Source organism: Dipodomys merriami, unplaced genomic scaffold (genome assembly GCF_024711535.1).
Source record: "Dipodomys merriami isolate MVZ:Mamm:240054 unplaced genomic scaffold, mDipMer1.0.p SCAF_6, whole genome shotgun sequence".
In the NCBI taxonomy this organism is placed as follows: domain Eukaryota; kingdom Metazoa; phylum Chordata; class Mammalia; order Rodentia; family Heteromyidae; genus Dipodomys; species Dipodomys merriami.
The window spans coordinates 63,373,460-63,445,398 of record NW_027206179.1 but is presented as its reverse complement, the minus strand read 5'-3'; the positions used below and the strand labels follow the sequence as shown (position 1 = coordinate 63,445,398).

Sequence of the window (71,939 nt, the reverse complement as noted above, 5' to 3'; positions counted from 1 at the left end):
TGGCAGTGCATCTTCCAGCACTAGTCCAGCCTTCTGATGGCAAAAGTCCCAACTTGCATCTTGACCCAAACCCACAAGAGACTCTGAGTCACAAAGCCCAGCTAAGATCTCCCTGAATTTCTGATCCACCTACCAAAACAGTGCTAATAAATGTGTTGTTGTCACTTTGGGCCACTGCCATTTGGAGTAATTTGCTAGATAGCAGTAAATAACATAGAAATGAAGGGACAGGAGCTGGTGGCTCATGCCTATAATCCTAGCTACTCAGGAGGCTGAGATCTGAGGATGATGGTTCCAAAGCAGCCCAGGCAACAAAGTCTGTAAGACTCATCTCCAATTAACTACTAGATAACTGGAAGTGGTGCTATAGCTCAAGTGGTAAGGGGCCAGCTTTGAGCAATAGAACTCAGGGATGGCACCCAGACCCTGAGTTCAAGCCCAGTCACCAACAAAACAAAAAAAATAACTGAAGGACCTTGAACTTCCAGGTATTGTGCTTGTTCTATGTGTAATGGAATCATGTTTTTTTTTGTTTTTTGTTTTTGTTTTTTTGTTTTGTGCTAGTACTTGGGTTTGAACTCAGGGCCTGGATTCTGTCCCTTAGCTTTTCCACTTAAGGTTTTCATTCAACCACTTGAGCCAAACTTCCACTTTGGCTTTATACTGGCTAATTGGAGATAAGGGTCTCATGATCTTTCCTGTTGAGGCTGACTTTGAACCTTGATTCTCAGATCTCAGCCTCCTGAGTAGCTAGGATGAACCAACAGCACAATTTCAATGACATGAATTACAATTTCAACAGATGAACTTTTGGGAGATGTGCTGGAAATATAACAATAAAAGAGCAAGATCTTACCCAGGGAAGATGCCGGAAGTGAGCCCAGTTTGGGGACAAGGTAGGGAAGGAAGAAGTAGAGAAGTCTATGTTCAGAGTGGGAGTGTGGGGGTGGTGGTGGTGGAAGAAGTCCCTGTTTTCAATACCCAGTGAAGGTCAGAGCACCAAGCTCATTCTTCCAGCTAGGAGGCTGGGGCAGCTCCACTTCACAGCACATCTTCATTGCTGTCAGGGGTTCTTTATCATCAATATTTTTAGCATGTGGCCTTTTGGCACCTGAGTAGCTAAGATTACAGGCCTGAGGCACCAGAGCCAGGCACCAATGTATTTTTATAATAATTTTGTGCCTGGTCATATTTTTTAAAAAAGCAAGGGAGGGGAGTTTGTATACTTATGAAAAAGAAAACCCGAGAGATGGATTTAGTAAACCATGAAGAATTTGGGTTAAGTGAAGGCCAGGTGATACATTAGTGCCCGTGTACATAGGAATGTGGCAGGCACTTCCAAAGAATGTCTGGGGACATCAGCGTCACCTTTGTGCCCAGCAAAACCACATCATCTGTCACTTGGAAGCTGTGTGGTCACCTGGAATTTGCAGGTTTTGAAAGTTGCATGTCGTTTGCCGCATACCACCTGACAGATGAACACAAGAGCTGGAAGAACGGGCTGGGAAGGAGCTGAGCTGAACATGCACAGCTGGTCCCCATGCTTGCCCATGGGTGTCAGGCCATCTCCCAAAGGGCTATAGAGCTCGAGGGTAGGAAGGGATCAGAGCACGGATGGGATGGAGGATTGTAGGTGTGACCAAACAGTGCCCAACTTGCATTCTCTCTTAAAGACTTATGATTCACGTGTGGCATGGCTTAGCACTCATGTGACTCATTTGGGGGTGTGCTTTCTACTGTTCTATCATTTCTGACAGTTACACATGTGAGTGATTGTGTGTGTACAAAGTTGGGTGAACATCCCCCTTCCCCCTTTTTTTTCTGTTGTGGGGCTTGAACTCTGGGCCTGAGCGCTGTCCCTCAGCTCTTCAGCTCAAGGCTAACGTTCTTCCACTAGAGCCACAGCGCCACTTCTGGTCTTCTGGTGGTTACTTAGAGATAAGAGTCTCACGGACTTTCCTGCCTGGGCTGGCTTTGAACCACAATCCTCAGATCTCAGCCTCCTGAGAAGCTAGGATTACAGCCCCCTCCCCCTTTTATACCACATCATTAATAAGTCTGAAATACCCAACTGCCCATGTGAACACACATCATGAGACAACCTCACTATATCAGACCTTTCCTCGGGCCATTTGACACGTGACATTTCCTGTGGCCAATGGCATGGTTATGAGATTTCACTGCAGCCCCATGCTTCAGTGACATCTCTATTGTGCAGTGCTAACACTCAAGTGCACGCCCATAGTTTGGGCCATCAGGCTGGCAGGTTAAAGTATAGATGCTGGATTGGAAATTCACTAGTCTTAAAAAGCCATCCATTGTTTGTCTGAAATTAAAATTTAATTTCATGGAGTGTCCTGTATTTATTGACTAACACTATGTTCAGGATAAACAGTGATCTCTTATTCAAAGCATTGATGGCATTTGGAAATTTTGGGTCTCTGAGCAATATCAACTCCTTAATACTTTACATTAATCAGTGTCTTAGTCTGCAAGCCAGAGAGTATATGATAGGAGGTGGTCAGGACCCAGAGATGTCTAAGAGTACAGTACACAGAGCAGAATCTGCCCTTTTGTTTGCTTGATAACAGAGTAAAGGACTCAAACTTGTTGACTGATACCAAAGTCTGGCCATGTCTGTGAGCAGGCGCTTGCTTAAGCTCCAGTTGCATCATTTCTTGCCTGAGTATTTGTCAGTCCTGTTACCCTTCCTGCTGTGTTTTTAATGGTGTCCTGTTCCTGTTCCTAGAAGATTCTGAGTTGGGTGACAGTAACTAGGAAACAAATGATATGATATCTAAGCTTCAACCAATAAAACTTTCCCATTTTGGTGGAAGACAGAGTATATTGGGAAGATTTTTTTCTTTTTATCAGTCATAGGGCTTGAACTCTTGGACTGGGCACTGTCTCTGAGCTTATTTTGCTCAAGACTAGCACTCTACCACTTGAGCCACAGTGCCACTTCTGGCCTTTTCTGTTTATGTGGTACTGACAAATTGAACCCAGGGCTTCACTCATGCCAGGCAAGCATTCTACCACTAAAGCCACATTCCCAGCCCCTGGAGAAATTCTTTTTTTTGGGGGGGGGGGTCCAGTTGTGGGGCCTGAACTCTGGACCTGGGCGCTGTCCCTCACCTCTTCAGCTCAAGGCTAGTGCTCTACCACTTGAGCCACAGCACCACTTCTGGCTTTTTTCTTTTTGCTTTGGTGCTGAGGAATTGAACCCAGGGCCTCAGGCATGCAAGGCAAGTGGTCTACCACTGAGCCACCTTCCCAGCCCCCTGGAGAGATTCTTAAGACTGTAGAGTATCAGTTTTAAGATGGGTCCTGATTGCTTATTCTTGTAATCATAGCTACTCAGGAGGCAGAGTTTAGGAGGATTCGTGTTTGAGGCCAGCTGAAGTAAAAAGCTGGGCACAGTGGTGTACCCCTAAAGGATAAACGGGAGGATCACAGTACAGTTTGGCATGGACAGATAGTAAAGCCCTATATAAATAATAACTAAAGAAAAAGGGCTGGCGGTGTGGCTAAAGTGGTAGAATGCCTGCCTACTAAGCTCCAGTACTACCAGGAAAAAAATCCATTTGAGTTGGTACCAGTCATAGGGGATGTTGCATTGGTTTCTGGAGATGCTGTAACAAGCACACCATAAATTAGAAGGAGCTAAGCAATAGAAATTTATTCTTTCACCATTCTGGGCCAAGAATCCAAAATCAGTGTATCAGCAGAGCCATGCTCTCTCTGGGGCTCTGGAATGAAATCTGCCACGTGGTTCCTCTTTGGTGGTGCCAGCAGTTCTTGGTGTTCCTTGGTGTGTAGACAAATCACTCCAGTCTCTGCTCCCACAGGCACATGGCATTTGTCCAGTGAGTCATTGTAATGCTTCTCCATATAAGAACATTTATCACATTGGATTAGAGCCTGCTGTACTCCACCTCAGCCTCATTTTAACAGTTCCATGTGCAGTGACTTGCACATGAGGTCACATTCTTAAGATTTCAAAGTTAAAACTTAAGCACATCTCAACTTCTAAGTTGCTAAAATATACCTTGGGGTTTGTAAGGTGGACCTGGCCCACGATGCCAGGATGTCTAGAAACAAAGTACTGCTACCAGAAGTGCCTGTCTTTCATGCCACATAGAACCAGGGGTTCCTCAAGATAACCCCTGAGGATGCCAGTAATGATTCTCTTCTACCTGATTCACACCATTACCTATTGTCTCCACTGAACTTTCCCTGGAGCCCTGCTTCAGGTGGAGGTAAACAGGTTGACCCATGTGGACACAGAGGTATAGACAGGGGACATCCACAAGGCCTTTGAGTCTTGGTTCTGGATGTGCCTAAGGCCAACTTCCCTCTAAGTCATGGGCGCACAAGCCCTTCTAAAACTTCCTTTCTGCCTTCATTTATCCACTTCTGGGTTGACAAAGATAAGCAGGGATTTCATGTGTAGATCAGAGTTGGGACTGCTTTCCCAGGACCCAAGAAGAGAAGTGAAGGGATCCATTTTCTAGAACAGATAAGAGCTCAGATCTAGGCCCTAGGGACTTGAAGGAGAAGGTGGTGGCAGACATGAGTCCAAGTGGAACTACACAGATGTTGGGAAAGAGGAAGTGTGCACACAGTACTGTTCTACAGACCTGGGTACAGGGTTTCCTCCTCGTGGTACAAGAACATGACTGAGAGAATGACACAACTTCTGGTTCTCCCACATCATGCTGCTCCTACAATGCAGGTAGAGAGCCAAGCCCACCCTGTCTGCATCTGGGGGGGGCGGGGTTTATCTGGGGAAGGTTGGTGAGGCATGAGGCAGCCAGGAATGGGGAACATGTGGTTTTCATGATCTGGGCATGGCAGAGGGAGGTGGCTTAGCTCTGGTAAAGTTCAGACACCCGGAGCACTGGTTCTAGTGTTGGGGGAGCTCTGCACATGTCTACTTCTTCACCCTCATCTACCACCATGAAGGCCACCTGGACAATCCTGCAAGACTACTACAAAGAGTGAACAAATGCAGCAATGGTACTCACTGGACACCATGTTGAAAATGGACTATATGACTTGTGGGTAGGACAGGAGGGAAAAACTGAGATAGAGCAAGGGAAGGGGTGACATTGTCTAAAAGGAAATGTACTCTTTGCCTGACAAATGGAACTGTAACTCCTCTGTTGTTAGCATTTTCTTTTTTTTTTTTTTGTCCGTTGTGGGGCTTGAACTCTGGGCCTGGGTACTGTCCCTCAGCTCTTCAGCTCAAGGCGAGTGCTCTACCACTTGAGCCACAGCGCCACTTCTGGTTTTCTGGTGGTTTATTGGAGATAGGAGTCTCATGGTCTCTCCTGCCCGGGCTGGCTTTGTACCACGATCCTCAGATCTCAGCCTCCTGAGTAGCTAGGATTACAGGCGTGAGCCACCAGCGCCCGGCTGTTGTTAGAATTTTCAAAAGAAAAAAAAAAGAAGAAATATGTAGAGCTCTCTTCACTGTGGATGGAATAGGGGGTATTGTTCAACCCCCAGGACACCAACAGGGACAAACAGGCTCATCGTCTTCTCTTAGCATAAACAAGAGAACCTAAAATCCTTGGGAAGGTCTGGGAACCTATAAACATATTAGTTACGTGTATGTAAGATTGTGTGTCAGGGTGTGATGTGGGTGTGGATATCCATCTCCTATCATTGAGGGCAGAAAAAGGGCCTGGCTAAGCAACCAGGACAATGGGCCCCTCCCATAAGGGTTCTACATCACATCACCATGGCCCTGGGCAGCCATGCACGTGTGGATCCACAGACATCATGGTCTGTTTTTCCTGGAAGACTTGCATATGAACAGCAGACCGATGAACTCCAAAGGTGTTCTCCAGAATGGGCATCCAGTCAGAGACTCTAATGGACTCATGGAGAGCTTGTGCAGGCTGTGTGGAGGCTCTGATTGGGTCTGGGTTCTGATATGAACCACAAGCTGTCCAATCATCTTGAGAGTCATGTAGCTCTCTCCTAGAGACACCTTATTAACCCCTGTACGTACAATGCACTCCCGACAATGCTCTACCTTGGAAACCCTCCTATCTAGCAGGAGCTCTACTTATCTTTTTATCTCTTACCTAGCAGGAACTCTACTTCTCTTTTTCTTCAATAAAACTTTGCTGTTTTACTTATTTCTATGTGTCCTCAGACTCATTCTTTGAGACCACAGAGACAAAGGACACAATTTGGGTGTTGTGTTTTTTCAGTACTCTCATGCCCTCATGCAATGGTCCTAAAAGCCAAGACCCCAGCAACAGTGCCGGGAAGCAGGACTGGTCCCAAGATCTACTTTTGACACCACTTACTTTTTTTTTTTTTTTTTTTTTTGTCGGTCGTGGGGCTTGAACTCTGGGCCTGGGCGCTGTCCCTCAGCTCTTCAGCTCAAGGCGAGCACTCTACCACTTGAGCTACAGCGCCACTTCCGGGACACCACTTACTTTTGAGCCAAGCTTCTTCTATGTTTTTCCCCCCCATAAATCAGAATGATGGGGTCAGAATCATAGCGAATAGCCAAGGGAGTCTTTTTCTCTGACTTGCATTAAGTAACTGATCTCTCTGGAGGAGGCCCCAAGGAGAAAACTCTAAGTCCGAACTCTGCAAATCATGCAGGCTGAATAAGAAGGAAGGAAAGGGATGGATGAGTCAGCCCTTGGGAAAAAAAAGACCTGAGCTGAGTGTTCAGTGTCACGGAAAGCTCAGAACATGTCTCTAGACTTTTGGAGGTGGAAGCCAGACTATCCTTTCTTTTGTCTCCTGAAAGATATAGAAGATGGGGTCTCAGAGACCTTTTCTTCTTGGGCTGGCCTTAAACTTCAATCCTCCAGGTCTAAGTCTCCTGAGTAGTTAAGATTACAGGCGTGAGCCTATAATCTTAGAGGCAGGAGTGCTGGTGCCTGTCTCCATTTTGCATGTCTCCTTTACTCTGAACTTCTCTCTTCTTCAATCACTTTGGAATCCAGGAGGTACAGGACTGATCAACAACATATTGAGGATATAGGATAAAACTACTTCCAAAAAAGAGAGGCAGAACTTTTTTTTTTAATTTTAAAGATACTATACAGAGGGTTACAGTTACATGAGTGAGGTAATGAGTACACTTCCTCTTGAACATTGTTACCCCCTCCATTGTTTTCCCCTTACCATCCCCTCCCTCCCTCCCTTCCCCGAGGTTCTTTTTTTTATTGTGATTAAGTGATTACATAATTTCCCGAATTTCACAGTATTATGGAATAATGATGCTCATTTCAAGTCACAAGTTCATTCTAACTTTCCTGGAGCAAATTGTCTATCATAGTCTGTAACATATAACAGTGTTCACATGTTATACACCATATATGTGATCAGCAGCATGGGGATATTTAGTAGTGGTTCAACCAGATGAGTGGGAGTTCTTTGTTTCTTAAGTCCTGTTAGTTTTGTCGTATCACCTAACATTTTGGATTTAGCATCCACTTATCAGGGAGACCATGTACCGTTTGTCTCTTCATTCTTGGCTTACCTCGCTCAACATGATTCCTTCTAGCTCCATCCATTTCCCTGCAAATGCCATTATTTTGTCATTTCTAATGGCTGCATAATATTCCATGGTGTATAGATACCACAATTTTTGGATCCATTCATCTGTGGTAGGGCATCTGGGTTGTTCCATATCCTAGCTATTGTGAACAGTGGAGAGGCAGAACTTTTGAAGAACTCATCACTCCCCAGTGACTTAGTTTTTTTTTTTCTTCTTGTTTTTTTGCCAGTGCTGGAATTTTGAACTCAGGGCCTTGGCTTTTTCCACTCAAGGCTGAGGCTGTATCACTGGAGCCATACCTCCACTTCCAGCTTTTTGCTGGTTATTTGGAAATAAGAATCTCACAGATTGGTTTGTTTGGGCTGGCTTCAAGCGAATAACCTCAGATTCCTGCCTTTTGACTAGCTAGGATTGCAGGCATGTGCCACCAGTGCTCAGCTACCAATAAGTTTCCTATTGGAACAAGATCTTGCCTGACCAGTCCTGGGACAATGAGCAACTAAGCCAGACCTCTGACCACCTCTGTGATGGAGAAGGCTTGATAATTATGCATACCACTCACCCTTTGCTCCCATTCCTCACTCACTCAAATCTGAAGCTCATGACTATACCCAAAACAGGGCTAGTGTTCTTACTTTGTTCCTTCCCATAGCCCTGCCAGGCTATGTAATAAATCTCCTTTCTCCATCCTTTACCATGGGTGGTGTCTTTTTCCTTGGCATGTGTTGTGGGGTGTGGAAAGACCTGGCATGTAGAAGCTCTGTAATCTGGGCCTCTGGCCTTGAATTCCAGTTATAATCACTGCTGTTCGCCAGCCTCATAATCTCACATCACACAGCCCTGGCCTTGGGAAAGATACAGATTCCAAATTCCAAGTACAGTGTCTACTCACAGCTTTGTAAAGTTGACCATGGTGAGGGGAACCACTGTGACCCTGGAGCCCTGCATCCCTAGTGCCCACCGGGGAAGCTCATCTGGGCCTTCGCGGGGGCTCCATCTCAGGCCTCCGTGGTGGGCCCTGGTTTTCCACATCTTCCATTGACATGACCCGGAAGTCATTGCTTTGAATCACACACAGATTTCCTGAACCCTGATGCTCCCAGACACACACGGAGCCCACTGGGTAGGACTTCCCAAGCGTTTGCTTTCCCATCCCCAAGGCACAAACCAGGCTTCTTTTGGGACATGGCTAAATTCCTTCTAGACCATGACTTCCAACTCCGTGAGATGCTCTTGACTTTTGAGGGTATGACAGCCTTCTCCCCATGTCCATAGCTGGATACTGGTCACCTGGATACTCCCTCCCGCTAAGCTCATGAATTGTGCCTAGATAGGTCACACATAGGTGGGAGTCTGAGCAGAACTACACAGATATTGAGAAAGAGGAAGTGTGCACACAACACTGTCCTACAGACTTGGGTCCAGGGCTTCCTTCTTGTGGTCAAGGAAATGAGTGGGAGAATGTCACAACTTCTGGCTCTCCTGCATCGAGCTGCTCCTACAATGCAGGCAGAGAGCTGAGCCCAGCCTGTCTGCATCTGAGGGAGTGTGGTTCAAACTCCTGCACTAATCATTGACAGCAGCCCCCTTTATTTAATTGTGTGTGGGTAGGGGGATGACTGGGACTTAAACCTGGGGCCTCTCACTCCTGCTTAGCTTGTATTTGCTCAAGGCTGTGCTCTACCATCTGAGCCACAGCTCCACTTCTGACTTTTTGTGGCTAATTGGAGATAAGAGTCTCATGGACTTTTCCAGCAGTCTGACTTCAAATCTAAATCCTCTGATCACAGCCTCCTGAGTAGCTAGGATTACAGGCATACACCACTAATACCTGCACTTTCTTTTTTTTTTTCTGGGGGTCCAAGATTGGCACTCGAACTCAATACCTGATGTTTTCACTCACTGGCTAACACTCTACCAACTGAGCCAGGCCTCCAACCCTAGTACCTGCACTTTTATCTGCACTTCCCAAGCCCCAAGTGACTCATCTATGGTGTGCTGACAATAATGGAGGTCCTTTGTGAAATAAATAGTCTCAGTGGAGGTAAGGGCTTTGGGGAGGGCACAAAGAACCCAGAATCCCAGCACTGTTAGGAAGTGTTGTTACCATGGTGACGACTCCGTAAGTGAGGATTTCATCTTCACCACTTGCTTGCTCTGGGACCTCTCTCCATCTCAGTATTATCATCTGTAAAGTGGAGGCTGTTATTAAGTAGTGATGGGCATTGGTGGCTCATGCCTGTAATCCTAGCTACTCAGGAGGCTGAGAATGAACAATCAAGTTTCAAAGCCAAGCAGGACAGAAAATCGCTCTAAACTCTGCTTCCAAAATAATTAGTGAAAAGCTGGGGTAAAAGCATGGTTCAAGTGGTAGAATGCCAGTCAGTAACAAGCAAGTGGAACACGAACATGAGGCCCTGAGTTCAAGTAAGGAAAAAAAAACCCAATTTGATTCAGTCTGGTGAATCTTCTCTGTTCGATCTATTTTGGGTGGCTCAGGGTCATCTTTTTTTTTTTTTTGTGACGTAGCTTGTGGACTTGTTCTTGATAATGAGGGACAAATTCCAGGTGAGTGAAGCGGCTGTGTAGGATGCTCTGATGATAAACACGTGACTTGTAATTTGTGATGTAAACGCAGCTTGGGCACTATCAGGCAGCAGGCAAGCACTCTGGTTTTTCTTTCGTGAGGATACTTTTCACATATGTGTTTGCATTGGGCAAATGTGATGAGCACTTTTTTCTAACTTACTCCCCCTAGTTACCTAGAAAGATCCCTAAATGGCCTGTTAAGACCTGAAGTGCAATATACAGTGCATCATCTCACACAAAATGTGAGCATATTTGTTTTCCTTCTAACACAAGAACAGATGATCCTCTGGGAATATCTTTTAAATAGACTAAATACAAACTTCAAAAATGATAAGCAAAATATAATCACAGGTATGAAGGATTGTGAGCATTTCTTAGTAAAACTATCGAAAACTTATGTTTAATGCAGTGTTAGAAGTTGGCAATTAAACATTTAAGAGTCAGGAAATCCAATTAAAATGATCACAGTATGATGAATTTAGCCACATCCTGTATTCGTTATGAAATCCATTTAACACTGCAAACAATAATGTCTTAAGCTAGTTTATTCAAAAGGAAAACAGGAACAAGAACACTTTAATGCTAAGACGTTCTGTGATTGTGGTCAGGCTAATTTTGCTGGGGAAGGAAGCTTAACTTTTTAAACTCATTTATTCTGAGTGTTGTATCTCCTTTCATGGTACATAATTCCTGCTAATAAAAGACAGAAAAGCAACAAAGCAAGCAGCTATTCCCTTCTCTCTTCTCAGTCCTAAGACAATAGGCTGTCTGTCACCCCAAGGGGCCATAGGAAAGGGGCTTTTGTTGTTGTTGGTGGTCTTGGGGCTTGAATTCTAGGCCTGGGCGCTGTCCCTCAGCTCTTCAGCTCAAGGCAAGCACTCTACCACTTGAGCCACAGCACCACTTCCAAAGGAAAGGGCTTTGAAATGTTTTGATACTAGGATTTAAACTAGGCTTTGCGCTCTGATAGGGTTCTGATTTTTGCCTCAGCCAGCCTGGACTGCAATCCTCCTATTTACTTTCCACTGTAGCTGAGATGATAGGACATAGGCTACTGAACTAAAGAAACAGCCAATTTGAACTATGAACCTTCATTTTACACTTCCTCTTCCTCCCTGTCCTAATGAACCCCATCTCCTGGGTTGAGATGGGGTTTTGTGTACTTTATGCCAAGATGGACAATGATACCAATAATATCTGCCTTCCAAATAGCATTACAGGCATGAGTCCTTTTTAATATACAGATATTTGCATCAAGTCTAAGTCGGCCATGTCACAAGAGTACTGATGATTGGATTATTTGGGGATTGCATCAAGCATTCACTTAAGATAAACTGAGGTCAACCAGTCCTTGAGAGCTACTGCTGTGCTGTCAGATGCTGCTGACCACAAACAGTAAGAAGGAGGACAGTGAGGTTTCTGGAGAGGCACATCTCAGGGGATGGCACCCATCTAGCTGCTTAAGTCAGAAATCTGAGCCTCTGTCCTGGCTCTTCTTCCCTATCCTCCATCCTTCACTGAGCTTTGTAGCTTCTGTTCCGTAAGCAGCCCAGAAATACACCAACTTCTGTGAGTCTGTATGGCCATCTTTTCTCTATAGCTTCTGCAAGAGCCCCCTCACTCCTTTCCCTCTCTCAGTGTTCTTTGCTAATACACGCTCCATAATGTATGTAGATGATCTTTGAAGACAAAGATCCTCCTTTTGAAAAAAAAATTGTTTTTTTAAAATAAAGGTGATGTACAGAGGGGTTATATTACATAATTCAGATAATGAGTACATTTGTTTTGTTTGTTTGGATAATGTCACCACTTTGAGAATCCTTCTCTTCCTCTTCTTTCTCCTCTTTTTCTTCTTCTGGAGGTAGTAAGGGTTTGAACTCTGGACTTTATGATAGTTAAAAGGTGCTCTAGCACTGAGCCAGGCCTTTAGCCTACAAGTCTTATCTTAATATCCTCAAGTGGCTTCTCTTTGCTCTCAGGATCATCTCTTTTTGTGTGCCAGTCCTAGTAGGCTTGAACTCAGGGCCTGGGTGCTGTACCTGAGCTTCTTTTGCTTGAGGCAAAAGAAGGCTAGTACTCTACCCTTGAGCCACAACTTCACTTCTAGCCTTTTGGTGGGCAATTGCCCAGGCTGGCTTCAAACTGTGATCCTCAGATCTCAGCATTGCAGGATAATCTTAAAACTTGTGTGTGTGAGGGTGTGTGTGGGTGTTCACACACACATGCACGCACTCATGCGTGCTAGTACAGATAGGAGCCTCCTGAGAAGCTAAGATTACAAGCATGAACCATGGGTGCTGGCTCTTGAAACTCCTTAATGGGACTGGCAAGACTCTTCATGATTCTACTTGGGCACTTCTCTCACATCATAATTTAAACTGGTTTCCAGAAAGTTCTGCAGTTCTTGGACTGTACCGCTCTTTTGCTCTAGATCTTTTAGTATGCCATTTCTTCTTTTTTCCTATTTTGGCCCAGGCACCACCTCCTCTGGGAAGGCACTCTCCATAACCTGTAAAAAAAGACAGAGTTATCTGCCCAGCCGATATACATTTACCATTCATGCCAAACCTAGGCAGAAACATGGCTGGCTGAAGGACTAGAGTCCTGGACTCTTCTGGCTTGGCCACACAAGGATGCTTAAGACCATACAGGGGGGATTTCAAGAAAGCTCTCTGAATGGGTCATTCCTCTTTTATCTTTGTCTTCTTTCTCCTTGCTCCCCACTACTCTGGAAGCCATCTCTTTAGCAGGTGCTGCTTGATGGGAGTTCCAACCTCGGATGCTGAACCAGAAAGAGAGAAAGAGATTTAGATGATCTTGAAGTTGTCACACTAGCCCGGGTTTGTTTGGCATTAGAATTCCTTTAGATGGGAGGAAAACAAAACTCTTTTCAATTAAACCATTAAAACAATTGTTATTTTTTAATAATATACAAATAAACTTAGGCCTAACCAAGATTAGCACTGACTGGGTTTGTTGCTTAATACCAAAGCAGTCCATGGCACATGGAATATATGCTCAATAGGTACTACTGAATCAGTATGTAAACAAAAGAACCCAGAAGACATACAGCTGTATAACAACTCCCAGCCCAAATATCATCTGATGCTCTCAGGTCTGGGTTTGTGGAATTGCATCTGATGCTATGATTCTTCTAATAGGTCAGTGGGAGATGCTAGACCATGTCCAACAAATTACTTGGGTTTCTTCTAATGGCAACTATATAAGATCAGTTGCTATGATGAGGATTCTATAAGATCATGCTTTGTTTCAGATTTAGTAACTCATGGATAAATAGACACAAGAAAAAGAAATGTAGACAAAATAATGTGAATAATTATTGTGAAAGGTTCAAGTTCTGCATCTAGATGGCAATTTATTTCTTCTTTCCTATTGCATGTGGGTGTCTGATTATTCTAGCACATTAATTGTTGAAAAGAATTTGTTCCATAGTATTGCTTTGCTCTGTCATAGATCAGTTGATTGTATTTATGTAGATTTATATCTGGCTCTCTCATCTGTACCATAGATACGTTTACTTTTGTCAACCTCAAATAGTCATAATTACTGTGGCTTTGCAGTAAGCGTCAGTTGATCAGTGTCCATTTTCTCCCTTTGTCCTGTTTTGATGTTGAGTTGGCTATTTTAGTCTTCTTGCCTCTCCATGTAAACTTTAGAATCAGTTTGTTGACACCAAACAGCCTTCTTGGATATGATTGGCATAGCATTGAATCTATAGATCAAGTTGGAAAGAACTGACATCCCGACAGCCTCAAGTCTCAAGTCTTCCTATCCATGAACATGGAATGCCTCTCCATTTATTCAGTTCTTCTTGGGTTTCTTTGTTTTGTAGTTTTCCTTATTTAGATCTGGTACTTATCCATAAAGTCCAGTTCTGTACATTTGGTCATCTTACCTTGATAACCAATCACAGATGGCTGATCATACCACCTAACTGTTTAAAAAAGAGGCTGATGTAAACAGAGGGTCAGAGTGTACAGCAAGGTATTCATGTACCTAGATTGATTCCATAAGCAGCATTGCTGGTTTATACAGGGAAAATGGTGGACAGAGATTTCTGCCACCTCGTACTTCATGTCTAATACAAAGACAAAAAATCCTCTAATCCATGCATTCTATAATTTGTTAATGTAAGTTTCTTTGTTGAAATCAAGTGACTTATATTCCTATGTGATTCACTTTATCTTGAAGAACAAAATCCCACTGAGCTTCCTAAACATCAAAAATATTTTAAACGCTCATTTAAAATCAGTTTTATGGGGTGGAGAGGAGGGAAAGTAGGAGAAAAATGAGGGAAGGGGTAATAAGTTTGACAATAAATGTACTTATTACCTTACTTATGTAACTGTAACCCCTCTGTACATCTCCTTGACAATAAAAATTTTAAAAAATCAGTTTTATGGAGTTATTTACACAACAAAATATACCCACCCTTTTTTTTTTTGGTCCGGTCGTGGGGCCTGAACTCTGGGCCTGGGCGCTGTGCCTCAGCTCTTCAGCTCAAGGCTAGCGCTCTACCACTTGAGCCACAGCGCCACTTCCGGCTTTTTTCTTTTCTTTTTTTTTTTGTCTATGTGGTGCTAAGGAATCAAACCCAGGGCCTTACGCATGCAAGGCAAGCGCTCTACCACTGAGCCACCTTCCCAGCCCCAAAATATACCCATTGTAAGCTTGACAAATTTTGACAAATATGTTCACTCATATATGTATCAGTAAAATAAGGAGAACATTTCTGTCACTCCAAAAAGTTCTCCATTGTCTATACCCAGTTACAATCCAGCTCCAGCTCCATCCACCCTTAATCTGCTTTTGGTAAGTTATGATTATATTTAGTGTGTGTGTGTGTGTGTGTGTGTGTGTGTGTGTGTGCGCACACCAGTCCTGGGACTTGAACTCAGGGCCATGCACTCTCACTTGACTTTTTCACTCAAGAGTTGGCACTCTATCATTTGAGCCACACCTCTACTTCTAACTTTTTGGTGGTTAATTGGAGGGTTGGGGGAAGGATAGTAGGAGAAAAACGAAGGAGGGGGTAACAATGTTTGACAAGAAATATACTCATTACCTTACTTATGTAACTGTAACCCCTCTGTACAGCACCTTTACAACAAAATAAAATATAATTTAAAAAAGAAGAAAAAGAGACTCACAGATTCTCCTGCTTGAGATGGCTTTTGACCTTGATTCTCATATCTCAGCCTCCCAAGTAGCACACACACACACATACACACACACACACACACACACACACACACACACACACACACAAATAAATAAATAAATAAATAAATAAATAAATATATATATATATATATATATATATATATATATATATATATATATATATATACTTTTTTCCCCCTGAGAGTTTCATCAAAATGGAATCATACTGCATTCTCTCTTTTGTGTCTATCTTTGGCTCAGCATACTTTTCTTGAGTCTCCTCTATGTTGTGAGCATCTGTAGTATGTTCATTTTTATTATTAAATACTACCATTGTAGGAATATACCACAATTTGTGTAGTCATTTGTCTACTACGAGGTGTGTGTTTGGAACATTTGGATTGTTTCCAGTTTGGACTATTTTGAATAAAGCTTCCAAAAACATAGTGCAAGTCTTTGTGTGAATGTGGAGTAGATTTGTATTCCACAAATATTCCTAGGCCTTCTGATGCTGTGAAACTTCTCAGGAATCCAGTTTTCTGAGCCATGCAAATTATCCCATCCAAGGTGAAGGACAAGGTTTTCTGTCTGGCTCTCCCTACCTAGCACAAAGAAAGGTGTGATGCCAAGACTTTGGCCACAATATATACCTCCTTTAAATATGCTTCTCCAACCCACTTGCTAACCTGAAAAGCTGCCAGTTTTGAGGGAGACATCAGAGTAATCAAGGCTCTACATGGAAATTCAGGTTGCTGTACAAACTCCTCTGCCAAGGGGGTCTTATCATCCAACTGACAGAATGGCTCTTGAAGTGTCAGATAGATGAAGATGAGGCTTGGATCCACTGGCAGGCCTTTCTAGGTAAATTTCAACATAGCACTTAAGAAGTTTGGGGCCTGGCAATGGTGGTTCATGTCTGTAATCCTAGCTGCTCAGGAAGCTGAGGTTCAAAGTCAATACTGGGAAAGGAGGAGGAAGAGGAGGGGAGAAGGAGAAAGAGGACAAGAAGGAGAAGAAGAGGAAGAAGAAGTTGTTGTTTGGAGCAAAGCTATGCATTATTCCCCTGTTGAGAACATCTGGTCCACTGACAACCAACAGGAATGTATTACTCTGGGCCAGCACCTTATCTTGTGACCTGAGTTGTCTATCATGAACAAGTGTCATCTGACCCAAGAAAACTGGATGCTAGTACTTTTATCAAGTTGACTACTCCCTCCTGATCTGCCCTCTGTAATCTCATGGGAAACTTCCTATGACTGAATGGGGAAGAAAAAAAATTGGACTGTAGATTTTTGGTACCAGAACTTCGGCAGCACCACAGTTGTGGAGAAGATAAATCTCCTCCTCTAAGCAGTACAAATGAGTGTTAATTTTGCCTAAAGAAAAGATGGTGCTAAGAATTGTTGTACATTAAAAATTAGACAGTGGATAATGATTTGGCGTGGTGGTAAGGTTTGTGAATAGACAAGATTGAAAAACTGATGGCAAGAAGGTGTGTAGGGAAGAGGTAATTGAATTCTAAGCTTGTACACAAAATGTGAGACTATGCATCTCATCGAAATTTTCACCACAAAACAGCATCTCCCCCCTTTTTTATGTTGGTCGTGGGGTTTGAACTCTGGACCTGGGCACTGTCCCTCAGCTCTTCAGCTCAAGGCTAGTGCTCTACCACTTAAACCACAGCACCACTTCTGGCTTTTTCTGCTTATGTGGTGTTGAGGTATTGAACCCAGGGCCTCATGCATGCAAGGCAAGCACTCTACCACTGAGCCACCTTCCCAGCCCCACACCCCTCTTTTTTGGGGGGGTCCGGTTGTGGGGCCTGAACTCTGGACCTGGGCGCTGTCCCTCAGCTCTTCAGCTCAAGGCTAGTGCTCTACCACTTGAGCCACAGCATCACTTCCGGGTTTTTTTCTTTTTTGCTTATGTGGTGCTGAGGAATCGAACCCAGGGCCTCATGCATGCAAGGCAAGTGCTCTACCACTGAACCACCTTCCCAACCCCCTACACCTCCTTGTTGATGTTGGTACTTGGGGCATGAACTCAGTCAAGGTCTTGTACTCTTGCTTAACTTTTACCCAATGCTGGCACTCTACTACTTGAACCATACCTTCTATTCTGGCCTTTTGGGGCATTTAATCAGAGATAAAGTTCTCACAGACATTTCTGCCCAAGCTAGCTTCAAACTGAGATCTGAGGATCTCAGCCTTCTGAGTAGCTAGGATTGTAGGTATGAGGAACCAGGATTTTCATCATTAGGTGGGCTAGAGCAAGATGGCCCATTCAGGCACTAGAAGCTAACCTCTTTGTCTAGCCACAGTAGTCCCACTGGACTCACTGGGGGGAACAGGGCTCTGTAGAGACACAGCAAAATGGGTTTTCGCATATCTAGGCTAATTTGGCATGAACAATTGCTGAGTGGTTAGCCTGCCAAGAGGAGAAATCTACACGGATATGGCACCATTCCCTGGGTTAGGGGAGGTTGACTGGAACACCACCTGGTGGCAGATTGATTACACTGGATCACTTCCATCATGGGAGGAGCAGTTCATTATCTTCTCTCACCTAGACATTTTCTCTGGGTATAGATTTTCCTTCCCTGACTCGAATGGTTCTGCCAAACCTGTTGTCCCTGGAGTTAATTTTTGCTCCCATCCCCCGCTGCTTCTGAACAAAGAAATACAGCAAAGGAAGTACAGCCATGGGCTGATGACCACGGAATCCATCAGTCAAACAGTGAAGCTAGTGTTGGAACCTTTAGCCCAATGGACTTTTAAAGGCTCTATTACATACAGCCAGGCAGCAACACCTTGCAGGTCTGGTTATGTCCTCTAGGGGGCAGTACACGCACCACATTCATGACCCAGATAGGATACTATTTCTCTTGTCAGGATTTATGGTCCCAAGAGTCATGAGGTACAAATGGTATTCCTCTGGTGTTCCAGTAGTGAATTTCCTCTGTTTGCTGCAACTTTGAGCTCTCTAAAGGCCAAAACCTTTCCCCCCCCTCCCTTTCCTCCTCCTTCCCTTCCCCCTCTTCCCTCCTCCCCTCCTCCCCCCTCTCCTCCTCCTCCTCCTCCTCCTCCTCCTCCTCCTCCTCCTCCTCCTCCTCCTCCTCCTCCTCCTCCTCCTCCTCCTCCTCTTCCTCTTCCTCCTCCTCCTCCTCCTCCTCCTCCTCTTCCTCTTCCTCCTCCTCCTCCTCCTCCTCCTCCTCCTCCTCCTCCTCCTCCTCCTCCTCCTCCTCCTCCTCCTCCTCCTTTTTTTCTTTTTCATTTGATGCCAGTATTGGGGCTTGAACAGCCTAGACACTGTTTCATTTAGGGCTAGTGCTCTACCACTTAAGCCATACCTTCACTTCTGACTTTTTGGTGAAGATACGAGTCTCACAGACTTTCCTTCCCAGGCTGGCTTAGAACTGAAATCCTTAGATCTCAGCCTCCTGAATAGCTAGGACTACTGAGTAGCTGGGTGCCACTGGTACCCAGTAATAAAATCAAAATCTTAGTTTCTCTGGGGGAAATGTGTTCCTCGGAGAACATAACAACCCATTGAACTGAAAGGACGGTTTTCAGTGCAGTGTGCCAGTGAACCAAGTTTTCAGTAAAGAATCAAAGAAGAATTCTTTTCCCACCTAGAGTGATGGATTCTAATTACCAAGGGGGAAGTGGACAGCTAATACATGATGGAGGAAGGGGTAGGGACTCCATATCCTCTAGTTAATGTCAACGGAGAACACAAGACTGTTAGCCTCAGGAATGAAGATTTCAGTGTCTTCACCAGCCCTGAATATATTATTGTTGGTCATGGGGCTTGAACTCAGAGCTTGGGCTCTGTCCCTGGGCTGTTTTGCTCAAGGCTAGCACTCTGCCACAGCTCCCCTTCCATTTGTTTGGTGGTTAGTTGGAGATAAGAGTCTCATGAACTTTCCTCCCTGGGCTGGCTTCAAGTCACCAATCCTCTATCTCAGACTCCTGGGTAACTAGGATTACAGGCATGAGCCGCCATCACCTAGCTTTTCATTAAAAAACAAAACAAACAAAACAAAAGCAACATGAAACTTTTTTAACAGTCTAGTTTGTGCATTACCTGGTTCTGATGTCTCTCCGTGCTCCCATCCCTCCTCTCCTGTATACGGGTAAATGCTCAGTCTCGTAACACCTGAACAACCTGGTGCGTGATGACTAGAGAGGAGATGGTAAGCAATGGCGAAATACCCCCTGAGGTGAAGAGGAAGGATCCAGGAATGCTGTTGCCTGTCAGCCAGCCCTTGTGGCTTTATGTTGCTATGGTGACAGAGGCTGGGGATGCTAAGTGTACCAGCAGAACCTCGGTTTAAAATAGCAGCTGGTTAGCACCATTGCTGTCCCTGGATGGCTGTCCTCTCAGTCACTATTGGGCCCCAGCTGCCCTGACCTCTGTTGACAAATGGTTGTCCTTCACAGTCAAACCACTCATGGTACTCAAATTAATGGATGTGCTAATTACCCTTCCCTATTCCCAGCACATTTATCTAACTAACCTGTCACACAGATGATTGCAATACGTGCTGGAGCCCTGAGGCTAGGAGAACAGAGGCCTGCCATAGAGAGGTGGCCTTTCTGCCTTGAGGCTGTGGGATAGTTCTTGTTAAATTATCTTTACCAATGGTCAGGTGTGTCGGGTTCATGTTATTTCCTGCAACCCAGGAGTGGTTTTTCTTTCTTTTTAGCCGATCTGCAGATTCAAGGTTGGAGTGGTCAGACTTGGAAGCCCCAGTGGGGCCTGCACTTGAATCCTTGTTCTGCTCCTGGCTTCCTGCCTGTGTCCTCTACTAGGTTTCAGACTATGGGGTGGGTGGAGATAAATTGTTCCCTGGAGTTGCTGCCTTGAGAACTAACTGTGAAGCTCTTGGCTGGCATGTCAGGTCACTAATACTTTTGCCCCATGCAGAGGGATGAGAAATTGCTCTGGATCTCTCCTGACTGGGCCTAGGGTGATGCCTGGCCCGCGCTGTGCGGGCTGTGGACCATCCAGCTCATCTCCAGGATCCATCCCATCATCCTGTGCGGGCATTGAGCCAGAGCAGGTGGGCGGTGCCCCCTCCTTCTGTTAGGTCTCAGCAGCTTTTATGGAGATGAATGGCATTTCCAACAGGCGTCACCTCTGAAGTGTTCCACTGCCTGTAGCAGCAGCCAGAATCTTAATGTGCGGCTGTAATTCAACGCCATCTTGGAAGTGGACTTGGATCCCTAGGATGTCTATGCTCTGGTGACTCCAGGGAGATCAGAGAGACACTCCCAAATCCTCTCCCAGACCTCCTCTCTGCCTTCCAAAGTGCCTATGTCCGGACCTTCTCTTTTCTCTTCCCTGTGTGCAGGGCTCCAGGAGTCCTCTGGATCTCCTGCCTCCCATGGTGCTGGGAAGACTCCCAGTGGTGTCACCTTGGCCCTGTGGGATGCTGTGGATGCAGTGTACTGAGTACTGGCTCATCTGGCAGCTCTATGCACACCATCCACACAAACAGGAGAGCAGGGAAGAGAGAGAGAGAGATGGGGTGAGCTTTGAGCTCAGAGTGCAGGGCAGAAAACCTCTTTCAGAGCTGGGAAACAACCTGGGATTACAAATAGTAGATGGTCATAGCTCCTACATGCATCCTGTATCCCTGCCCTTCCCCTTTCTCTAAGGAAATTCCCCTCAACCATATGAAGACTGTAGAAGCTACTAGGGCTCACGCTTTTTCTCTGTCTCTTTTGCTGTAACTTCCTGGGAAGGGACACATAGCCAGATTTGGCAAATAAAGTTTGTTCTAAGAGCTTAGATGAAAATAGTCTGTCCTTGTAAGACATAAAATTCTGCCGCGGACCGGGTTCTGTCGGGACGACGGAGGATACCTAGGGGAGGAACCTGGAATAGGATGGGGATATGGCAAACAGACAACTCACACACATTAGGAGTGGATGCTGAGTGCTGAGTGCGATTTAATGCAGAGGATAGCAAACTTTTATAACAGAAGTCTCATGAGAAAGGGCAAAAGGTTACACAATCTTGCTGTATGGCTTCTTTCTTGGGTGGTCACCAGCTGGGCACCTGATAGGCATTTGTCTCCGGCTTATCTCTAAGGAATACAATGGGTTTGGGTTTCGATGTTTGTCACCAATTAACCATTACCTATTTTTATAGAAGCCTTAACTTTCTCATAAGATCTTTCCTGTCTCTTCTTTAATAGTAAACTTTAAGGAGACCTAGCAATTCTCTTAGTAAATAGCAGGAAATTCTCTCTCCTAAATAATTATCTCAGCAATTGCCATACATTCTTTCTGTTTTAACTGAGCCTATAGCTTCTTGTAAATCCCTTACAAATAATTCCTTCTGCTGAAGTGACTTTGTGAAACCCCCAATACTTTTATATTTACTTATAACTTGTCTCCTAGCCTCCATAAGAGGGGTTTCAGGTTAGCACTTAACTCTGGTGAGTCTGTCATATTTTTAAGACACTCATCAGATATTGGAGTCGTCAACACTCTTAAGAAAGAGCTTTGAATAAGGGGACATTGACAATGAGCAAGTACAAAGAGCAGTAGAAGCAGTAAAAGATTAATAGGCACTCTTATACAGTGAAGAAAGGCAGAAACACATCTTTTCCCAGGGGTTTGCCAGCCTTTTTCCAGGAGTAGGCCTCTTAGAAGCCCTATTCTCCGAGGTAGACTTCGGTGAAGTCCCAAAACTTGGAGATAGGTTTCTGTAAAGCCCCATTCTCTGAGGTAGACTTCGGTGAAGTCCCAAAACTCAGAGATAGGTCTCTGAAGCCCCTATCTTGGTCTGATAGATGGTTTCCCATGCTAAGCAGACTCTACTGGAGTCAGCGTGGCAAAATTCCTGAGTTGTAGAAATGCTCATTTGAGACAATGGTTCTTCAGAGAAAATGACAATGCAGAGAGAGAGAGAGATACAGACAGAGAGAGAGAGAGAGAGAGAGAGAGAGAGAGAGAGAGAGAGAGAGAGAGAGAGAGAGAGAGAGAGAGAGAGAGAGAGAGAGAGGTGCTCCTATGTTGTGTTGTTTTTCAAAGTGAGCGTTTGACAAAAGTGCCTCTTAGTCAATGCCAATAGTTGGGTGTTGGAGAATGATAGCAGGAATCTTGCATTTTCAGTAAAAACTATGGGGTAACTGTACTGAGAAGGCTGTCCTGTTGAATGCCAGGAAAGTCATATGCTCAGTGTGTTTTTTGCTGGTCTTGAGAGTTGGAACTCAAGGCCTTGAACTCATTTGGCTTGTTTGCTCAGCAGACACTTTACCACTTGAACCATCTGGTTAATTGGAGATGGAGTTGCATGGACTTTTCTACTTCATACCACAATCCTCTGGTTCTCAGTCTCCTAACTAGCTAGGATCATAAGTGTGAGCCACCAGCAGGACAGGTGCTCACTCGCATACATTCTGTCACAGTGGAAACCTTCTCTTTGTTATAAAGTTGGAAAAAATTTCTGGGGAGATGTTTCAGGATTGGCTCTCTGGAAGCCAGTGGCAGAGTTTGACAGTGCTTGTTTGGGTGTTTTCTTTGCGGTCCATCTAGTAACTCTGTTCTTTGATTTATTGATTTATTGATTGATTGATTGATTGATTTAATCAGTCGTGGGGCCTAAACTCTGGGCCTAGCCTCTGTTCCTCAGCTCTTCAGCTCAAGGCTAGCACTCTACCACTTGAGCCACAGTGCCACTTCTGGCTTTTTCTTTTTCTTTTCTTTTTTTGTTGGTCGTTGGGCTTGAATTTGGCTTGGGCGCTGTCCCTCAGCTCTTCAGCTCAAGGCGAGTGCTCTACCACTTGAGCTACAGCGCCACTTCTGGTTTTCTAGTGGTTTATTGGAGATAAGAGTCTCATGGACTTTCCTGCCCGGGCTGACTTTGAACTGCAATCCTCAGATCTCAGCCTCCTGATTAGCTAGGATTACAGGCGTGAGCCACCGCCGCCCAGCTACTTTCAGCTTTTTCCATTTATGTGGTGCTGAGGAATCAAACCCAGGGCCTCATGCATGTGAGGCCAGCATTCTGCCAATGAGCCACCTTCCCAGTCCCTTGATTTGGTTTTAATCTTTGGCTTCATTCTTTACTTTCTTTCCTCTTGCTTGTTTTTTTTTTTTTTTCTTTTCCTGTAGGAAGGGAAGCTCTTAGCTACTTCACGTTCATCACAATTTATCATTCATTCATTCATTCGTTCATTCATTCATTCAGTTGCACTGAAGCATATATGGCTGCTGCTTTAAGTCCTATCATGTGCTATCATTTTTCCCCCTCTAGTAATTCAAGGAACAAAGGACAATATTCAGGACACAGGTCTTTTTGATGTCATACAAGTCTCTTCTTTTTTTGGGGGGGGGGGTGTTTTAGTACAGGGCCTCCTGCTATTGTTTAGCTTTTTTTTTCCTCTCAAGGCTGGCAGTCTACTACTTGAGCCACAGCTCCATGTCTGGCTTTTTGGTGGTTAACTGGAAGTTAGCTCTCACAGATTTACCGTCCCCAGGCTGGCTTTGAACCTCAGTCCTCAGCTCTCAACCTCTTGAGTAGCTAGGGTTAATTGGCATCTGGCATCGTTTCCCCCTCTCTCTTTGCTGACCTGAGGGATGGTGGTGACTCTCAGATCCTCGTGTTTCTGCATGAGTTTATGCCGGGCAGGTTTTTAGTCCAGGATTCACTCTGGAGCATCTCAAGGAGGCCTTCTATGACAAGGCCATGCAGGAAACCATGCTACCACCTCCAGGCTTCTCTTCCGAGCCCTGATTCTCCTGGCAGGTAGGTCACATGGAACCACTGACTGGACATTTTGGTAGCCAATAAAAAAGAAGTAGGAGGAGGAGGAAGAGGTGGAGGACAAGAAGAAAGATGGAGAAGAAGGGAGAAGAAGGAAGAGGAGGAGGAGGAGAAGAAGAAAAAGGGAGGAGGAGGAGAAGAAAGAGGAAGGAGGAGAAGAAGAAAGAAGAGGAGGAAGAGGAGGAGGAGGTCCTGTGTTTAAGTGTGTTGGAGCCACTAGGAAACTGCAATGAGGAAAGGCAGGGTTCAGGCCTGCACTTCCCCTTCCTGAACAGTGGGCTGTGGTGCTGGGGCCAGACCAGTTCCCCTCTGCAGAGCCTGCCACAAGCATGGACCAAGAGACCGTGGGCAATGTTGTCTTGTTGGCTATCGTCACCCTCATCAGCGTGATCCAGAATGGTAAGGGAAGCCCCTCACTCTGGGATCAGAGGGGTGTTTGCTTTGTAGCTGTTTATAAGTCAGACTTAGGCTGTTGTGTACACATAGGTTTGCCTTCTCTACTTGTTTCTTTGTATTCGAATGTATAGAGGTGCATGGATTTCTGGTGAATGTGAAATTTCCCCCCCTGTCTTTGTTTCATGAGATGACTCACCATTGCTGCAGAGAGAGGCAGCAACCTGAAGGGCTGGTACAATCTCTCCCCTTCCCTGCCCCCACTGGTGCCTGCGATCAGCATTTTAACTATTAATTAATGTGGCCAGGGAAGGGGGTGGGTGGCAAAAAGCCCAGACAGGGGGGCAGGAGACATATGATCACTCAGACGTCTGGCATGGTGCTCACCTGCATTACAACTAAGGTTACCTGCCATCTGTGTATGAAAGAAAGAAAGAAAGAAAAAAAAGAAGAGAGGATTGGAGAGATATAAAGTGAAAGTCACCTTATGGTTATTTACTTACGTGTTGTTTTTCTTTTATGAGTTTTGATAATACATTCTTTCTCTATAGCAATGTATTGAAGTCTTTCATATGTATCAGAGAGAGAAGGAGAGAGAGAGAGAGAATTACCTTTGTTTGAGATTTGCATTTGCAGGATCTGCAAAAAGGCAGGACTAGTAGAACTGTTTCTAAAGTTTTGAGTTAAGCCCACTGGCCTCAGGTTGTGTGTGTGTGTGTGTGTGTGTGTGTGTGTGTGCTGGTACTAGAACTTGATTTCAGGGCCTGCTACTCTTGCTTAAGTTTATCGCCCAAGGTTTGCTCTCTGCCACTTGAGTCCACAGCTCTACTTCTAGTTTTTGTTTTTGTTTTCTGCTAGATAATTGAAGATAAGAGTCTTGGAGATTTTTCTGTCTGGGCTGGCTTTGAGCCTGGATTTTCAGATCTCTACCTCCTGAGTAACTAGGATTACGGGCACGAGCCACCAGCTCCTGACTGCCCCAGGTTATTTTTATAAGTGTCTCCAGCAGTGGCTTTGGTTTATGGTTTCTTAGGCTAGGAGCAGCAAGAGCATAATTACTAAGGATAACAGCTACAGCTTCACAGTAATTCTGGAATAAGTTTATTGTCACAAATTGGAACCTGGTAGACTGGATTACTGTGGATATTATGCCCTTGATCTCCATTCTGACTGTGGACAGATGGTGATTTTTGCTTTCTGGGCACAGCCCAAGGCTTCCCTCCACATCTCACCCCCATCAAAAAGACCCCATTTTGCACAGTCAAGTATGCTCCTCCATGGATCAACACTTCACTGTTTGCGGGCCCAAACATTTTCATATTCAAATACCCCATTATATCACACCATCGAATAGCAGCTCAGAGAGGGGACAAGAGCCTCAAGTAGGCAGCCGTCCTCAAGCCACTCACTGCTGTTTTTCATTGGGGCTTCCTTGTCTCTAGCACATTGAGAAGCGGTGGGTGGGATAAATAGTCACCACGTATCTACCTATAGAGACCTTGGTCTGTACCAGCTAGGACCCTGGTCCTGAGGACATGGAAATGTGGCTCCTGTCTTAAAGGACAGGGGACAGAAGGCCACAGCAAATCAGCAGCTTTTGAAAAGTTGCATGGATAGGTGTGCAGTGGATTCTTAGCTCTGGGCGGCATTTTCCCTAACCCAAACCCTCCTTCCCCATACCCGTCTTTATGCCTGATGATCATTGGTGAACAGGGGGTCAGTATCCTCTCATAAGCCTGGGCAGTTAGGACTGGGATCTGCTGGGAAGGTCAAGTTCATTCTCTCCTGCTCCGTTTCATTGAGAGCTCAGGCAAGCTGCAAGTCTCCTTGTTGTGGGAATAGAACTCCTCTCCTCTCCTTGCTGGGATGTACCAGGGACCAGGCCCTCCACTATCCAGTGGCTGCTTAGCTTCTCTTACTACATTGGAGGTACATGGTGTGATTTCGGGGACTTGAACTTGATATCTGGTACATTTGCTCCTTGGCTGGCACTCTACCATTTGAGCCATGCCTCCAACCCCAAGATTTCTAATCATTTGGCTGGTGGGAGGTACAATTAGAAATGGTGGAAAGTCTGAGTCTAAATTAAATTTTGTGTGTGTGTGTGTGTGTGTGTGCGCGCGCGCGCGCGTGTGTGTGTGCACGTACTGGGGCTTGAACTCAGGGCCTTATGCTTTCACTTGGCTTTTTTCCACTCAAGGTTGGTGCTTTATCACTTGAGCCACAGCTCCCCTTTTGGCTTTTTGCTGTTTTATTAGATCTGAGAGTCTCATGAACATTTCTGTCCAGCGTGGCTTTGAACTACAATCCTCAGATTAAAACCTTCTGAGCAGCTAGGATAACAGGCATGCACACTGACCATAGAAGAGAATGACAGGACACAGTGATATCTCCTGAAGACTTCCATGAACTGCTGCGTGAAATGGGGGCTTCCTGGCTGGGGAGACATTGCCAATAAGCAGGGAGCTACGTTGCTGGGTGAGCGATATTAGCGATATTAGACTGCCCCAGCCCTTTCCAGCCCCAGGGAAGCCAGCTAGAAGAATGTGAACTCCGTGTGACTGCACAGAGCTGTCCTATCTGAGCTCAGTTTCTCTGCTGTGTCCTTGTCACCTGTGGTTAGATGAATCGTGTTGTCCTTTGAGGGTATGACCCATGCTCCCAGGTCATCTGAGATCATCTGTGAGGACTTGTTTTTCCTTTTCTTTCTTTTCTCACTGTTCAAAATGCCTTCTCAGGGTAACAAAAATAATTCAAATGAGCTGGGACATCACACCTCTGCTTATTTGTAACTGAGTTTTTAGGCAAATGAGAAGGTCCAGATAGATGTAGGCTCAAAGCCGTTCTTTGTAATTCTAACTTAGCTTCCATATTGCAACCATAAAAATATGCAAAAGTTATATTTTCCTCCCTCCAACCCCCAAAGGCCATTCTGGGATCTTCTTGTTCTTTTTTTTTTTTTAATCCCATGTCGTTACTAGGCACTTCACACTCTGTTTGTGTCCCAAGACAACAAGACAGCATCTGTCTGTCTTCTGAGGTTGAACAGAGCCTAGCCTGTCTTGCACGACTTCCTCCTCTGCCTTTGAACATTCTTTAGTCATCAAGACTTTTTCAACTTGTGTCTTTCTTCCAGTGTGATTCAGCTGAATGTAGATCCAGCACAACAGAGAAACTTTAAAACGTATCCTTCCGAGACACTTCTTCCAGAATTACCAATGCTGGGTTTCCCAGACAGTTACAGGAAGAGCACCACCACTTTCTCCAGTCAGCTTAGATGTGAGGTGAACCTGGGACAAACATGCTGGCTCCATTTAGGAATCTTTGACTTCCTGATTGGTCTAAGTGAACCTATACAGACTTTGTTTCCTTACTTTCAAGTACTCTGTTCAAGAAATTGCATGCACATTCACTATTGTTATAGAATAGGGTTTGTGTTACATGTCCAACTGTTCACGAAGTATTCTGAGCATGTTTAAGGTAGGCAGCCTTGGCTTAGCTGTGACATTTGACAACTTGATTAGCTTACATGTATTTATTATCTGTGAATCTATGTGTGTATGTATCTATCTAGCCTACTATTGACAGTTCTGGGATTTCAACATAGGCATTTGCACTTTTAACAGGTGCTCTACCACTTGAGCTATTCCTCTCCCCATTTCTGATAATTTTTGAGACAGGGTCTTTCTACCTTAAAAAAAATCTGGGCTAGACTATGATCCTTCTATTTATGCTTCCTATGCAGCTGAGTTGACAAATACATACTACCACATCTAGCTTTTTTTGTGTGTGTGTGATGGGATCTTTTCAACTCTTTTTTTTTTGCCTAGGCTAGCTTGAAACTGTAATTTTCCCATCTCCCTCCCAAGTAGCTAGGATTATAGGTGTGAACTACCATGCCCAGAGAGTTAAACACATCTTTAATCAACAATGTCTCCAATATACGATGGGTTTACCAGGAATCAAACCCATCACAAGCAAAGGACATTTGTATTTAGAAAATTGATTTTTCAAAGGAAAGCAGCCTCATGAGCTGGGAAGGATAGACTGAGGGGAGGTTTGCCTTCTCAGAGCTGGGAACACTGAGCCAGGCCTGGTGATGAGAGAGGATGCCGAGGAAAGATGAGCTCCACTAGGGGCACTGTTCCCGCATCCCTACTGGTGTGGGCGAAGGTGGGAGAGGCTAGCAGCTCCCCATCCCCCCTCCAAGTCCCATCTGAGCTGAGAAGGGATAGCCTTCTATAATGAGGGTCTGTAAGCGCTGTGTGAAACAGCTGAGCTGCCATGGATCTGCTGCTCCCTCTCAGCACACACACTCACAATGAAACCCCTAGACACCATACTTGGAGGCTTGGCAATCTAGCTTGGAGTCGGATGGGCTCTAAAGTGCCTGGCTGGGAGATCAGGGCAAAGCTTCTTGTCCAAAGAGGCTCTGCATCCCTCACCATGGTCCTCTGGGCCGGCCTCCGGGCTTCACACCATCCTGACCTTGAACAGTTGCACATTCGGGCCTCTGGGCATCATCATGTCACGGCCCATTGCCCCTGAAAAACTTACATACGAATAACAGACAGATTGGACACCAGAGGTGTATGCCAGAACGATCATCTAGTCAGAGGGCCTAAAGGCTTGTGGAGGAGATGTGGATCCTCTGCTGGGGACTGATAGGTCCTGCTGGCTCTCCAATGATCTTGCAAGTCACATTGTTTTCTCCTAGCAACACCTTTTTAAACCAGTACACAACATATCCCAAACGGTGTTTTCCCCTCCCCTCCTATCTATCAAGAGATCTGATTTTTGTTTCCTTTAATAAATCTTTACCATTTTACTTGATCCTCCATGTCAGTGTACTCATTCTTCAAGACCATAGAGACAGGTGTTGCAGTTTTTCAGTATCATTTACATCACACCCTCCTCCACAATTTCTCCTGTCTGAGCACTCCGGTCACAGGGAGTGTACAGCCCACTGGTCACAACCTTTTTCTTCTTCAGCCTTCTTTGGGTTAAGCACAATGTTCCGTGCTGCGGTGCCTTGCATTATTATTTAATGCTTACATCTTGAGATCTCTGTATGTGTGTGTGTGTGTGTGTGTGTGTGTGTGTGTGTGTGTGTGTGTGTGTGTGTGTGTGTGTGTGTGTGGTGTATTATTCATTCCTATTTTAAAGATTAAACACAGCAAGACCTAGAGGTTTAGACCAAGCCAGTAGAGATGGAACTGGTATTCAAACTTAACTGTCTTGTCTAGAGAACAAACCCTCATTCTATGTTATTGCCTCCTATTCATTTCCTTAGGCACTCACTTTTCAGGAAGTTGGTTCTCCTGAGCTGAAATCTACCACTCTGTGTCTTTCTGTCAGTGGTTCTAGTACTATTGTCTGGAATAGCTTTCCTTGTGCCTACTACTTCTTTGTAACATCACTTCTGCAGCATTGTTTCCCATGTGGCTTTGGTTTTGGAGCCTTTATTATTGATCCATTGGGTTGAGTTGCCTCTCCCCTTCTGAGGTTCTTTTCTTGTTTCTTTTCCCTTCCCTTCCCGTCCCTTCCTTTCATTCCACTCCCCTTCCCTTCTCCTCCCCTTCCTCTCCTCTCCCCTCTTTCCCTTCCTTCTTTCCTTCCTTTTATTTTGGTGGTGCTGAGAATCAAACATAAGGTCTAGTGCATGCACAACATGGATTTTTTTTTTACCACTGAGTTGTCTCCCCAGCCCCCCTTCCAAGCACTTCTAAATGAAGACAGGTGTCCCCTGTGCTGGGAATCTGTTTCTGACACCCAGACACCAGTTCTGTCAAATGAATTGACATATGAGTTCTTCTTTTGAGGACTTGTGTCAATCATGCTGTTGATTCATATGGACCTGATGATTAATTAAATTTCAAGATCTTAGATGATCCTGAGAGACTTGAGTTCTTGAGTTCTTGAGTTCTCTGCCCTGCAGTTTTCTCACCCTGAAGGTGCTGGGTTCTTGGTAATTGCAGCTGTATCAGTCTGTGAGGGTCCTCACTCCTAGTTTTGACTTAGTATTATTAGCAGCTAGACAAGCTCAGTGTGCTCATGGTCTTTGTACATATAGTTTCTAGAACCTACTAGAGTATTACAAGTGGTTGGGAGTGAGTGGCTGGTTAGGAGAGGGCAAATGTAGATAATTCTTCCAAGTTGGTCTAATAAAGGAGAGGTTGCCTGGCACCAGTGGTTCATGTCCATAATCCTAGTTATTTAGGAGGCTGAGTTCTGAAGGTGGTGGTTCAAAGCCAGCCTGAGCAGGAAAGTTTGTGAGACTCTTATCTCCAATTAACCAACCCAAAACAGGTTCAAAATGATAGAGCTCTAACCTTGAGCAGAAAAGCTCAGGGACTGTGCCCAGGCCTTGAGTTCAAGCCCCACAACTGCAAAAGAAAAGGAGAGATCATCCCTGGTGGAATATTAATGGGACTGAGGCATACTTACTTTTGTTTGATTTTATGGGTAGGATAGGGAGCACAGAAGAGACTGTGAGTTCTAGGAACAGGGACAGCAACAAAGATGGAAAGAAGGCAGCCAGGATGGGCCAGATTATGGGTAGAGAGCTTCCTTTTTTTTTTGGAAAAAAGGGAAGATTTTCCTTTTCTGAGTAGGAATGGGAAGAGAAGAGGCAGATGCTGAGAAGGGTAGCCAAGCTGTGCTTCTGGTTGAGAAAATATACTCTACATTTGGTAATACTAGCCTTGTTTACATGCTTGGTGATGGGGGCGCCATCTTGGATTCTGGAAAGAAAGGGATTGGAATCCTTTCCAACTTTCTGCTTGGTTGAGATTCTCAGATGGGAAGATGTATTACATACCCTGGGTAGCTGATGGAGTCCTGTGGAGGGCTTTCACATGACAGCATGGGGGAAGACAGATGCTCAGCTAGTTTTGAATCCCCAGCTTCACTTTGCAGTGGCTCTGATCAAGTGACTCCCCACCCTCCTCCCCGCCACTGGTGGTGTCCCTGTCTATAGAGCAGGGACAGTATCAGCCACTTCACAGAGCTAGGACAGGGCTCAATAAGCAAATGTATATCAAGTTCCTACCAGATTGCCTGGAGTGTGGTTAATTCCTGATCCCACAGGTATGCACAAAATGGATAGAGTCCCATAAAGAGTGTATTTTTTTGCCAAAAAAAACCGTAAGAGACTTATTCATTTCTACAATTCATATATCCCCCTTTTCATGTCTTTTTTTTTCATTTTCTTTTGAGGAGACTAATACAAAGTGGATAAAAAGGAAACTCATAACTTCCTCCTTCCACTCTTGAAATAGAAACACAGAATAACATAAGAGAGTGAGGAGAGCAAGAGAGTCTTCATCTCCTCACAGTTCAACCTGAAGTCACACCCAGGCTTCTCTTACACTCATATACCTCCCCCCCCCCAATCAATTTCCACATCCTTCCTCTGTTCTGATGCTTGTATGATGCTTGATGACATTGGAGATAGAGTGGCTTTCTGATTATCCTCTGCTTAAGTCCACCCTTGTTAATCAATTCATGTTGCTCTCAAATAGAACTAAATTCTAAGTCTCTTCATGTGGCTTCCTCCCAGGTCACAACCAATAGATATTCAACCTCTCTTCTTCTCTCCCCTTCCACTCCAATTTCCTAGTGGTATTGAATTCAGGGCCTGTACTACAAGGCAAGTGCTCTACCACTTGGGCCATAACCTCAGTCCTTTCTTTTACTCTAGATATTTCTCAGATGGGGTGTCATGCATTTGCCTGGAGCTGGTCTCAGACTTCTGTTGCTACAGCTGGGATTATAGGTATAAGCCATGGTACCTTGCTCCCATGGACATTTCTTTTATGGACCCTGACTTAGATACTATTTCCAATTGAGCTTCACTCTAGGCATCTGAGAGAGCATACTTCAGAGACATTTTTCTTTTTTATCCATCATTCACCACACTCTGCAATTTTTAAAAAAATTGTTATCAAGATGATGTACAGAAGGGTACAGTTACATATGTCAGTTAAGGAGTACATTTCTCTTTGGACAGTGCACACTCTACAGTTTTAATGTATATGGCTTGTTTACTGTGTATGATCTGTCTCTCCCTCTACTGTCCTTGCTAGGACATAAGTCTGAAGCTCTTTGTCTTGTTAGTTCTCAGATGCAAGCAAAATATCTGGCACATGGGAAGGGATAATAGATGCATGTTACTCATCTGAGACCTACTGGGTCCTGATCCCCAGTCTTCATCCCCCAACCACAGACAATTGTCCCCTCTGGACCTTTGCAAATGTTATGACTCTTGATAGCTGCTTGACTCATTTCTTCTTGTTCTTCAGATTTGATCCTAGGTGGTATTTTCTTTACAAGTCCTTCTGTGACCCAAACAATGAGTTAAGCTGTGGGCTTTGACTCTTGGTAGCATTCTGAACTCCAGAGATCTCATCTGAGCATGCATCTCTTGCTTTACTTGTTGCTTCTTTAGACTGCAAGAACCTTAAAGCAGGAGCTATGTTCTGCTTGCTACTGTCCCGTCAAGTCCAAGGGTAGTGACCAGGGGATAGCACATGTTAAGTACATTTTTTTTTTCTTATAAATGACACTTGAGGGAGAAGATTTAGGGTTTCCTTAAATCAAGGTAAGAAACCGTGTGTGTGTGTGTGTGTGTGTGTGTGTGTGTGTGTGTGTGTGTGTGTGTGTATACACTAGGGCTTGAACTCAGGGCCTTGAGTTGTTTCTTAGCTTTTTGGCAGTCTACCTACCACTTGAGTCACAGCTCCACTTCTTGCTTTTGAATGTTTAATTGTAGATAAGATTCTCATGAACTTTCTGGCCCAGACTGGCTTTGAATCACAATCCTCAGATATCAGCTTCCTGAGTGGCTAGGATTACGGAGTGTGAGCCATTGATGCCCAGCATAGAAGCATGTTAATGTTTTATTTAAACAATTAAATGCATCTCCTGAACATGCCTGAAATGAACCAGATCCAAATCTTCCCTCTGCAGGGTTCTTTGCCCACAAGGTGGAGCACGAAAGCAGGATGCAGAATGGGCGGAGCTTTCAGAGGACTGGAACCCTTGCCTTTGAGCGGGTCTACACTGCCAAGTGAGTTCAAATCCTGATGCTGTTGACTCACAATAGAGTTTCCTTGCAAGGTTGAGGACTATCAACCAACACAATCTGTCTGCCTCATCCAATGGGCTCCCAGAAGGCTGAACTTCACCTGGAGGGCTTCGTGGATGCCCTTTCTTAGATTTGTGAGCACCAGTTCTAGAGGGAAGAAATGAGAGGTTGGGGGAGGGGGCCGTGTGGCCTCTGTGGCTCCAGACACTTAGAACCAGTCTGGTCTGGGGAGCTGACCATTTTCCGGTGGGTGAGTCTGGTCGAGCCCACTAAAATGCAGACCAGTCTTAAGGCCGTTACGGGCTGCCAAACAACAGGCAGTGTCCACTGGCAAAGCCATCCTCCAGCTGCCCTTCCTTTCTCTGGTGGCAGTCTGCAGGTGGCCTCAATGAGTTTCTTAACAACAGCTCCCTTAAGCAACCTGGACAAGAACAGAAAGTATAGGGCATTGTGCAATGCTATTTCCTTTCTCTTGCTCTGCATTTTTGAATAGAAGATCTGTTTGGAAACACCTGGACAGTTCAGGGAAGAAGGGTGTAGGTTCTATTTAGGATGCAAATCGTCAAGGATGTTATGCAAATATGTGCCTCTTTCTTTATGCAGAATGTATTTAAATAGATCAGCCAAAGAGCTGCTCCTCTGCCAGTGACAGAATGGAAGGCTTCCTACTGTGCCGTGGGCTGAAGTAGGGAGCGGCCTTCAGTTCCAGACAGAGGTGACACGGAGGTCCCCAGGGCTCCTTTATGAACGGAGTTGTGACCACCACAGGGAGGTATATTGAGAGTCAGGAGCAGTATGAACAAACTCAGGGACAAGCACTCACGCAGAAGCAAAGTCTCTGTGGGGGTAGATGGGAGAGGGGCCCTCTCCAGGCAGTCACCTCTCTAGATAGGGAACATTCTCATCCTGTGAGGTGTAGAGACAGTCTTCACCATTGTGAGCAGACATCTGTGGTTTCTTTTCTCCACCAGCTTCTAAAGCAGCTCACTGCCTGGTCTGAACCACTTGAGGACACATGGCAGAGTCGCCACGGGCTGATTTCCTAATCCTTCCTCACCCCTCTGCCTTTTCAGGCCATTCCTGGTGGCTCATTCAGCCCCCACCAAGCACCCTCAGACTCCTCCCCCTCTATGCCACCTACCTGCTACAACCCGCTTCCTCGAAGCAAGCTCTGTAAGGAAACTCCAGCAGTCCCAGCTCAGGGAAACCATTTGCTGAAAAGCCTATATGGAGATTTCTCTTGTACTTTTCTTTTTTTAAGTGCCAGAACTAGGGCTTGAATTCAGGGCTTACGCTCTCACTTGATTTATTCACTCAAGGCTGGTGGTACTCAATTACTTGAGCCACACTTCACTTCTGGCTTTTTGCTGGTTAATTTGTGATTTAAAAAAATCTCATGGGCTTTTCTGCCAGGCTGGCTTTGAACCATGATTCTCAGACCTCAGCTTCCCAAATAGCTTGGATTAAATGTGATCCATCAATACCTGGTGGTCCCTGGTGGAAGATTTTTATTTTAACGTCTGGGACTTTGGTGCATTAGTTAGTTCTCCTAATCAGTTTAAAAGACATGACAAAAATATTGACCTATTTGAAGGGGCTCTCAATCTTTTTGTAGCATTTGTTGGGGAGGGGGGGCAAGAGGTCACTTAGGAATAAGCCACATTGCTGGGTGTTGATGGCTCACGCCTGTAATCCTAGCACTCAGGAGGCTGAGATCTGAGGATCATGGTTCAAAACCAGCCCAGGCAGGAAAGTCTGTGAAACTCTTATCTCCAATAAACCACCAGAAAAACCAGAAGTGGCGCTGTGGCTCAAGTGGTAGAGTGCTAGCCTTGAGGTGAAGTGCTGAGAGACAGTGCCCAGGCCCAGCATTCAAGCCTCATGACCAAAAAAGAAAAAAGAAAGACACATTATGTGCAAGAAGTGCATGGAGTCTGATCAGGAAAGGGGTGTCAGCTTCTCTAAGAATAGAATCCAGGGCTGGGAATATGGCTTAGTGGTAGAATGCTTGCCTGGCATGCATGAAACCCTGGGTTGGATTCCTCAGTACCACATACACAGAAAAAGCCAGAAACAGGGTTGTCAGATGGTAGAGTGTTAGCCTTGAGCAAAAACAGATCAAGGACAGTGCCCAGGCCAGAGTTCAAGTCCCAGGATTGACAAAAAAAAAAAAGAAAGAAAGAAAAAAAGAAAAGTAAAAAGAATAGAATCCAATGGAGCCTTAATCATTTACCTAGTAGCAGTGTCCTGCCACCCAGATGATTATATTTTTTGTTGGGGCACTGAGTTCTGTGTATGTGGTGTGTGTGTGTGTGTGTGTGTGTGTGTGTGTGTGTGTGTGTGTGTGTGTGTGTGTGTGTGTGTGTGTGTGTGTGTGTGTGTGTGTGTGTGTGTGTGTGTGTGTGTGTGTGTGTGTGTGTGTGTGTGTGTGTGTGTCCTGGGACTTGAATTCAACTCTTGCTTGGCTTTTTCACTAAAAAACAGTTATAGCTCTACAGCTCAAGCCATACCTCTATCCCTGGGCTTTTTGCTGGTTAATTAGAAATCAGAATTTCTTGGATTTTTCTGAGGCTTTGAACCTCGATCCTCAGACCTCAACCTCCTGAGTAGCTAGGATTATAGGTGCAGGGCCTAAGTTCTTGTGAGCAATTCAGCCTCTGCATGGAAGTGAAGTCTCCGTATTTTCCAGCAAAGCACAAGAAATGGGGTTGCTCAGGCTGCCTCACTGGTGTCACTTCCCCCACCAAGAACGAAATAGCTATGTTTCTAAGAAGACAGTGAGTTAACACGTGGCCTCACTGGCTGCCAGCCTCCAAATTGCAGAAGTACCATGGTGTGGCTGGTGGCTGAGCTGTGTCACTTAGAAGTGTGGTTTGGAAATTCTGCAATTCTTCCCAAGGTAAGAAGATGTGAAGGGAGAAGGATGGATGATTGTTGTGTCTGGGGATCCACACCATGTGGGTACTCAAACTAATTCTCAAAACCCCTGTGTCTTGGCAAAGTGGCAACTTCGCTTCTATCAGAGGGGAAAAGAAGGGAGGGAGAGGCGGCATGGAGAGGTAGGGAGTAAGGGTGGAGAACTTTCCTTAAGATAAGGGTGGCTCAGATACTGCTGTGGTTCTCTTACAAAGACCACTTCCTCCCTGGCCCAAACCACTGTTCATGTGTGCCTTTGGCAATGGCACAAAGGAAGCAGACATCAGTGTAGCAGGCTTCCACACCGGCAAGAACCAGAGGCACCAAAGCTGTTGGTCTGTTCCAGGAAACGAATGGGTTTCTATAGTAGGAAGTCATCTCCCAGTAGGTTTTCCAGTGGCTTCCCTAAGCACCAAAAGCAACATATCCACAGGAATGCAGGAAGAACAGAGCATTCATTTAATCTAAAACACAAGAGATAAAACTATACCCAATGTGTGTGTATGGTGTGTGTGTGTGTGTGTGTGTGTGTGTGCGCGCGCCAGTACTGGGGCTTGAACTCAGGGCCTGGCCATTGTCCCCTAGCTTTTTCGCTCAGGGCTGGTGCTCTACCACTTGAGCTGTACCTTCGTTTCTGGCTTTGGCTTTTGGTTGGTTCTTTGGAGATGAGAGTCTCATGGACTTTCAGCCCAGGCTGGCTTCGAACTACGATCCTCAGATCTCAGCTTTCTGAGTAACTAAGAGTGTGCTAGAGCCTGACACACCACCTTTCATATATAGATGGACAGTAGTATGTGCATGTAATTTATGAATAAATAGGCCTGCCATATGTTTGCCTAATTCAAACCTTGAGGAAGTGTGTGGATCATGCCCATGAATAAAGGAAAGTAGTATCTAGGGTAAATGAAATTGGTGGAGGGAAAAGCCCAATGTGTGCTTTTTAGCTAGACTCTGACTATTGCTTGATGGAGATAGCTTGTGGTTAACAGTCACCCCACCCTCATATTGCATCAGAGCAGACCTGGCCTTTCCTAATGACCTGTCTTGCTGCTCATCACCCAGTCAAGCAGGGATTAAGACCCAAAAGGAGCTGGAACTTGACTCTGTTCACATATAAAGAGCATAGCTCTGCACTTGCAGTCCTGGCTCAGTTGATAGATTACTAGTCAATGAGTGAACGCATCAGGTACCAAGGTTGAGTCCTGGTCTTGTACCAAAAGGAAAAAGAAAACAGAAAGAAAAGTAATGTTTAAATAGGAATACAGGTTGACCCATTGTAACAATGAGGTATACAAGTCACCATGTTGAAAAAAGAACTTTACAATTTAGGCGAGGGTGGGGGAGTGTAGCTGTGGAGGTGGAAGGGAAGGGATGGTAGGGGAAAAACAAAGGAGGAGGCAACAATGCTTGACAAGAAATGTACTCATTACCTTGCTCATGTAACTGTAACCCTTCTGTACAGTATTTTCCCAATAAAAAACTTATAAAAAAAAAAAAAGAGCCGGGCACTGGTGGCTCACGCCTGTAATTCTAGCTACTAAAGAGGCTGAGATCTGAGGATTGAGGTTCAAAGCCAGCCCTGGGAAGGAAAGACCGTGAAACTCCTATCTTCAATAAACCACTAGAAAACTGGAAGTGGCACTGTGGCTCAAGTGGTAGAGTGCTCACCTTGAGCTGAAGAGCCGAGGGACCGCTCCCAGGCCCAGAGTTCAAGCCCCAAGACGGACAAAAAAAAAAAACATAAAAAAAGAAAAGAAAAGGACCTTGAAGGTCAGAAATTATATGAAAGTTGGAATAATTGTTTAATACACTTAATGGGTTACTCTGGCAAAGAAACAAAGAAAGGAAGGAAGGAAGGAAGGAAGGAAGGAAGGAAGGAAGGAAGGAAGGAAGGAAGAAGGAAGGAAAGAAAGAAAGAAAGAAATCCTAGTTATTCAGAAGGCTGAGATCTGAGGATCACGATCCAAAGCCAGCCCAGGCAAGAAAGTCTGTGAAACTCTTATCTCCAATTTACCAGCAAAAAGCCAGAAGTGGAGGTCAGTCTCAAGTGTTAGAGTGCCAGACTCGAGCAAAAAGTTTGAGGGAAAGCTGCCCAGGCCTTGAGTTCAAGCCCCAGTACTGGTGATTGAAAAAAAATATATGTATATATATATATGTATATATATATATAATTATATGCTCTAGTACTAGTGGACATGTACGACTATCAGGCCCTTAATATTCTAGGTAGCACTTCTGGTTCCTCTTTGTGCAAGTAAACACTGGTTGCAGAAAGGAGAGTGGTGTCCAGAGCTGTGTAATTTCCTAAAATGTGCAATATGGATTCTACGTTCATGGCTCATTAGCAACGGTCACAAAGAAGAGCAGGTTCTTTACTGGCAGAATTTTGAGAACTTCTAATATGCTAAAAGGCAGTCTGATTTTTGGTTCTCCAAGAGAAGAATGTCTTATTCAATCGTAGTTTCTTCCCTACCCTCAAGTTTTCTCCCTTTCTACTCTTCTCTTATTTTTCCTCTCCTATTCTTCCTCTCTTCTCCTCTTCTCTCTTCTCCTCTTCTCTCCTCTCCCCTCCCCTCTTTCCCAGTCTTCCCTCCCTTCCCTCCCCTTTCTTTTTCTCTTATCAGAACATGTTCTGGAAATATGCAAAATATTCTTCCTTGCACCTCTCAGCATCCCATGTAGACTCCATTTCTAGGTGTGTAGATTTGAACAATTATTTGAAGATAATGCGTTTGTAATGGTCCTATTGGTTTGCACCAATATTGTTATTATACTACTCTTAGTCGTAATATTTCCTTACTTTAAATTAAATGAATTCAAACCAATTAACAGAACAGTAGTGGCTCTGTGATGTAGCACTTGCCTAAAATGTGCAAGGTCATGGGTTCAATTACTCAGCACTCCTTCCCACCACACATAAACACAGCCCCCCCCCATTACAGTGTTCCTGCATTTTACTCCTGAAAGTGGAGGAGAATGAGAGAGAAAACAGCACAAGTTCTGTTCATGACAGTGAACATGTAGGGCATTAAATTAGACATAGCACAGAGAATTCCTGTGAGACCTGCCTAGCAGCTCCAGTTTAGATTTCAAGAAATGAGAGTAGAAGTGAGGTTAACAGTTCTGGTTTGAAGAAAAGAATGGCACAAAGCTCAAACAAAACTCCAGAAAAGTGTAATGTGTCAGGACAGGACAGGACATTTCCACCGTGGTAGGAAGGAGGATATTGAAACAATAATTGCCTCTGTTCATTGAACGATTCTCATAAGCCACATGGCACCGTTTTCATTCTAGTCTGTCAATGGCAAAGGAGGCAATTACATATATCTTCCTTCACATCCTATAGAGGAAGAAATTGGAGAGTTTATGAGGCCAGGAAATGCATGCACATTCACATAGCCAATAAATGACAGCCCTGGCATTGCGAACAGGCCCTGTGGGTCCCCCTAGTGGCTCTATGGCTCCTGTTCTCAAGGAGGGGCATGTGGACCTGGGGCTTTGCATGCACTGGGAATTTTGAATAGGACTGGCTTGTGTTAGCCCAAGGAAGAGAGGAAGAGCTTCTTCTCTGCCAGTTGGGAGAGATCCATTCTGTCCCAGACAGACCATGTTTTATTAGGAACCAAGGTTATTTGAAATAATAGGAGAGGGGGAGGGGAAGGAGAAAGGCAAGGGAGGAAGCGGGTAGGGGAGGCAGGACAAGAGACAGGAGGGAAAGGAAGAAGAGAGAAGCCAGGCAGGATGCCACAATCCTTTCAGGACACACCTTCCATGAGCTGTGGGTCTTTGACTCTGTGCCCCATCTCCTAAAGATCCCCAGCACCATCAATAGCACCAGATGAAACTTTGGAAGATACTACTAAGATTCAGACCACAGCACCAGGTTTCTCAGTGGTACCATGGAGGCCTGAGACCTGAGCAATTAGGAAAGCATCTTTGCTCAGAGAGTTTGCAAGCCATGAGCTAGTGGTCTTCATGTTGTAGCAGTAGCCAGGATCACTCCTGGGCTTTTTGAAATAGATCCCTCAGCACCTTCCTCTAGCTCCTTCTTCAAAGTTCTCATTCTGGAAGTCTGAGGTGGACAAGCATTTGCATTTCTAATAAGTTCTCAAGACCATCCTTGAGAACCCACGCTTCATTGGTTAATTGATCAATTAATTATCTTGGTTCATTTTAGTTTATTATCTTTAAGTGGTTTGTATGACGGTTTTCCTTTCAACATCTTGAGAATCCCTGCTTTAGACTTTTGACTTTCAGATCTTCAGCGAGTCTTAGAATTGTTTCCAATCTCTAGTTTTGTAGGTTAGAAAATTAGAAAATTAGAATTAGTTTAGCCAGGCACCCATGGCTCACATCTGTAATCCTAGCTACTCAAGTTCGGAGAGCTAAGGCTTGAGGTTTGAAGACAGTCCAGGCAGAAAAGTCTGTGAGATGCTTTTATCCAATTAACTACCCAAAAGCCAGAAGTAGAGGTGTGGCTCAAGTAGTAGAGTGCCAGCCATGAGCAAAAAAGCTCAGGGAGAGCACCCAGAACTTGAGTTCAAGAGCCCAGTACCAGCATACTCTCTCACACACTCCCCCCCCCCAAACAAACTAACAAAAACAAAAAGATGCTTTGCCCTTGGTGAGCAGCTGATTAAAGTCAGAATAAGGACTAAGTTCTAGCCATGTGCTCTTCCCTATGTTCAGCTCTTCATGTCTTGTTCCATTGCGTTCCACGCTTTAGGCCTATTTATAGTCTCCATGTGGACTGCAAATTCCTCATGAGGCCACCTAGTGTTTAATTTAGATTGGTCAGAGGTTCAGGCCTGGCTTTGGTGATGGATCCTCCAGGTGTGGATCCTGACCTCTCCACCCCTAGCTGGGAGCCTGGGGAGAGTTAGTTTATGGCTCTGAACCTGGGTTTGTCATCTATAACAGGGACAAAATTCTATGGTAGGCAGAATAATGGCCTGCAGTACATGCCCATATCCTAATCCCAAGACACTCCCCACCCCCAATACATTACATTTCCCTGGTAAGGAAGAATGCTGGTGTTCACTAGGGGTTATTCTGGATCATCTGGGTAGGACTCAGTGTAATCCTCAGAGTATTTTAAGTGGAGAAGGAGGAGGCAGGTTTAACATCTGAAAATGGAAACAGCCAGGAGTCAAAACAAGCTGGAGATCTGCAGAGGGGAGAGAGGCCAGGAAGCTGACATTCCCCACAGAGATGAATAAAGATAAGCCTGCCACACCTTGACTTCAATTAATTAATTCATGAATAAATTTTGGTGCCAGTACTGGGGCTTGAACTCAAGGCCTTGCTTGTTTTTTTTTTTCACTCAAGGCTGATGCTTTTCCCTTTGAGCCACACCTTCACCTCTGGCTTTTGAATAGTTAGTTGAAAATAAGAGTCTCACAGTACTTTTCTGCCTGTGCTGAGTTAGAACTGTGATCCTCTGATTTTTAATCTCCAGAGTAGCTAGGATTACAGCCACGAGCCACCACCACCTGGCACACACCTTGATTTTGCTCAGGAAGACCCATTTCAGACTTTTATCCTCTGGAACTTGTATTTTTTTTCTTCCAGCCACTAAGATTGCGGTGATTTGTTACAGAAGCTCCAGGAAACGAGTACACTCTAACAATGATTACTTGTATGTTTCTCTTCCTTTACTTCCTTCTTTCTTTTTCTTCTTTTTGCCTCAAATCCTCACTTCCTGTTTTCCTTTGAGTAAAGATGAAAATCCTCACAGGGACCTATAGATCTAATCTCCTAATTAGGGCCTGCCTGATCCCATCTTTATTTTTTTGCACATACCCCTTCATTCATTCCTTTCCAAGTGTTCTTACTATTCTTTAAATACTCCAGACCCACCTTTGTGCATATACCTCAAGACCTTTGCATATGTAATATATGCACAATTTTTTTCTGCCTCAAATGCTCTTAGATAATTAATTGCTTATCTTACTTCCTCTTCTCTTTCTGAGTCTTTACTTGATGTCATCTCATCACAAACCCCTCTGTTAAAATCACAAACCTCCCCAGCCCTCCCCTTCCCCTGCTTTGCCTTGCCCCTCCCTCTCTCCTATCATCAGCTTACAAATAGTATACTTGCCGTGTTGTGTGTTGCCGGAATCCCCCTTCCAGAATGGACATTTCATAGGGAGAGAGGTCATCCCAGCCCCTGACGGTGCTTGGCGGGGATCCCGTGTGCAACCCTTCATGGTTGAATACATGAATGAATGTGCACATTTCATCTTTAGTGTCTTCTCCTGCCTCTGGGCTGCAGGAGCTGGGTCTGTCCTGCTCCCATTTCTAGTCCCCATTCATACCTGCTGAACACACAATGTAACAGGACAGGAAGGAATGGGAGAAACAGAGTTGGGGACCTGTGACCTCAGCCCACCAGTGGAGGGAGACAATTATGTTCCTTCTCTCCCCTTGCCTCCTTCACTCCTCCTGTCCTTTCCCCCATCCATCCATCCATCTGTCCATCTGTCCATCTGTCCATCCATCCATCCATCCATCCATCCATCCATCCATCCATCCATCCATCCATTCTATTCTGTTCCATTTCCTTCCTAGTTTTTCTTCTTTCTTTGTTGGAGATAACCCCAGTGCAGGTGATTCTCTAGTGATGATTTTCTTGCTTGTGGCTCTTCTTGCTCGAGTGTCTTATGAAGCCAGAGATGATGGCTGGGTGTCAGCAAGGAGGATAGATTTCCCATATGGTTTAATTCCTCATGGTTGCCTGACAGGAATCAAGCTGTGAGTATGCCTGGTGCTTAATTCTTGCGATATCTTTCCTCCATTCTCTTCCCAGTTGCCTTCCAGCCCTATGACTTGGATGGAGATGGGAAGATCTCCAGACAGGAGATGCTACAGGTTCAGGAGAAATTCCGGGGCCAGATGCACTGCCTGGGGAGTGGACTTTGAAGGAGCACAGTTGCGGATAGGGTCTGGAACTTGTATTGTTTTTAAGCCACTAAACTTGTGGTCACTGGTTATTCAAGTTTGGGGAAACTCATAGAGTGCTCTTGTGTACTCAGAGGAAAAGGGTGGATTTCAGGTAACAATAGACATCAAATGAGAGCTCAGTGCCTGGTACAAGGTATCCCCACCCCCACCCAGCTTCCTAAGGAGCTAGGATTATAGGTGTGAGCTCCATACCCAGCTTGAACTACTTTATATGTGAGGTAAGGACAGTTTCTGACACATAGGAATCAAGCCATTGGCATGCTAACTTTCTCCCATCAGTTTTTGTGAATGGATCCTGATTTCTTTCATGCTTCAAAGATTGCTTTCCTCCTTAGCCTGCTCTGCTGAAGTGTGTCTGCTATACTGAAGTCGTTAGTCAGGCTTCTCTTCCCCTCAGTTACACATACCCTGACTGTGACCACACCCTGCTGTCAGCATTGCTCACTTTTCAGTTCCAAGAAGTGCACGGATGCAGCCAGGAATGGGAAGGCTGCCAAAGTGAATACATCAGGAAACCAAGCTTTTTGATGGCTTCCCTATAGGAGCCGAGTTAATGGATCCTTAACATGTATTTTCTTCTTGCCAGTGTGTTGCTGACGTGGCTGTTATGTGGGTCTTAGTGGGAGGATGTAACTGGAGTGATCAAAGGGGTTTGTGACTCTTGCACAGTGCTGGTCACTAACTTGGGGCTCCAGGTAATTTTCAGCGCATATCACAATAACACGTGTTCTCTTTCTTGTTGACAGCCAGAACTGTGTGGATGCGTACCCCACTTTCCTAGTGGTGCTTTGGACTGCGGGGCTACTCTGCAGCCAAGGTAACTCAGAATTTTTTTTTTCTAGAATGTGCATCTCACAGAGGTTAAAAAGGCACGCGCTATGTTGAAAAGCCTTTGCCTGACCTCCAGCTCTGATATGAGAAGCGCAGGAGAGCCCAGAGCCCTAGGACCTGCTGTTCCCAGCATGCTCTGGGTGGCACTCCTCCGGTGATAATGCATTGCTAATACTTGCTCCCTGGGGGCTGGCTGAGAGCGGCTGTGCTGACAGGGGTGGTTTCAGGCTAAATGTGACTCAGAATCCTTAAGCAGTGTTAGTTCAGATACAAGGGCATTATAAATGAGAGTGCTCAGATACAAAGACATATAAACGACAGCGCCTGAAGCATCTATTCTGGGACTCGCTGTTGCTTAGCTCTTCTGCTAACAACTCCTGGCGTGGTGGCCCTTGAAGACTAGATGGTCCCAGAGTTGATTCAAAATTAAATGGAGCAAGGGGCGGCTGGCGGCTCAAGCCTGTAATCCTAGCTACTCGGGAGGTTGAGATCTGAGGATCGCAGATCAAAGCCAATCCAGGCAAGAAAGTCCATGAGATGCTTATCACCAATTAAACAGCAAAAAGCCACAAGTGGAGGTGTGGCTCAAATGGTTCAGTGCCAGCCTTGAGCAGAAAAAGCCAAAGGACAGTATGCAGGTCCTGAGTTCAAGTCCCAGTAGAGGCACACACACATATACACAAATTAAATAGAAATGAGAGTCATAGTTATTGGTTGATTTTGGAGATTTGGCATGTTGGCTTAGCCATCACTGGAATCTGTCAGCTTTGGTGATCGGTTCCAGGAAGGCCCATTCAAAGAGGCCATGAGCCATCTGCTGAAGAATTACTTAAACCTGTCATTTTCTCCCCACTCTGGAAAGTATATGGAATGGACATCAATCCCTCTCATTACCTGTGAGGATCCTTTGTTTGGGAAGAGAAAGTCATCTGTTCAAAATGACTTAACTATCAGTCCACAGGGGCAAGACTAAAACCCAGATCTTTCAGTCCCAAATTCCAGAGTTTTCACAAGCATCTTCTTGTATTTTTCTAAATTTGCATATTAAATAGACATTGATTTTCCATCTACTGAGATCTGTGCCTGGATATACAGGCATAGGGTTGGTATATTGAGGGGCCGAATAAAGCAGAGACAACATGAAATGTACACTCATGGTCAAGATGAATCAGAGAAAAGTGGACAAATGGATACATGGATGCCAAGAACAAGGTACCAGGAAGGCTGAAGGCTAGGGGAGGCTAGCAGGAGCCACCCAAGGGTACTGTGTAGCGTCCCCCTGGGCCTGTAGAGCTGCCATTAGCTTACCATTTATTTTCTATTTTCTATCCTGAGTGATGCAAGAATCACGTCTGGCATTATTTGAAAAAAATCATATCAAACTATGCTCCTACTAGGAACTATGATTCCTTTCATGTCTAGCTGACATATGAGCTAGATGAGTCCACAGTATCTCTAACTAGGTGGGTTCAAAAGATGTCTAAAAGTGTTTTGGAGGACTCAGAATATGCATATTCTGTCAAAACAAGCATTGACATTGCCTGGCCCAAATGCATCTGTCAGCCCTGATGATTGCTATTTGCTATGAATATAGAATATTATTTATTCATTTTTGTGGTACAGAAGTTTGATTTCAGGGCTTTGTATTTGCTATGGGATGCTCTACTTCTTGGGCTCCATATCTCCAGCTCTCCCCGCCTCCCGTTTTTCTTTGCTCTGGTTATTTTTGAGATAGGGTTTTGGTTTATCTTCATGGTGTTCTGGAGCATGATCCACTTATTTTCACTTCTGACTCTACCTGGGGATGACAGGCATGTGCTACCATGTCTGACTTTTTCCGTTGAGATGGGAATCTCATGAACTTTTTACTCAGCTATCCTCAAAACACAACTGATCTCTTAAGTAGCTAGGATCACAGAAATGAGTCATCATTACCCAATTAGATTATAGGATATTTTAACTAGAAGGATTCTAAGAGATCATTCTAGCCTAAAGTCCTTACTTTACATAGGAGGACCCCAAGGCACAAAGAGACAAGTGGTGTGCTTAAACTTTAGAATTTTAGGGTCTCAATATGTTCCCAGTTGATGGTCCAGGTGGCCCAGGTTACTACTATGTTACTACAAGTTACTATGGGTGCTTCTCCATTACCCCACAGAAAACAATGGTGTATGCCCTTTTTATACCTGGCATCTGTTTGGTCCTGTTCAGTTGAGTTCCCATCCACAGGGAAACAGATCAACAAGTCAGAACAGAGCTTTTTTTTTTTTTTTTTGTCAGTTGTGGGGCCTGAACTCTGGGCCTGGGCGCTGTCCTTCAGCTCTTCAGCTCAAGGCTGAAGCACAGTGCCACTTCCAGCTTTTTCTACTTATGTGGTGCTAAGGAATCAAACCCAGGGCCTCATGCATGCAAGGCAAGAACTCTACTACTGAGCCACCTTTCTAGCCCAGAATAGAGCTTTATAGCAAAGTCTTTGTCCAAGAAAAACTATGGATTGTGACAGTCTCATAAGACTAAACAAATCTCACTGTTTCTTCTGTGCTTCTATTCTCTTTGTATAACAGTAGCGTTTTGGAGGTCAGGTGGAGTTGTGGAAAGGAGTGAGACTTGGAAGTGACAAGTTAGAGGCAAATCGAGGTCACTCATTGCTGGCAGTAGCTCAGCCTTTCAGAGTTATCTTATTGTGAAATTAGACTGTTGTCTACCTAGTTGTAATCTTGTGACCAATAAAAGATTAAATGAGCAGGAAACCTCTGACATGTTCCTGGCAGATACCAGATTGAGCCAATGTTGGGCTATTTATGAGGCACAAAAGTAGAACTTTTGTCTGGCTCAGTATAACCACAGAAGCTCTAAAAATGTACATATATTGATGGTGCTGGCGGTGGTGATGAAGTTTTGAAATCAGAAGGTTGTGGTTTCAGATTCCACTTCTGGGATTCTTTGTCTGATCTTTTCCATATATATGTAAAAGATAAATGAATCACATATATGATATGCTACATGTATATATCATATGTATGGAATACATATGTATACATCATATATATGATACATATATGTGATATATGAAACACATACATATATGTATATACTACATTTATCTATCTATCTATCTATCTATCTATCTATCTATCTATCTATCTATCTATCTATCTATCTATCTATCTATCTATCTAACACTGGGGCTTGAGCTCAGGGTTTGGGCATTGCCCCTTAGATTTTTTTGCTCAAGGCTGATATTTTGCCACTCAAGCCACAGCTTCACATCTGGCTTTTTGCTGGCTAAAAGGAGATAAGAATCTCAAAGATTTTCCAGCCTGGGCTGGCTTCAAATTATGATCTTCGGAGCTCACTCAGGCTCTGAATAGCTAGGAGTACAGGCATGAACTACAATGAAGACTTTTTTTGTTTTGTTTTTTTTGAAAGTCATATATATATATATATATATATATTCATGGAGCTGGATAATAATAACTGTCCTTATGGTTTTTTTTGGTCTGAGCCTGAATTTCCAATGGTGGCAGGAACTTGACAGTTCTGGTTCTTCGCTTGTGGAACAGGAACTCCCAGTTCCAAGTTCAGGAGCTCAGGGGGCTTTTGGGGTGCCACTTGTACCTTCTTACCAACAGGCTGAAATACAAAGGGAATTTCCTTCACCAGAGAGATCTTCTCCAGACAGTAACAATTATGCATGGAACCAATGTTCTGCTGTGGGAAGCCCCAGGGCTACAGGCTGTTCTTCAAGACAACCAGTCCCAGAGCTGGGCTCAAGTTCAAGTTCTGTCCCATGTTTACTACATGATGGTCTTACACAACTTTCATGGCTACTTGAGCCCAACTTTTCACATCTAGAGTTAGACATGTTGATACTGGTTATGTTGAAAGGATTCGCAGGACATGACAGCTAAACAACATTTTCTACATCATGCCACAGGACTCATCAAAGGTCGTATATTTGTTACTCAAGTTCTCCATTGTCTACCAGCCCCCTGGCTTTTATCTGAAGTTCAGGTGAACCTTTACCACCAGATTCCGCAGCTCTGCTGGATCTTGTATCTACTGTTGATCACTTTAAGTCTTTATTGTCACTGTACTCGCAAAACATGTTTAAGTGGCTGCAAAACTAATCCAGATGTTTTCATTTCTCCCCTTAGTTCCTGCTGCCTTCGCTGGACTGATGTACTTGTTTGTGAGGCAGAAGTACTTTGTTGGCTATCTGGGAGAGAGAACTCAGAGGTGGGTCCCGGACACTGAGGCAGAACCTGGCATAGTTCATGCCTTTCCATCTGAAGGAGTGCTCATTTAAAACAATATTCTACAAGACAACTTTGGGTGAAAGAGGAAGGTTGCCTATGGAGAGAGAGGCTTGCTTGTCCTCATTTCTTTGAACTTGGAGTGCTCTGAACATACAACTGGGGCCTTGTCTAGTTTTTTTCACTAACAATTTTTATCCATGGATATAAACACATGTCTGTGACCCTATCTTCTGGGAAAGCTAAAATGAGGGGATCACAGTCTGAGTCAGCCTGGGCAAAAGCAGAAGACCCTAGTGCTCAATCAATCCCCTACCACCACCTAAAACAAAACAATACCCTAAAACTAAAAGAGCTGGGGATCAGTGGCTCATGACTGTAATCTTAGCTACTCAGGAGGCTGAGATCTGAGGATTGTGATTTGAAGCCAGCTTGGGCAGGAAAGTCCATGAGACTCTTATTTCCAACTAAAAACCAAAAAGAAGCCAGAAATGGAGCTATCGCTCAAGTGGTAGGGCACTCACACTGAGCAAAAAAAAAAAAAAAAAAGCTCAAGGGCTGCACTCAGGCCCTGAGTTCAAGCCCAGGACTGGCACAAAAAAAAAAGAGCTGAAGGCATGGCCCAAATGGTCAGTACTTGAGTGCAAGGTTCTGAGTTCAATCCCAGTACTGAAAACAAAACAAAATACCCAGAACGCCAAATCCCACAGTTGCTCAGCATAGTGCTGGACCCCCACAGGGTGTTTTGACACGGTGCTGCACACTCTCTGCATTCCACACCAGCTTCTTTCACCACGCAGAGTCTGCACGGGAATGACTTTTTATGTCTGGACTTCTAAGGCTGCAACATGTCGTTGCTCACTGTGTGAAATGACATCTACAGCTTCCACCTTGCAAAACATTGTCTTGAGTACACAGATCTTCCTGGAGTCCACGACAGGAAGGTGGATGAGGTCAGACACAGTGGTGAGAATGTGGCTCAGTCACCAGTGCAACGTTGACAACGTTGCTAGACAGAAAGTCCCAGGGTGACCCCATACCAGTCTCTGTTCAGGACCCTTGGATTGGCCAGTCTAGATTTAGATAACATATGTGATGTTTCTGCAGGAAGATGATTTGAGCTCCAATGTAGCCCCTGTTCTTGATGTACCCAAGGGAAAACTCCCCTCCCCACCCCCATATCCAGAAGGCTCACACCTCATAGGCCTCTCTATTCCCCAGCCTTCTCCACTACTTCCTTTTTTGGCTTTAGTTTCTCCAGCTCTGTGTTTTACAGAGCACCTCAGTGGTAGGATGGGGCTGGGGAGGGCGCGGAGAGCTCTTCCTTGCTTGGTACGTAGTAAGCAAGTCTCCCTGTTGGGAGACTAGGAGCCTTCCAGACGCAGTGGCTGTAGGAAGGACTGATGGGGAGCGGGGCTGTACTCTGGAAAAGAGTCAATTGTTCTTATATGAGTTCTTTCCCCTCTGCCATCTATCTTGTGCGTTTACTATTTGTCCTCTCAACTGCAGTTCTGTCATCCTCCCATCCTCAACACTGTCCTAAATAACAGGCATTACTCTCTTGTACCCTGGGTGGAAAACATCTACTTTTCCCCAGGTAATGATAACTTGTTCTTACATGGCAGGGTGGGTCCAGTGATGAAATAAAAAGGCCTCTCAGCCAGGTGTCAGTGGCTCAAGCCTGTAATCCCAGCTACTCAGAGGCTGAGGTCTGAGGATCAACACTTGAAGGCAACCCAGAATGAAAAGTCCATGAGACTCTTATCTCCAATTAGCTAAGCAAAAAGCCAGAGCAGAGGTATGGTGCAAGTGGTAGAGTGCTAACCTTAAGTGAAAAAAGCTAAGGGATAGTATCTGGGGCCTGAGTTCGAGCCTCAGTACTGGCACGCACAGGCACGTGCATACAAATACACATGCCTGTGCATGCATATGCGCCCTACACACACACACACACACATACACACACACACACACACACACACACACACACACATACATAGACACAAATTGTAATTTTCTAGTGGCTTACATTTGTAATCTGAGCTACTCGAGAAGCTCAAATCAGGAAGATTGTGGTTTGATATCAACTTGAACAGAGAAGTTGCCAAGACTCTTTCTCAACCCACAGCTGGGCATATAGCCATATGGGAAGCTAAGACAGGGTGTATTACAGTTCCAGACCAGCCTTGGTAGAGAGATCCACAGGACTACAACTCAATGGAAGAAGCTGAGGATGGTCATGTGTACCTGTCATTCCAGCTAGGGCAGTAATTGAAACATAGGAGGCTCCAGGTCTGGGTGCATACCAAGGCAGGAAATGAAACCCTATCTCAAAAATAACCAAGGATGAAGGTGTTGCTCAGCAATAGTGCACCAGGTAGGCCATGGCCCTGAGTTTAACCTCTAGTACTACTCTTCCCCCTAAAAAAGAATAGGGGTGGGTATTGGCGCTGGTAAGGCAGGGGAGATTGGTGATTGGCTGGATTTCAAAAATGTGAAGCTGGGGCTGGAACTCAGGCCTCTGAGCATGTATGTTCACCTTCTGCTATACTGCAATGTCTCATTAGAGACGTTTCCAGCATACTTCAGATGGGAATTGTTCTTTTATATGCACATGTAAACTTTACACTGCTTGTGGAGAGCCCATTTGTTTTAGAGCTAAGAACCAGATTGTAGTTTCCAAAATCAGAAGGATTCTATAGGACATCAGTGTGGTACAATGAGCAGAACTCCAAGATTCTCTGGGTGTGTGTGAGCTCCTATTCTGCCTCTTCCTAGCTGGGTGGACTTAGGCCTATCACTGTACCTCTATGTTCAGTTTCCCCAGCTGGAAAATAGTAATATGTCCTTACAGAGTGGGTGTGAGACTTAAATGAGATAGATATAAAACATCTAGACCCAACAAATGCTTAATAATTAGTTTTTTGTGTGTGTGCTAGTACTGGGGCTTGACCTGAGGACTTGGGTACTGTCTCTTAGCCTTTTTCTCAAGGCCGGTACTCTACAACTTGAGCTACACCTCCACCTCTGGTTTTAGGGTGGTTAATTAGAAATGAGTCTCACGGATTTTTCTTTCTGGGCTGCCTTTGAATTGAGATTCTCAGGTCTCATCCTCCCGAATAGTTAGGATTACAGGTTTGAGCTATCCAGTGCCTGGCCTATAATTTAATTTTTACCTTCTCCATCCATTTAGAATTACACATCAACTTTTAGAAACAATAAAAGGCATGTCTGGATTGTTCCAGGGCTAATGGTCCCATCCATGTGTGGTGCACTGTTTAAGCTCCCAACCATCCCTCTGTCCTTTGCCTCCTACCTGTCCCTGGTGGCTTTGCCTGAGCCTGAGGTAGAATCTTTCTTGGCAGATACCACACCCTCCCCCAAGGTATGGCTACCAAACCTAGCTAATCCAGGGTTCTGAGCAACTATCATCTGTAGATCTGGCAGATGCTAGAGGAAAGTTAGAACCCTAACCCCATGTCTAATTTCAAGAGACTGACAGGGTGTGAGCTGGGTCTACATTCATGCTTCGTGAGTCAGAGTGCACAACCAGGCTCTTGTCTGCCAACCACACTGTATCTGGCCCTAAAAGAGTTACGAAACATCCCATCTAACTCCTGGGGCCTTAACTCCTCTGAGTGTTCCTTGAATTCAAGGGTAATATTTCTTCAGGAGGCATACTGTCACTTTCTACTGCGGTTTTACCTTGAGCTTAAGACATCTGCAAATCATTTTCTTGTTTCTGAGGGAAGTATATGGTGCCTCATTCATGTGATAGATCTGAGACACCTGACTTTTCACAATTTAGCTTCCCCGAACTCTCTGTTCTCTGGCTAAACATGGCTACTTACTTGGTTGCTTTTCATTTTCCTTTCTATTTTTTGTTTTTTGATTGTGGGGCTTGAACTCTGGGCCCAGGTACTATCCCTGTGCTCTTCAGCTCAAGACCACTACCACTTGAGGCACAGCTCTACTTCTGGTTTTCTGGTGGTTCATTGGAGATAAGAGTCTCATGGACTTTCCTGCCCGGGCTGGCGTTGAACTGCCGATCCTCAGATCTCAACCTCCTGAGTAGCTAGATTACAGGTGTGAGCCATTGGTGCCCAGCTACATTTCCTTCTTTACCAGACCTAGCTGATGACTGTTCAGTTTGCCAAGCTGCAGAGCAAAACACCCTGAGCAGCTCAAATAGCAGAAATTTATTGTCTCTATATCCAAGAGACTGAAAGTCCAGATGCGTGTCAGCAGGATGGGTTGCTCTAATGCAGGGATGGAAAATGATTGGACTGTAGGCCCTGTAAGACCTTCACAATCTTTTAGTACATGAGGGACAGACGTGTAATGCTTTTCATTGGCTACCTGCCACTAGCCTCTATTGATAATTTTGTATGACCCAGAGGGCCCTTGATGGAAGAAGTTTCTTAATCCCTGCTCTAAAATCTTTTCCCTTGGGATAGACAGCTATCCTCTTGTGTCTTCACATTGTCTTGTCTGGGTCCTTCTGAACTTGTGTGTATATGTGTGTGTGTGTGTGTGTGTGTGTGTGTGTGTGTGTGTGTGTGTTGTGTGTGTGTTTGTGTCTTTATTGTCTCTCCTTAAAGGAAACAGTCAGTGTAGACTGCAGCTCCTTGTAAACTTCACTTGGTTTGTATTGCTCCTTCAAAGATCCAATCCCCAGGAGGGATGGGGCAAGAGCCACTGGCCAGAGGGTACAATGATTTGATTAGATGGCAGGGGGGGTTAGTACACTGTCGCAGTGCCCAGTGATCACAGTGAACAGAAATATATTGTATATTTCACCATTGCTCAAAGAAGAAACCTTTATGATTCCCCCCACAAATATGGTAAGTTAGTGAGGTCATGATTATGTTAATTGCTTGAAGAATTGTTCTACAAAGTGCAGATAGATCAAAATATCACATGGCGACAGGGACTAGAGGCTCACACCTATTATCTTAGCTACACAGAAGCTGAGATCTGAAGATCTCAGTCCAGGAAGGAAAGTCCATAGACGCTTATCTCCAAAGAATCAGCAAAAAATCAGAAGGGTAGGTATGGCTCAAGTGGTAGAATGTTAACTGTGAGAGAAAACAACAAGAGTGTAAGGCCTTGAGTTCAACCTCTAATACCAGCACAAAACAAAAACCAAAACCCTGATCACTTTGCATCTCATCAAATACAAACCACTATTGCTTTTCAATTAAAAACAAATGAACAATATGGTAAAGAAAGACCGGGTCACTTTCTACAGTATTCTGAGACAGTAGCAGTTGGGGCTTCCACATAGGAGTTTGGAAGGAGCATAGTTTGGGCCCTACTTTCATTTGGAACCAATGTTGTTCTCCAAAAGGGGACAGAATTCCTTGCTCTATGAATATGACTATAAACAGGCAACTGAAAAGAAAATGACAATCTGGCATCAGTGTATAGCCGTGACAAAAAGCCTGAGAAAACAAATTAGGAAAGGTTTATTTTGGCTGATTGGCTCATAGTTTCAGAAATTTCAGTCCATGGTGTGCTGGCTCCATGTCTTTGAGCCTGAGGTGAGGCAGAATATTACGGTAGTAGGAGAGTGTGGCGGAGAAGGCTTACCTCTTGGTGTTCAAGAAGGAGAGATGTTGAAGATGAGGGAGAAGGAGGAGAGGGAAAAAGTCAAGGAGGAGGGGGACGAAGAAGAAGAGAAAGGGGGAGAGGAAGGGGGCAGGAATGAGCAAGGAAGGGGAGGGATCAAAATATTTCTTTCAAAGGCATGCCTCACAACCTACTTTCTGTGACTGGGCCCTGATCCCTTCAACTATGAAAGATTCATTTATTGATGAGGTTAACATCCTCATTATGCAATCACTTCTCAACAGCACTACTGGTTGGGGACCCAACATTCCATATATGAGCTAGCAAGTTTCTTTATCTAAACTCTAATGACCAGCTAGCCAGACTTTTCAAACTTTCAGATGTGTGTGAGTTATATAGAAAAACAGATTGAAATGTAGAGTGTGACCAGATGGGTGGCTTATGCTTTTAATCCTAGCTACTAGGGAGGTAGCTACTGGGAGGATTGTTGATCTCGGCCAACCTAGGAAAAAAAGTTAGTGCTCCTCACTCCCCACCACTGCATCTCAACCAATTAAAAGCTGAGTGTGGTTATATGCACCTGTCATCCTAGGCATGTGAGACGCATAAATAGGAGGATGGTGGTCCAGGCCACTCTAAGAATAAATATATGGTCTTATTTGAAAAATAAGAGAAGCATAAAGGCTTGGGTATATAGCTTAAATGGCAAAGCATTTACCTAGCAATCATGAAGCAATGAAGTGCTGAGTTTAACTTCCCCGCACCCAGTACTATTCAAAAAAGAAAATGAAGAAAGGAAGATGATGTGGAATCTAATTCCTAGGCTGAGAAGGACCTGAGAATTTTTGCTTTCTGATCAGCTCTGGGCTGCAGATGCCTTTGCTGGTCATTTTGTATGGAGAAGGAAGATATTTAAACTGCAGGGCAACTTTTAAACTCTTGTTTTAGGAACATTGTGAGTTCTATCCTGAACCTTTGGGATTGGGATGCCCTTTAAATAGATAAAATCTCTAGTATGAAATCAGTGCATTCCCAGTTTTATACCCCTGAGGGCTCCTTCCCATGCTTGCATGATGGCAAGAAATGACCTGTTCAGTTGAGCTGGTTGTCCTAGGTAAGTGGTCCTGGTTGCCAAGGACACCCTTGGTAAGTCTTCATTAAGAATCTTAAGGGTCTGGGAAGGTGGCTCATTGGTAGAGCGCTTGCCTTGCATGCATGAGGCCCTGGGTTCGATTTCTCAGCACCACATAAGCAGGGGGAAAAAAAGCTGGAAGTGGCGCTATGGCTCAAGTGGTAGAGTGCTAGCCTTGAGCTGAAGAGCTGAGGGACAGCGCCCAGGCCCAGAGTTCAGGCCCCATGACCGGACAACCCCCCACCCCCGGCCAAAAAAAAAAAAAAAAGAATCTTAAGGAGCCTTACCTTGATTCCACAGACTCACTAGCTGTGCTCACACGGCCCAGCCACAGCAGCCAGTGGATCCCGTAGAGAAAATGACCAGTGGCTCACACCTGTAATCCCAACTGCTCAGGCAGCTGAGATCTGAGGGCTGAGGTTCTAAGCCAGCCCTGGCAGGAAAATCCATGAAATGCGTATCTCCAATTAACCACCAAAAAGGCAGAAGTAGAGCTGTGGTTGAAGTGGTAGAGTGCTAGTCTTGAGCAAACAAACTCAGGCCCTGGGTTCAAGCCCTGAAGCACGCACATGCATGCACGCACACAAACACACACACACACAGACACACACACACACAAAACATGGGTGTCACATCTCTCTGCCTCCAGCTGGTACCTGCCTGAGAAGTTTAGGATTGAGAGTCCTGGAGGAAAAGAGAGAAATGGTATATATATATATAAAAGGTCCTTCTCCCTCCACTGTCTCTGTTACTGGGTGCTTGGTTATCATCAATGTCAGTAAGTTATTTCCAGGTAACCTCAGGAGTATAGATTGGACCCCTAGAGACTAAAGTACCTTTCAGATTCTACTGGTATTTCTGGCTCATTTTGATCATTTCTATGACCACCATTTGTGAAAGGGGCCAGTGTGGAGAGCATTTCACCCTCTTGCTTGGCTATTTTGCTCAAGGCTGGCACTCTACCACTTGAACCACACCTCTACTTCTGCCTTTTTGGTGGTTAATTGGAGATAAGATTCTCATGGACGGGCTGGGAAGGTGGCTCCGTGGTAGAGCACTTGCTTTGCATGCCTGAGGCCGTGGGTTCGATTCCTCAGCACCACATAAGCAAAAAGAAAAAAGCTGGAAGTGGCGCTGTGGCTCAAGTGGTAGAGTGCTAGCCTTGAGCTGAAGAGCTGAGGGACAGTGCCCAGGCCCAGAGTTCAGGCCCCACGACCGGACCCAAAAAAAAAAAAATTCTCATGGGCTTTCCTGCCTAGGATGGCATTAAACCTTGATCTTCAGGTATCAGCCTCCTGAATAGCTAGGATTATAGATGTGAGCTACTGGCACCTGCCTTAAAATTATATTAAGGGAAGTAATCCAGACCCAAATAAACATAGGTCCCATGGTTTCCCTTATCTGCAATAACTAGTATATGTCTAAGACAAGCAGAGGAGGTCAAAAGCTATGTGTACATATAACCATATAATTTGGGGAGGGGAAGAGAAATAACACGATGCTGAAATAAGGATACAGGTTGACCCATTGTGACAACGAGATGTTCAAGACACTATGTTGAAAATGAACTTTACAACTTTGTGGGGGAGGGGGCTGGGGGAGGGAGGAGTCGGGGAGGTGGGGAGGGAAGGGATGATAGGGGAAAAACAAAGGAGGGGGTAACAATGCTCGACTGGAAATGGACTCATGTAACTGTAACCCCTCTGTACAGTATCTTTACAATAAAAATGTATATTAAAAAATGAAATACAAAGACAAAGGGTAAAGAAATGCAGCAATGGTACTCACTAGACACCATGTTGAAAACGAACTATACTACTTGTGGGTGGGCTGGGAGGGAAAATTGGGAGAGAGCCAGGTAAGCCAAAAGAAAGTGTACTCTTTACTTAATGTATATAACTGCTACTTTTCTGTTTCATAAAAATATATCTATAGCTATATCTATATCTCCTAAAAAAAAAGAAAGGGTCTTAATGAGCTGTTAACATTTCTAAACCTCAGGCCATTTGCTTGACAATCAGCAGGACTGAAGAGTGAGGAGTGGGTACCATCCAGCCCTGATACCGATGGGCTTTGAAATCCAGTCTCTTTGACCTTGGCTTTGAAATAGATTCAGTGACTTAAGTGTAGCAAAGATGCTTTGGCCCTACAGCAAGAGCAAGTGGGGAAATGGAGCATTGTTGAGTAAAAGGCGCTGTTGCTGAAGCTCCATGGGTCTGACAGTGAGACAAGTATCATTTGGGCCTACAATTATCTGTCTTATTTTTACAGCACACCTGGCTACATATTTGGGAAGCGAATCATCTTGTTCCTGGTCCTCATGTCCCTGGCTGGCATCCTTAACTATTACCTCATCCTCTTGTTCGGAAGTGACTTTGAAAACTACATAAAGACCATCACCACCACCATCTCTCCTCTGCTTCTCATTCCCTAGCTCCCTGTGGAGTGCGGGCTCAGCTGATCAATACCTAGGAGTTGTCATAACTCAGCCCTTTAAAGGATCCTGCTTCTCTTCTCTATAGATAGCTGTAAATCTAATGGCCAGCCGGGCCTCACAGCATGTGTTAACCTTGCTTTTCCAGGAAGAAGACAATTTCGTGTCAGCTCCCTCCCCCTCAACACATCAGTAGCCTCTCTGATTTATTACTCAGATCCATTCTATATGTTTCATGACTTGCTTTGCTTTCTGATGGTGTTTTGTGGCCAGATGCATGTTTTCTTAAAATAAAATGCACAGACAACTTTCAGGCTAATGCTTCAGTTCTTCTTAGCTGCATTGCGAGTTTATTTCCTTCCCTAAATGATTATAATAAAAGTATATTAAAGCCAGGTGCTGGTAGCTCACATCTACCATCTTAGTTACTCAGGAAGCTGAGATATGAGGATTGTGGTTTGAAGCCAGCTTCTGGTAGGAAAGCCCATGAGATTTTTATTTCCAATTAACCACAAAAAGAAGAAACGAAAAAAGAAAAAGAAAAGAAAAAAAAGTGTAGCTCAAGTGATAGAGTGATATCCTTGAGAAAAAAGTTCAGGGACAGCACCTAGGCTCTGAGTTCATGACCCAGCAATAGAAAAAAGAAAGATATGCTATGCATCCTGTGGATAGACAGACTTCCTTAAGAGTCTTTGTTCTATCAAATACTCTCACACACATACACACACATACACACACACTGCATGTGGATTAGATTGGGGTATTTCATATTTTAGTACTGTGCTTAACACACATGTACACACGGTCTGAAAAGTGCTATAATTCCTTGGCAGAGTTGCAGAAATTGCCTAGCCTATCATGTGTAGGTGTCATCAAATATTGTCTGAATAACTGAATGTATAAATTCATGAATCATGGTTGGCTATGTTAAAAAAACAATAATGATGTCCCATATTGTGAACACATTTCTATTGATGTCACCCAGGTGGCATAAAAATCACAGCTTGGAAGATGGTCAGGAGCAATCAAGCATCCAGAACAGCCAGTAAAGGAAAGTCAGGTCTTGTAGGGGAGTTAAACCCATGAGGACTGAGCTCTCAATCAAGGTGTCCAGCAATAGAGGGGCTCCAGATTCCCCCAGCTGGGTATCATGAAGGTCACAACCAACTAGGGAGGAGGTGAGCTCCCCGCAGCTCTCCGCAGTTGCCCACATGGGGAGCGAAGCTGATAGAACCTAGAGGCCGGTGTGGTCTGAGATCTAGAGCATTAGGCCTCCTATGTGATTTTCAAGACCAAATCTCTCAGCTTGAGGGAAAGGTTTTAAGGGGCATGTGTGTGTGTGTGTGTGTGTGTGTGTGTGTGTGTGTGTGTGTGTGTTTGTGTGCGTGCATGCATGTGAGTATCTGTGTTTACATGTACATGTGCGTATGCTTAACTTTACTATAACAAAATGGCCATCACCAGGTGATAATTTATAAAGAACAAGTTTCTTACAGTTCTTATGCTTGGAAAGTCAGAGGTTGAGGGTCTAGTGTCTTATTGAAGGGACTTCCTGTTGCATCAATCCATGGTGGAAGGTAGAAAGGCAAGGAAGTATAAGCCAGGGACTGTAAGAGAAGCATCCCTTTTGTGAGAAGCCCACAACCCTTGATCATGAGCGCTCCTGATAGTGACATGCATCTCCTCTTGAAGATCTGCCTCTCAACGCAGTCACGATGGGGATTATGCTTCTATCACATGAGATCAGGAGAACACATCCAGCCCACACAGTCCCAAAAGTATCAGGCATTGAGGCATGGTCTGATGATCCTGGAGCAAGCTGCCTGGGCTCACACTGGGAGCAGCTATTTCTGCTCTTTGTCCTTTCTGGAGAGCAGGACTCGAATATCCACACTGGGTATTTCTTTTCCTCCTGGATGGATAAGGGGGCAAATTATAAGATGAAAGTGGTCTCTAGGCCTCCTTCTTCATCCCTGGATTTGATTTGGAGGGTAGTAGGGTGGACAATCACCCCCAATTTGCCTGAGGGATTTCTTGAGGACAGGAAGTCTTTTTTTTTCTTTTTCTGTCAGTCTTGGGTCTTAAACTCAGAGACTGAATGTTGTCCCTGAGCTATTTTGCTCAAGGCTAGCGCTCTACCACTTTGAGCCAGGACTCAACTTCCAGTTTTCATTGGAGATAAGAGTTTCACAGACTCTCCTACTTGAGCTGGCTTTGAACCACAATTCTCAGATCTCAGCCTCCTGAGTAGTTAGGATTACAGGCATGAGCCACTAGTGACTGACTTGGGACAGGAGGTTTTTAACTTTAAAATCAGATGCTCCAGGCCAAACGAAGTCAAATCAGTTGCCCTCAAAGTAAGGCAGAGTATACCAGCAAAGCCTAGGGACCTCTTGGCTTCTGGAAGCCATGCTGCTCAAAGGGAAAGGACAGTATGCTAGTTTTCTATTGCTGTGTAAGAAATTCCCACAGACTTGCGAGCTCCAAACAACATGAATATATTGTCTCCTAGCTTCCTAGGGTCAGAGGTACTCCTGGTTTAGCCATAGCCACTGCTCACATTCATTCTTACTTGGGAGCTTGGGCTGAGGCTCTGAATTCTCTTGCAGGCTCTTGGGTTGTCAGCAAGATCCAGTTCTTTATAGTAGTAGGACTAACACTTACAAGCTTTCAGCTCCTAGAAGCCCTTTCTGGGACGTGGCTTTTCTCTACAACATGGCAATTCATGTCATTAAGGGCATCAGGAGAGCTTTAGGTTGGTTCAATAAAGATAAAAATTGCATCGCCTAGGCTAGCTTTGAACTGTGGTTCTCAGATCCCAGACTGCTGAGGACCTGAGTAGGTAGAATTATAGTTGTGAGCCACCAGAGCCTGGCTGGACTTTTTCTTAATGTGGCTATTAGAAAGTTTTAAATGACAGGCACAACTTCTTATTATTTCCCTGCTAGAGACTGCTGGCCTATAGTTGCTGTGAAAGCTGCTATGAAATTATGGTTCATGGATAAAATAACAATTGGATATTATTCTAAATACTCATATATATATTTCCCCAAGACAGGACAGAGAATAGAACTCAAGGCTTTGCATTTGCTGAACAAACACTTTCCTCTTGAGATACATTCTTTATTGTTTGGCATTAATTAATTTGTGCCTGTCTTGGGACTTGAACTCAGGGCTTGGGTGCTGTCCCTGAGCTTCTTTTGCTTAAGGCTAGCCACAGCTCTACTTCTGACTTTTTCTGAGTAGTTTATTGGAGAGAAGAATCTCATGGACTTTTCTGCCCAGGCTGGCTTCAAACAGCCATCTTCAGATCTCAGCCTCCTGAGTATCTAGGATTATAGTCCTGAGCCACCAGTGCCTGGCCTACTTTATTTTATTTTATTTTTCAGATAGGGTCTTGTGCTTTTTCCTGGGCCAGTCTTAGACCTTATTCTCCTATCTCTGTCTCCCAAATGGCTGGGATTATGAGTTTGTACCATGTGGCAGCCTCTAAGCTTTCATCCTTAGGCACGATTCTTTGCAGACAATATGGAAAAAATGTGCCCAGTTACCACAAATAACACAAAAACCATAAGTGCCACAAATAACACAATAGTCCTGCTTTAAATCTGGAAAGCAATTCTTTGAAGCTGGTTACCATATGATCATGAGAGGGTTTCATTAAGTATTTCTTATCACAGATGCAGCATATTATTAAAATATCATTTTTTACAGTCACCCTAGAGGCCGAGGTTATCTTAATACGGAGAGAGAAACAGCTTGTGGAGCTGTTGTAGAAATGAAATTACTAGAAAGCAAGGCACTCGATTGCATATTGGCTCAGGGGGGTGTTCTTATTAACATATTTAGAAAAGAGTTTCTTTTCGTTTCTTCAGAATTGTGCTCCAAATTAAAATTTTGGCTTGGTCCACCAATATACCAGATTCCTAAGGGAAATGCAGCATCTAATTTTTCTTGTGATCCTTGTTAAGTACATAGGTAGCACACGCTGCCTTTATGGAACACTTGGATCAAGACTGTCGCTAGGTAGCTTATGCCTGTATGCCTAGCTACTCGGGAGGCTGAGATCTGAGAATCACAGTTCAGAGTTAGCTCAAACAGAAACGTTAGTGAGGCTCTAATTTCCAACTAACCAGCAAAAAAAGCCAGAAGTGGGGCTGTGGATCAAGTGGTAGAGTGCCAGCCTTGAATGAAAAAAGCTAAGGGACAGCATCCTGGCCCTGAGTTTAAGCCCCAGTACCAGCACACCCCCCCCCACTATATATATATATATATATGTATATGTATATATATACATACATATGTGCATATGTGCATATATATACACTATAGTCCTGCAAAAGGGGTCACATTCCTACCTGACCTAAAATAAATCAAGACAGAGGCTTCTGAAAAAAAATCAGATGGGCTTTCTGCATCTTTTCTGGTAATTTTTTCTGAAAGAAAATTTATTAAAAATTGGCCTAAATAATTGAATGCAACTATGGGCTTGCTCTTAATGGCCAGCAATCTACTGCATGGATATAATGAAATGCAAGCCTTCTCATAATACAAATTAGTAAGCAGCCAATCAACAAGAGGGTGAAAGAATGACCATTTGGTGCACAATTACATTTCTTACTTTGGTTTGCATACATTTAGAACTCAAGGTTGGTGCTATGGCAACCATTTCTGCACATTGCCTGTTCTTACCTGGAACTAGAAGGCTATGCTTTCCAATACCATAGTCTCCCTCTGTCCCTGCTATGATCTGAATATTTGGGCCCACACCACTGTATCCCCAAATTTTTATGCTGAAACCCCAGCTCCCTAGGTGATGTGTGTGTGTGTGTGTGTGTATGTGTGTGTGTTTGTGTGTGTGTGCATGCGTGTGCGTGCAAGTACCAGTCCTAGGTGCTTAAATTCAGGGCCTGGGCGCTGTCTTTCAACTTCTTTTGCTCAAGGCTAGCACTCTACCACTTGAACCACAGTGTCCATTCTGGCCTTTTTTTCTGAATAGTTTATTGGAAATAAGAGTCTCATAGACTTTTCACCCTGGGCTGATTTGGAACCGTGATCCTCAGATCTCAGCGTCCTGAGTAGCTAGGAATACAGGCATAAGCCACCAGTGTCTGGCTTCCTCAGGTGATACAATTAGGAGATGAGGCATCTGGGATAATTAGGCCATGAAGGTAGAATCCTCACCAATGGGCTAGTGCCCTGTAAAACAGCCCAAAGGAGGCCTTTTACCTCTTCTACCATGTGAAAAATCTTCCAGAAGATAACATCTGTACACTAGGCAATGGGACTTCACCAGATATCTGTGTTTTGCTCTTAGATTTCCAGCCTCCAGGATGGTTGTTTGTAAGTTACCTAGACTAGACTGTGGTATTTTTATATGTGTGTCAGTCCTGGGGCTTGAAATCAGGGCCTGGGCACTGTCCCTTAGCTTTTTTTGCTCAAAGGTAGTGCTCTACCATTTGAGCTGAAGTTCTACTTTTGGGTTTTTTGGTGGTTCATTGGAGATAAGAGTTTCATGGACTTTCCTGCTTGGGTTAGCTTTGAACTGCAGTCCTTAGGCCTCCTAAGTAGCTGGGATTACAGCCACATGCCTGGTACTAAACTATGGTATTCTATTACAGCGACTTGAATGGACTAAAATATTCAGGGGATGGGGTATAGCTAGCTCAGTTGCAAAGTGCTTGCCTAGCAAGTACAATGTCCTGTTCCATCCCCAGTACCAAAAAAGAAGAGACAAAAAAATAAACCCATGTTAAAATATTCAGCAATTAAGCTCACCAGTGCCCAGGACAGTGATATATGAAAAGGGTTTAGGCTGGCATGATGAACACTGTAAGACTTGATGTTTCTTACAATATCTAGCCTCAGAAAAAGGTTGGGGAGAGGGATTAGAGAAGTGTGTGTGTGTGTGTGTGTGTGTGTGTGTGTGTGTGTGTGTGTGTGTGAGAGAGAGAGAGAGAGAGAGAGAGAGAGAGAGAGAGAGAGAGAGAGAGAGAGAGAGCACATATACATGTGTGTGGCAGGTGCTTACCGAGAGGAAAAGAGCCATAATAGCACTTTCAGCAGATACAACCTTTCAATCACCTGGGTTAATGGAGACTAGAGCAAGCATAGGTTCTGGCCTTGCTTTCATCCTCAGTTCAAAGTCTGTTCTTTCAAGACTTTCCTCCTTCATTTTCTCCATGTGCTGGAGCTATTACTGAGAAACCAAAATGCAGGAGGCCCGGCAGAGAAAGAAAGTGGGTCACGGAGGCAGAAGCCGGGAGCTGCTTGTCTACCTTTCTAGAATGTTCCACTTTCCCTCAGTGAAGGATTCCCAGCTGCTATGTTAGGAAACCAAGAGGGGAGGGGGGAAGTGCTGAGCACAGAACCTGGCCTTGATGAAATGTAAAAAAAAGGAAAAAAAAAGTGGAATTGTTTATGACTCTTATTACTCTTTTCATTGTTCTGTTTGAAGCATTTTTGAAAGTGTAGCATCAGCAGAGCTCCCAGGGTGGAGAGAGAAGTTGGAGCTGATTTACTCTGACCTGAATGAGGGAGGGAAGGGCATTGAAGAAGGGCAGGGAAAAAAGAAGAGAAAAAAAAAGAACACAAATCAATATAAAATGACATGCTAAAGAGGAACTTTAACGCCTGTGAGAAATACGGAAGACATTGCGGAGAGATGTTTGTGTCAGAGGCTCAGTGCTGCTCACTGGGGTGGTAGGCCTCAGGTGACAAAATACAAAGGATCCTTGTCTCAAGGAGGCCAGTTTTTCTTTGGGGATGGGGGGAGAGAGTTGTTTCATGGAAGCATGGTTACCAGTTGATGCTCCAGTGGGTTAGGGCCAGCAGTTAGGACTCCAGGACCTCAGGGAAATGGGGAAAATTGCTAAAAATAGTCAGGGGATGGGGAGGTGTCATTGGGTCCCAGAAAAGACTGTGTATGGGAGGGAATGGAACAGAGTTTGGGGGACAGCAAGAGGACCCACACAGCTGTGGGTTCAGCCCCACAACCTCCTGGAGACTGGACTTGTCAATTTCACAGTGCATCAGGGTTGGTTGAAAATGTGTGTGATAACTTTGAATGGATTAAGTGACACAACCATGATATCCAAACTCTTAATATGAAATACAAGACTGGACAGCAGCTCTACTCTGTGTTTATGTGCATGCATGTGTGCACATATGAGTGTGTATGCATGCGTGCGTGCAAAGTAGTGTTCTTGAATCATACTTTACTGTATTTTTATAGTGTGTGTGTGTGTGTGTGTGAGTCCTAGGGTTTGAACTCAGGGCCTACGTGTTCTTTCTGGCTCTTTAGGTAAAGGCTAGCACTCTACCACTTGGTGCCAAAGCAAAGGTGATCATAAAAGCCTACACTGTAAGTTTTGGCATATAGTTTTATACAGATCCTCATGGAAAATGGTTGTCAGAGCACAATGGAAACTTCACAATAAAGAGGAACAGGAACTCTAAACACTGGCTAACCACTGTAACCATGGATGTGTACTCTGGACTTTGCAGGCTATATTAGTTATGCTTCTCCAGTGACACAGAACCCAGGGACTGGTTGTTTGGTTGGATAGTTGGCTAACTGTGAGGATTGGCTCACACTATTGAGGAGGCCCATAAGTCCTAAGAACAGTAGTTTGCAAACTAGAGAAGCAAGAAATTGGGTCATTCAGTTTGAGTCCAAGGTCGAGGAAATAGGAGAGGGTCAGAAATATGGGGCATGTATCAGATGGAGGCTGAAGGTCAAAGGATCAAGGGCACTAATGTCTGAAGGCTGGAGAAGTGATGCTCCAACTCAAGAGGAGGGGAGAATGCATCCTTCTCCAATGGCTCGTCTTCTATCTACCCATCTTGGTGAGGTGGATTTCTCTATTTAGTCTACTGATGTCAGTGCTCATCTGTTATGCAAACCCCCTCACATGCACAGTCTGAAAGAAAGTTTACACTAGTTATCTGGGCATCCCTTAACTCAGGCAAGTTGGCACATACAATGAACAATCACAGATACCTCACTTTGATTTGTTAATTTGTGTGTGTGTGTGTGTGTGTGTGTGTGTGTGTGTGTGTGTGTGTGTGTGTGTGTATGTATGTACTAAGGCTTTAACTCGAGAGTTTTCGCTTTTGCTTAGCTTTTTCTGCTCAAGGCTGGCATTCTACTACTTGAGTCACAGCTTCACTTCTGGGTTTTTGCTAGTTAATTGGTGAAAATAGTCTTATGGGCTAGCTTTGAACCAGACTCTTCATATCTCAGTCTCCTGAGTAGCTAGTATTAAAGGTGTGAGCCACTGGTATCTGGATCTATCTTTTCTTTCTTTTTCTTTTCTTTTCTTTGTTGTTTTTTTTTTTTTTTTTTTTTTTTGTCAGTGGTGGGGCCTGAACTCTGAGCCTGGGCACTGTCCTTCAGCTCTTCAGCTCAAGACTAGCGCCCTTACCACTAAAGCTACAGTGCCACTTGCAGCATTTTTTGCTTATGTGGTAGTGAGGGATTGAACCCAGGGCCTCATGCATGTGAGGCAAGCACTCTACCACTGAGCCACCTTCCCAGCCCTGGCTCTATCTTTTTTTTTTTAAACTGCTATGAACTGACAGGGAAAGGCTTTGTTTAAGTCTGACCTCCGTTTGGTTATATCATAACACTAAGACTTTTGTGAATGAGAGCTAGCTGTGTCTTCAAACTTTATCATTATGTTATTAAGAAAATAATTTTCAAACAAAATCTGCCATGCATGTCTCTTCTTTTTTTTAAAAAAACACTCTTCTCTATGGACTGCCCTGGGCAATCCACTTCTTAATAAAAGATCTGGGGCAGGACTTTGGCACCTGGAATCAGCATCAGGCATTAAGAATCTCCTCAGCAGCATCTGGGAGTGGAGCCCCAAGGCTCTTCGCCTGGGTGCAGGGAGAACAACATGCAGCTCTGGAGGCTCACTGTCTTCAGTCTGTTCACACAAGGATGAGGAGCACCCTGGCAATACTGTGTACATGGCCCTTGAATTTTACCATCGACAGTCTGTTGTTGCAAGTCTCTCAATTCCCCAATGAAAACTCATTTTGAGCCAGGCATTGGGGATTCATGCTACTCGGGAGTCTGAGATGTGAGGATTATGAATTAAAGCCAACCCAGACAGACCAATCAGAGTCTTCCCTATAATTAAATAGCAAAATCTGGCTGGAAGTTGAGGTGTGGTCCAAGTAGTAGAGCACCAGCCCTGACCCAATAAGCTAAGCAAGAGTGAGAAGCCCTGAGTTCAAGCCCCTACAGTAACACACATACCCCCCCACCCACACACCCCTCAACAACTTATACAACTCACAGCTCCATTTTCAATATCCAACTCTTCTAAAGAAAGTATGGATATTATAAAGTAATTTCTATTTCTATTACTCTTTAAGAGATGATAGAGATTATTTCTTTGAATTGGTACAACAAACTACATAATACTTATATATGTATATATATGTATATATACATATATATACATATTCTTATTGGGGCATCTTACACTCATATACCAAGAAGGAAAATAACTAATGACCTCAGAATTACCAGCCAATAAATTTATTATCAACAAGAAATTGGATCAAATACATTAGATCCATCTGTTTCTTCAATCTTCAAAACAAACTCATCATCCAGATTCTCAATCCAGTTGTGTTTCTACAGCAGAATGCCTGATGCTGGGCACTTTATAAAGAAAAATAGGTTTATTTTGGCTCATAGATCTGCAGGTGAGATTGGCTGAGGGTATCTGGTTAAGGACCTAGAGCTGTGTCACAGTAACGGTGGACATGTTGAGCTAGGCTGCCAACAGCATGTATGAAGAGACTAAACACAGCCTCAGTGATAGTAATCAACCTTCATAGTAACTCATCCAGTCCTGGAAGATCTAACAGTGGTCCCCTATGACCTAACCACCTTCCATCTGATACCCCCTCCTAAAGTTTCCATAACCTCTCAGCACTGATACACTGGGGATCTAGATTCTCTCAGGGATAAACCTTAGCATCCAAGTAGCACACACCCATTCTACAGAGGAGGCAAGTGAGCATTAGAGTGAGAGCAAGCAATTTGCTTCAAGTCACACAGCTAGGAACTGGAAGACTGGGATCTGGGCCTCAGAGGAAGAGAGACAGACAGCCTATAAAATTACTCACAAAATGGTGGACGTGTGGTCATGTGTGCTGTGCATGTTGCTTCAGCCAGGAGACAGGAGAGGGTCATGGTCAGTATCTGTGACTCCAAATCAGATCAAAACCAGTTCCCCTGGCATCCAGACCCCTTGGCCCGACAGCTGTCGATCACAAGTCATCCTTGATCCTATGGGCAAGAATGCTCTGCTTCTTCTTCCTCAGATTGCCATATTGAACTGACTCTGTTATTCCAAAAATATAGCAGCTTCATCCTAATTTATGGAAAATGTGTCAGGTAAGAAAAATCCTGTTTGAAAGAAATCAATTGATCCTATATCTTTTGGGGGCTGGTCATGGAGCCTGAACTCTGGGCCTGGGCACTGTCCCTCAGCTCTTCAGCTCAAGGCTAGCGCTCTACCACTTAAGCCACAGCGCCACTTCCGGCTTTTTTTTTCTGCTTATGTGGTGCTGAGGAATCAAACCCAGGGCCTCAAGCATGCAAGACAAGCGCTCTATCACGGAGCCACCTTCCCAGCCCATGATCCTATATCTTTATCACTCATTTTTCTGAATTTTCTCATTTAGAACTGGGCCCAAAGAAAACAAGATGGCAGTATACAATGACAAATAAAAACACATATCTTTTTTTTGTTGTTGTTGTTGGTCGTGGGGCTTGAACTCTGGGCCTGGGCGCTGTCCCTCAGCTCTTCAGCTCAAGGTGAGCGCTCTACCACTTGAGCTACAGCGCCACTTCCAAAAACACATATCTTTATCTGTCTTGTTTGTTAAAGAAACCATACTTAGCTGGGTACTGATGGCTCATGCTTATAATCTTAACTATTCAGGAGCCCGAGATCTGAGGAATGCAGTTCAAAGCCAGCCTGGGCAGAAAAGTCAGTGAGACTTTTTCACCAATAAACTACCCCCCAAAAGAGCCAGAAGCAGAGCTCTGGCTCAAGTAGAACAATAAAACTCATGGGCAGCATCTAGGCCCTGAATTCAAACTCCAGGACCTGCGCGTATACGCGTACACACACACAGACACACACACACAGAAACAAGACACAGAATTTTCCTGATAATATTCTCTTCCAAGCTTTCAGGACTACTCAGTAATTGCGACTTGGTCCTTCACAATTTGATAAACCAATGTCCTCTCATATGATTTATTCCAAACAAAATTGGTCATGTTTCCCGTGGCTTTGACTGAGTGATGACAGGAAAGCTAACCGAATACCTCACTGCTGCTAATGCACACTGACTTGTAAAAGAAGGTGAGGTGAGATGGCGGAAGTGCATGCTTTCCTAAAATACTTTCCCTTCTATTTGCCTTCTGAGCTATTTTGAGTTTAACAGAATAACATTTTAAGAATGAGTAGAGCTGGGTGTTGTAGTGCGCACCTGTGCACCTAGCTCTTAGGAGGTGGAGGTAGGGATATTCAGGCCAGCCTGGGGAACTTAATTGAGGTCTTGTCTTAAAAAATTCAGAGCGGGGGGCGGGGGACGGGGAGCATTGGGTGGAGGGGCAGGGGGGGGAGGATGGGAAGGGATGGGAAGGGTAAACAAAGGAGGAGGCTACAATGCTTGATAAGAAATGTACTCATTATCTTGCCCATGTAATTGTAACTCCTCTGTACAGTATTTTCACAATAAAATAAATAAACAAATAAATAAATTCAGAACCAAGAAGCAAACAAACAAAAAAAGAATTAGTACAAGAAAGCATGTGTTTTTTCTTACAAGCATTCATCTTAGAAACTGCAAATATTTCTATAGAAAAATTCTATATATTTATATTAAATGTGACAATTAATTGAAATATACACTACTTACACACCTAGAAATCCACTAGTTTTCAGTGTGGTTCAGCTCATACTTTCAGAAATGAGGCTAAGACCAGCCTGATTCCTTTTTGAGGCTCATTCACCTCTTTCATAAAGAAGTTCCTAGGGAGCTTGATATTGTTGCTTAAGCCTAAAGTCCTAGCTACTCAGGAGGAAGAGATCTAGAGGATTGCAGTACAAGGCCAACCTGGGCAAGAAGTTCACTTACTTCCATCTCAACCAATGGCTGGACACAGTAGCATGAAGCTGTTATCTCTGCTACACAGGGAAGATTCTGGGTGAGACTAGCCCAGGCGTAACGTGAGACCCTAATGTCAAAAATAGCCAATGCAAACAGGGCTAGCTTAGTGGCTCAAATGATAGAGCACCCGCCTAGCATGAATTCAAACCCTAGTAGCACATACTCACATATGTGCAGTCCACTGTCCTGCTCAAGTATTTGGGCTTACTTTATCAGAACAAAGGCAGGAACTGGGGTGGAAGTTTGCAGAACCTCTTTGTATCTGGCTGCTCCTGGGAGGAGTAACAGGTAGAAGCTAATGAATGGAGAAAGCCATCAAAATATATCACCTCCGTTCTGGCTGTGGTCCTCTCCTACCTCTAGTTCTGGTGGAAGGAAGCCTAACCTCAAAACTGAGCAGCTCAGAAAAGCCAGTGTGCCTTGGGGTTCTCTCATCAGAGGTCACTGTGTTACATGGTGATTCATTTGCATTCCCTTGCTGACTTCCAACCCTCATGAAACTCCTACATTCACCCCATTCTCCCGCAAACCATAGCAAAAAGAAAATCTCAAGACTAGAGCTCAGAAAGAGGCACTTTCTATGTGAATGGGTCCTTTTTCCCATCGGTAGTTATTAGGTTTCTAGTCTGTGTTATAACTACTAAATTTCCTTTTTAAAAAAAAAAATTGTGTGTATATTGGTTTTGGGGCTTGAAGTCAGATACTGGGTACTGTCTGTTAGTTCTTTTGCTCAAGGCTGGCACTCTATCACTTGAGCCACACCTCTGTATCTGGCTTTTCTGTTGGTTAATTGGAGATAAGAATCACACTGACTTTCCTGCCTGGGCTGGCTTTGAACCAAAATCCTTTGATTTCAACCTCTTGAGTACCAAGGATAACAAGTGTGAGCCACCAGCACCCAGCTTCAATATTTCTTTGGAGCTAACTGCAGTCTCTTCAATGGAATGCAAATCCCATTACAGTGAAATGCTTGTCATATAGTTCTCTTGCATATTTTCAGCAAAGAGCTGAGTGCTTAGAATCCAGCAGACAATGAATCTTGGTGGATGAACTTTTTGGATATTGTGGAAGTTTTTGTGGACCAGTTATTTGCTCTAGTAGGTAGAAATAGTAGATAGAAGCTGTGTGCCAGCGGCTCACATTTGTAATCCTAGCTACTCAGGAGGCTAAGATCTGAAGATGTGATTGAAAGCCAGACTGAGCAGGAAAGTTTGTGAGACTCTTATTTCCAACAAACTACTCAGAAAAAGCCAGAAGTGGTGCTGTGGCTCAAATGGTAGAGCACCAGCCTTGAGCACAGAAAGGCTCAAGGACAATGAGTTCAAGTTCCAGGACAGGTGAAAGAAAGAAAGAAGGAAGGAAAGAAAGAAAGAAAGAAAGAAAGAAAGAAAGGAAGAAAGAAGAAAGAAAGAAAGGAAGGAAGGAAGGAAGGAGGGAAGGAAGGAAGAAAGAAAGAAGAGAAAGAAGAGAAAGGGAGGAAGGAGAGAAAGGGAGGAAGGAGAGAGAGGGAGGGAGAGAGGGAGAAAGAAAAGAAAGAAAGAGAGTAGATAGGAGATAGAAAGCTTCATGAGGACAGGAGCTACGTTGTCATCATTTTTATATTTTATACAACATCCAATTCAATTCACTATCCCTGGGGAAACTAATCCCTCAGAAGGGATTATGTTGTTCCAGGAGAGACATTGAGGAGCAAATAATTGGAGCAAACAACCTAGAACAATAGAAAGTGGATGGATGGATAGTATTGAGATTTCCTTCCTGGCATGGGGATTTACCTGGCATGGCTGGCTCACTGTCCATCTTGAAGGTGCTTTCTTCACAGGCTTCTTGCTCTCTTTCTGTGATATTGCAGTGCCATTTCCTCTCCAGCCTCCTTAACAAGGGGGCCTAAGTTTGCTGCACACAGCCCAACATCTCCATTCCCTACACATGACAAGCTAACATTCTGTCACCGACAAAAGAGATCTCTTAGGCCTGAGAATAAAGCTCAGTGATAGAGTGCTTGCTTAACATATACAAAGACCTTATGTTCAGTCTCCAGCACAGCAAAACACAAA

The 71,939-nt window shown here is 44.4% G+C and overlaps 1 protein-coding gene across 1 annotated transcript; it reads left to right on the top strand.

The window, feature by feature from the left end:
- Positions 1-24,288: 24,288 nt before the first annotated feature.
- Alox5ap (arachidonate 5-lipoxygenase activating protein) lies at positions 24,289-57,985 on the top strand. Its single transcript, XM_070001970.1, has 5 exons — positions 24,289-24,487; positions 33,452-33,551; positions 44,195-44,265; positions 48,437-48,518; positions 57,510-57,985. Exons 1-5 carry the CDS (start codon positions 24,418-24,420, stop codon positions 57,670-57,672), a joined length of 486 nt encoding a protein of 161 aa, XP_069858071.1. The 5' UTR covers positions 24,289-24,417; the 3' UTR covers positions 57,673-57,985.
- The last annotated feature ends 13,954 nt before the right edge of the window (positions 57,986-71,939 follow it).

Excerpts from the sequence above, each read along its gene's own strand:
- Alox5ap (XM_070001970.1), top strand. The coding sequence starts at position 24,418 with ATGGACCAAGAGACCGTGGGCAATGTTGTCTTGTTGGCTATCGTCACC. Across the intron at positions 33,552-44,194 it reads GAGCGGGTCTACACTGCCAA|CCAGAACTGTGTGGATGCGT; the intron begins GTGAGTTCAAAT and ends TCTTGTTGACAG. Across the intron at positions 44,266-48,436 it reads GGGGCTACTCTGCAGCCAAG|TTCCTGCTGCCTTCGCTGGA; the intron begins GTAACTCAGAAT and ends TTCTCCCCTTAG.